General features: G+C 46.5%; 1 protein-coding gene and 1 long non-coding RNA gene across 4 annotated transcripts; both read left to right on the plus strand.

The window, feature by feature from the left end:
- Positions 1 to 2,852: 2,852 nt before the first annotated feature.
- LOC131911673 (uncharacterized) lies at positions 2,853 to 29,159 on the plus strand. Of its 3 annotated transcripts, XR_009379418.1 has the most exons (3): positions 2,910 to 3,644; positions 21,198 to 21,394; positions 28,623 to 29,159. It is a non-coding gene; the product is annotated as an uncharacterized LOC131911673 (long non-coding RNA). The 3 variants fall into 3 exon arrangements; XR_009379419.1 differs by lacking the exon at positions 21,198 to 21,394 and having other exon boundaries at positions 2,853 to 3,644; XR_009379417.1 differs by lacking the exons at positions 21,198 to 21,394; positions 28,623 to 29,159 and adding an exon at positions 8,383 to 8,532 and having other exon boundaries at positions 2,853 to 3,644.
- Positions 29,160 to 54,017: 24,858 nt separating this feature from the next.
- Positions 54,018 to 56,126, plus strand: Sdr42e1 (short chain dehydrogenase/reductase family 42E, member 1). The gene is made up of 2 exons (XM_059262536.1): positions 54,018 to 54,105; positions 54,950 to 56,126. The coding sequence occupies exons 1-2, from the start codon at positions 54,038 to 54,040 to the stop codon at positions 56,061 to 56,063; spliced, it is 1,182 nt and encodes a 393-aa protein (XP_059118519.1). The 5' UTR covers positions 54,018 to 54,037; the 3' UTR covers positions 56,064 to 56,126.
- The last annotated feature ends 15,737 nt before the right edge of the window (positions 56,127 to 71,863 follow it).

A 71,863-nucleotide genomic window follows, 5' to 3' on the forward strand; every position in this document is an offset into this window, starting at 1 on the left:
TGGGGGAAGTACGTTCAGTCAGTCAGGTTCTCTTCCAAACCCTGTAGCAGGAGGAATCCAGAGAAACTACAGTATAACCCTCAGGGAAGAGACCGTTTAGGACAATGGAGGGGAGGGATAAACACTCTGGGTTTCTTGGTCTTCCCTGTTTACGGTCTCCGGTCAAATGGTCCCCATGTTCCCAGTTGGCAGAGGCCAACCTCAAACATAGAGAGCAGAGTGGAGAAGACGGCAAAGATGCCGAATGCAGAGTGGATATGCCCGGAATCTACCCCTCCACCCACGAACACACATGACACACATACACACTTTTTCTGGTAACAGAACCCTGTTATGTCCTGGGAGGAGGTGTTACAAGCTTAACTGCATATTTCAGTACCTCAGAATGTGACCTGACGTGGAAACAGGGTGGCTGCTGACAGGATTAGAGAAGGAAAGGGCTTATTTGGCTTACACTTCTAGATCATAGTTCTTCATTGAGGGAAGTCTTAATGCAAAAGAGTGGACTGGTGTCTCTATAAGGAAAATAAAATGGGTTCTGAGGAGGTATCTCTGGGTTCCATCCAGAATATCAAATAAATGGTGTGGTGGCATACTCTTGCAATCCTAGCAAGTCAGAGGGGTAGAAGGAGAAGAACCAAAAGGTCAAGGTCATTCTTGGCTACATAGCAAGTTCAAGGACAGCCTAGTCTACATGAGACCTTGTCTCCATAAAAGAAAAAGGAAAATGGAAAGTTGAACCTAGACCTGTGGGGAAGATGGCCAGTGGGAAGCGGAGGTAGGGACTGAGCAGCTGCAGTTGAAAGTGAGAGGTTGTGGGGGCTAGCAGAAACTGGTACCGACAAGGAAGGACTCCCGTCTGCAGCCTTCAGAGGGCGTGTGGCCCTGCCAATAACTTAATTTCTGATTTCTTGCCTCCAGGACTCTGAGCAGAATTCCTGTTGTCCTTAAGCCAGCTATTTGGGGTACAGGTTGAGCAGTTCCAGTCTCAAAGGCAGAGATCCAAATTACTCCAACACCAAAAACTTCTTGAATGTCAACATAAAGTCACAAGTAGAAAACGCCATACTTGACTTCATGTGACAGATGGCAGCCTGGACACAGGCATACAATGCATCATTGTATAATAGTGTCCTCAGGCTGTGTGTGTGTGTGTAGCAGATATGAAAAATAAATGAATTTCTTATTTTGACTTAGGTCCCACCCCAAAGATATCTCATTGTGTATATACAAATATTCTGAAATCGCCTTTTGATAAGGGATACCACTGTGCATTTGATTACAGAAGCAAGCCTAGGGCATGAATACAGACCCTACCCTCCCTACCACATAGAGTCCTGGTAGACTACAAAGCCCACGGAAGCTAAGGGGATGGGGTGATTTTCAATGGGGTATGAACTTGGAGCATACAAATTAGAAAGATGAGTGAGTAGGGCCTCAATGCAGACCCCACCTTTTCCACTTACTGGCCAAGTGGGAGCCGGATGAACCCATTGAGGGGAAAAGCATGTCTGAGGCACGGGGCTTCTCGGCTGGGCTTCTGGCAGGTAGAGGAACTCAAAGGGGATAGAGGACTCTGAGAGAGTTATGTCGTGAGCAAGCTGGAAACCACTAGCAGCTCTTCTTACTACAATCCCTCACCAGAATTTTAGATCCTTGAAGTCCCCTTTGTACCATCCTGGGGATGGAGGTTACTCTCCATATGCAATTTCCTGCATCTAAGAGGTGGACACAGTATATTCGCTAAATTTACCATTTGCAAAAGCTGATGCAGAAGAAGAAAACGGACAGGCAAAGAGACCCTGCCCTGGCTTCCCAGTGTTCTGCAAGAATCCCAAATGTCCACATGGAGAACTTAAAGTAGCATGTCCTCCCCAGACCCAGTCTCACCCTCGCTGGTCACTTCTCCCAGGACCATGAGAATTGCCTCAACAGACAACTGCCCAAAGTGATGCCATTAAACCACAAATATGACTTGATCCCTAGGTTGCACCAAGGGCATTCCCTGAGCATCTGTTCCAAGCTTGGCACTGTGTGTACACGGCACTGAAAGGACAGTGTGAGCCTGCCCCTGGCACTGGCAAGCCAAGATGAAGAGCATAAAGAGGCTCAGCCAAACCACCTGGGGTCTGGGAGCCAACAGAGAAGACTAACCAGCCGGGCATACTCTCAAAGGTACCCTCTCCTCGTTGCAGCTGAATGGAAACTCCACATTGTTATTTAAGTTGTGCCAGACCACGCCCCTGGTGTAAAAAGGTGGCAGAGCTATGAAACTGAAACTCCATGACTCCCAAGAACACGGCCTTTGTGCTGTAGTAGATCACCATTATCACCTGGTAGATGTACCTGACCATTCAGATGTCTCTGCATGCCAGGACATTCGTCTATGTGTGTCTGTGTTAATTCAATGCCCAGTTCCGAGTACCGACCATGTGTTGGGAAGTGTCTTAAATAATATTAACTGCCAACTTGACACAGTCTAGACTCATTTCCATGAAAAGTCTCTGTCGAGTAACCGTCCTTATCAGGTGGGTCTGTTGGGGATTGTCTTGACTGTTAATTAATGTAAGAGTGCCCAGCCCACTGTGAGCAGCATCATTCCCTGAGCAGGTGGTTCTGAACTCTATAAGGAAGCTAGGTGAATGGAAGCCTGAGTGAACCAGAGAGAAAGCCAACAAGGAGAGTTCCTCCATGGTTTCTGCTTCAAGATTCTGTCTTGAATTCTTGCCTTGACTTTCTTCAGTGATGGACTGTGACCTCGGTGAGTGATTGTGACCTGAAGCTTAAGCCAAATAAACCCTTTCCTCCCCTAAGTTTCTATTGGTCAGAGTGTTTTACCATAGCAACAGAAATGACATTAGAATGGGAGGTGTGTTCAATGTTGTCCTTACAGAACAGAATGAAGTAGCCAGGGTAGTCACGAGGTCTGGGTCACTGGCACTTCCTAGTCGTCCATTATGTTATTTCAAAGTTGAGTGACGTCCTGCAACCATAACAAACAGGACGTGTACGGAAAGAGAAAAGGCAAGAGGCTTGACACCCAGAGACCAAAGGACTCTTGTTCAAGAAGGTGACCCTTAAGCCATTAGGTCTCAGCTGGCAACAATCTGAAGACATTGTGCATTGTCTGGAGAAGTTTTGACCATCTCCACTAGGGAGTAGGGTGCTCCCGGTCCCTGGTGAGCCAAGGGAAGGATGCTGTGAACAGCTTCAGGCGTGAAGCATTTTCCAGCTCAAAACAGTCATCATGCCAAGGTTGAGAAAGCCTGATTTTTGGAGAAGATAAGAAGGTGAGGAAAGCAGCACTCCAAGGGATGAGGAAACAGTGGAGGTGAAAGGAACAGCACACTCTGCTTAGTGCCCTGGGGCCCCAAGACAATGAGGCTGCCCTTGGCAACGGCAAACCCAAATCAAAGACGGGAAGGAAATGCAAGCTAAGGGACACTTGTTGACAATGGACACTGTTGGTGGTCTACAAAGGACCTGCTAAAGAGGCGACCATGGGATTTTAAAGATCAAGAGGGAGCGTGGGGGAAGGGTGGACTGAACCAAAAGCAATGGAGGTAGAAAGCAAAAGGTGAACCCAGATGCGTTCTGAGGGTGATGGTTACAACACAGGAATAAACAAGCAACAGGGACTGAAGGTAACTGGGTGGCAAGACTCCCTGTATAGGGAACCCTAATCAAAAGCCCCCGTGAGGGAGTGTCTTAGTTTCTTTCCCTGTTGCTCTGCGTGGTCATCGGAATCCCCCCCATAGGCCCTGGTATTTGAATATTGGGCAGTTAATGGTGCTGTTTAGGGAGGTTTGGGAAGTATGGCCTTGCTGGTAGCAGTGCGCCACTGGGGGCAAGCTTTGAGAGTTCAAAGCCTCCCCCTACTTGCACTGTGCTTCTGCTGGTGTTGAGGTGTGAGCTCTCAGCTTCTTGCTGCGGCCGCTGTGTCTGCCCCCTGCTGCCACACCCTCCCACCAGGATGGATGCTAACCTTCTGGAACTGTAAGTCCAAATAAACTCTTCCTTCTAGAAGTTGCTCTTGGTCATGGCATTTTACCATAGCAACAGAAAAGTTACTGAGATGCTGTGACAAAATTCCTCAGCAAAAGCGAGTTCGAGAAGGAAAGGCTGACGGTGGCTCCTGGTCCCTGGATATCGTGGTGATGTCGGGGCAGCAGGAGCTTGAAGCCACTGGTCACATTACATCCACAGACCAGAACCGGGCTGAGACTCATGTTTATGTGATTCCAGAGGAGCCATTCTTGTTTTACGACTGTTTGATTCTGTGTCCTGCTTCAGCTCTTGGCTGAATTCTGTCAAAACACGGAGCTGCTCAGAGTCGTGTGCGCTCTGGTGTCACCTGCAGCCCAGAGCTTCCATTCTCAGACTTTCTTCTTTGTAGCAATGGCATCTCTAGTGACACCCCACGGCTCCATCCTGCCTTCTGTCTTCTATTTATTTCCTTCCTTCCTCCTTCCTTCCTCCTTGCTTCCTCCCTTCCTCCTTCTTTCCTTCCTTTCTTCCTCCTTTCTTTCCTTCCTTTCTTCCTCCTTTCTTTCTTTCTTCCTTTCTTCCTTCTTTCCTCTTTTCTTCCTTCCTTTCTTCTTTCCTTCCTTCCTTCCTTCCTTCCTTTATACAGAATCTCACTCAACAGCCCACACTGCCTTGAACTACTCTAATTCAAGCTGACTTCAGACTGCAAGCAATCCTCCTGCCTCAGCCTCTGGTGTGACAGGATGATGAGCATGAGCCACCACACTCCACTTGTGAACTCTCTTTCCAAACCTCCCAGTGCCCTGCACCACAGAGTACTCAAAGCAGAAGCTATCTCAGAGTCCATTCTTTGAGATCAGTTGGATTCCACTTTCTTTGTTACGTGTGGGTGCCCATCATGGTATTGCTTTATTCTTGACTCCTGAGGATGCCAGGATCCATGTGCATGCTGTGGCCCTGGTCTACAAGGCTCACATTGTAGGTCGAAGTGTTTCAACCTCAAAGCTATTGGTAACAATATCACGTTGTTCTTTGTGATGGGGACCACGCCGTGCCGCTGTAGAAGGTTCTGGCAGTGCTCCAGTCTTATCACTAGATGCGGCATGTCCCCATGTTTCACAGCTCTAACCACACATTACCAAATATTCCCTTGGGAGCCAAACTTCCCCAGGTCCATAACAGGTGCTCAAAGGAAAAATAAGAACAAGCCAATACTCTGAGAATGTTGCTATAGGTAGTGAGGAGTGCTCTAACTGACCTTGGCAGGAAGAGCACGGTGAGAGCAAGAGGCTACTACCTCTCTCAGCTCAGAGAATAGCTGATGTTCTTGTTCTCTCTGTCTCTGTGTCTGTCTGTCTGTCTGTCTCTGTCTGTCTCTGTCTCTGTCTCTCTCTGTCTCTCTCTGTCTCTCTCTCTGCCTCTCTCTCTCTCTCTCTCTCTCTCTCTCTCTCTCTCTCTCTCTCTCTCTCTCTCTCTTTACTTTACCATCCTTTGTCTTGTCTGATTTCCTATGATAGCATTCTCTGAGAATGTGTTGTGTGGCCGGGCACTGTACCAAGCATCTGGGAGGCTCTAGTTCACTTCATTCTCCGAAAAGCTTATAACTATGAATGAGCAAAGACACATTTTGTAGACAAACTGCCCTACTAAGCCGTAGTTTCGCACTCTGAGCCAAGTAGAGCAAAGGCAGAGAAGCCCACAGCTCCTGCGGCATCTTCTGCTCCATCCATTTTCTCCATCCTTTTGGCAGACTCAGGTCCTTCCTTTGGGGGTCCAAATCACCACCTCCAAAATGTCTCCCTTTCCCCAAATGTCTTCTTTTCAGCCTGGTCTCTGGACTGAATTTACTGTCTTCCTTTTCCCCCTAGCGTTCTCCTCCAAACTTCCGTGTTGTCCAGGATGCATTGGTTTTACCCTGGGCCTTCTTCCCATGTGTTTCACTGATGCAGGTGTCTCTCTGTGAGTCATCTTTGTGCATGGATGGAATCCAGAGGTCTCTCTCAGCCCATTCAATCTCCCCTCCATGCTGGCTGTTGCATATAACTCTGATCATTCATGAGCTTTCAAATGAACCAGGGCTTAAAAAGAAAACAGCCAAAGGCAGACACAGCACTAAGCCAGGGATCTAAACCCTGGACATATAAGAAAAGCCTGTAAGTAAAAACTCCAGGAACTGAAGAAACAAGTTAGCTACAGAAAGAGAGCTTGCTGGCCAAGGAATGGCCAGGATTCAGGGGATTAAAGGATCAGACCAACAATGAATGGAGCCAATATGGAAGCAGCATTAATTAGTGATCTAGCCAAGCTCCTATAACAGCCCTTCACCCTCCTTGGTCAAGGGCTTGACTGGACTGCAGAAGCTTAGGAAGGGGGCAGGGTGCTCTTATGTTATGAATTGTCTAATCTATACTAGTTGGCAATGTATGCTCATAACTGCTTAATCTGTAGAAGAGAAAGCAATCCGAGTTCCCACACAAGAAAAATTAACTCAAACAAGTGAAGCGGATTGCTTAAGAGCCCACCGGGAGTGAGCAATCTCCATTAACATGGTGTGTGTCTTACCAGTCAAGGTTTAGATGTGTGGGGAGGGAGAGAGACGCTACGCCCGCCACTGTTTCCACTGTGTTTACAGTCAGACCTCACTGGGTCATTCTTACACAAGTTGTCCTCCATCAGCCTCCTGAACCTAAAGTGCAGGGGGATCTTCTTCCCCACTTGTTGTATTCTCTATAGTGTGGGGGACATAAATGATTGTGACACTCTTAGCTGCTCTCTGGCTCCTCCCTCTCCTGCCTCCCGGAAGTGGAGCAAAGTAACGAAGAACTGGATGTGAGTGACCTCCCTGGTGCAGTTTGTTTTCCTCTTTAGCAGAGAACTAAAAAGGTCTCAAAGAGAAAACAATTAGGGCTGAGGAGGAAACTCAGGATCACAGAGGGCTGTGTAGAAGCACTCCTCTCTGGCTAGGGAACTCCTAGCTGGCCAGACTAAGCCCCACCCTATGAGCAAAACCTGTGACTTTTTCACCCTGCTTTCACTGGGCATGCCATTAATGCCACACACCATAGAGAAGTCCTCCAATGCTCCTATCAGGACAAGGCTGACATCTTAATCCACCTGCCTGTCTGGCTCCTCACCACTGGTTTAAGGCTCAGTCAGCAGGAAGAAAGGCTATGAACCGATCCCACCAAACAAAACGACAGCTTCCGGTGTGTGGAGACTCTTGCACTGATCCTGTGTAGTTTCATCTCATTCTGCTCTTATGGTTCATACCAAGAGGGCACAAACTGAGAATTCTGAATTGACGTCTCAAAGGAATGGGTTGGAGGAAATGGAACAGAATGGAGAAGATTCTAGAAACTGTAGAGAAATGATAGAAGGGAACAGAAAGACGTCACTCACAGAAATGTGGCTGTTATGATGAACGACCTTGTGCTTAGAGGGTGGTCATAGAAGCATAATTAGGTCATGTGACTTCCTAAGACACAACATCTTAGGTGCACAGAGCTGTAGCTTGACCAGGCTACACATTGAGGTCATAGCCTGGTGAGGCTTCACTCTGTGGTAGAGAATCCAGGAAAACTGGAGGATGAAGGACAGAGCCACAGAGATTACCTCAGAGAAAGTCGGAAGAACCTCAGAGAGTGGAGGGGCAGAGAAGTAGGAAACACGCAAAAATGCAGAGTCCTGGTACGCAGAGGCAACCACGGCTGGAAGGAGAATGTGGCTGGCAGGACGAGAGACGAAGCCAAACTCGGGACATTAGGAAAGCCCCAGCCACCATGCAGGGCATCTTTAGAGCCTGGTGGGGTACAAAGGAGCGTCTATTTGTGTCACAGCCTGGGTAAGGAAGAGCTTGCTTACAACCAAGCCCACACAAAGTCTTGTCTGGAACATGCCGACAATTAGATCACCATAACAATGGGACCTCCAAGAGTTAGGCTGTGTCACACTGCCCTTTCTGTCCAAGTGACCCCAGCAAAAAGAACCCGTGGATAAGTACCTAAGCAAGTGGTCAAACTGGGCGATGCTTTCACAAAAGGAAGAGGAGCATTTCACCAGTGCGGGGGACCATTCATTTACCCTCGTTCACTCACTGTCATTGTATTGGGTCTGAGAGGGCTGGCACAGACAGAAGAGACCTTTGTCCTGCCTTCAGGCAGCTTACAGTGAATTAGGTACATTTTGTTCTGAGACTACTCCACGCTCCCGTAAAAAAATAAATAAATAAATAAAAACCACCTAGCTATAATGGCTAGTAAACTTGTCATTCAGGCTTAGGGGTGTGGCTCAAGGATAGAGTTCTTCTCTAGCATGATGCCCTGGGTTCAATTCCCAGTGACACACACACAAAAGAACTTAGAAAGCTCTGAACATAGACTTTTATTCTCTCTTTAGTCAAATTCAAAAGAGCCCAAATTCCAAGATGATACCAGGAGCATTCAACTTTCAGAACCTCCACTGGACTGTTCAGGGACTCCTGGAAGATGTCACCGTGCTTGGAACCCTGCATGTGGATCATAAAATAAAGATCTTGGCTTAAATGAATCCACTTCTCCTGGATCCGTCTTGTATTGTATCAAGTTTCGAAATTTTCAGTTTGAAAATATCTAATAAAACAAGCTGTATGGAGCTACTTAGCGAAGCAGTTTAGAAGGCTATAGAAAGCCCCTTTGGGTTCTTAAGGACTCTTTGCCCTTGTCAAGCCTCCCCCAGCTTCCCTGTCCCGCCCCACGGTGGGCTGCAGAACACCATGGGTACCTCCTGGTGGTGCCCGCTGTTCTCATCTCCTAGCCACAGTCTGGTGCGGCCATGTCCGTTCACTAGATTTTAAAGCCTCCCAGATTCAGACACAGAATCAGCAGGGAACAGTCATGGTGGGTGAGAAAGGCATGTCTGACTGGGGAGAGCCCTGAAGGTGGAACTCAAAGTTGTCTGAGCTTCTGCCGCCAAGCCCAGAGGATCTGAGGATCAGGTTGACACAGCCTCATTTGAGGAGTCAGGGTGGGGATCGGGGAGACCCCCAGCCCAAGTAGGTCCAAGGTCAAGGATTAGGAGGAAGGCGGGTTGTATGCTTTTCTAAATCTTCTGCCCTCAGGCTTGCTTCTCTGCCCAGCCTAGTCCACAGTTCTGTCACTCTCCCTGACCCCCATTAACTCCACCCGTGAGCGTATGCTGCATGGGTTAAGCAACATTTCCAGTCTACAGTGAGACAACAGAAGTTCAAAAGCTGCTAACGGAGGCCCAAAGACATATGGTTCAAAACAGGCTGATGACAGACGTTCCCGGAGCCCTTGGCCATTTGTGTGGGCGCATGGGTTCATGGTACACTGCCACCCCAAGTCTGAGGGGCTGTCCCCAGGGTGTTAGAGTCACCACTAGTGACCACTGGAGCCAGAAGTGCTCAGAAGCTAAGTGGCCGGGGACAGCACTATCCTTGTCTAATGATTGACAGTGTGGTGATGTCAAAGACTACCGCTCCCTGACACCCAGTCTGGGCAGCTCTGACGTGACTCACCTCTGTCCAGGGTGACCAAGCAGAAGTGACCCTCAGAGGATTTCATCACTTGGCCTGACCCTTTCCCTGTCTGCTTTGCTTCTTGGAAACCTTCCTAAACCTTGCCTCAGGGTCTTCCTCTCAGAATCCCAGCCTCAGGTGAAGTAGATGCTGGACCCAGCCATGAGCTTCTGGTTTCAAATGTCTTTTCCATCTTTGTGTGCTTGAGATGTTTTTGCAATCATACTGGCCTGCTCTTCATTAATTTTACAGTCATTTAAAAACTCAAATGACCATTATTGTTTTAGGATACCTTAGAGACAAACACATTCAAACATTCTACGAATGCTTAATGTAACAAGATTACTTCAGAGGCAAAGTAGCTTTGAACATCACAGTGAAATGCGGTGAAGTGAGGGACTCAAGGACGGAGAAGATTCTTTCAAAGTTGAGTTTGTAATTGTCTTACACTTAGGACCATAATTTAGTAGAAACTCAAGTGACCTATTCAGTGTCATCTCTCTATAAAGAGTCCCTGCTTACCTTTTCCGTTTTCAGTCCTAGGAATCAAAGCGAGAGCCTCAGCTACATTCCCAGCTCTTTTTGACTTTTTATTTTGAGATAAGGTTTTGCTAAACTTGCAATCCCCCGGCCTCAGCATCCCAAATAGTTGGGATTACAAGCCTGCACCACCAGACCCAACCTCTTTTAAATTTTTGTTTGTTTACTTGAGACAGAGTCTTATGCAGCTGACCTCATATTTGTTACCTATCCAAGGATGACCTTGAACTCCCAGTGCTGGGACTTTAGGCATCCACCACCATGTCTTGATTCTCTTTTAAATATTTTTATGCCTTGAAAAGTATGACATCATAAAAAGCAACCTGTGCTCTACTCAGCCATTTACAAACTCTTACAGTGTCTCTCCTTCTTTCATTTACATGAATACTTTTACAAAATACTTTTTCGCCAATCTTTTAGCACGGTTTTCCCGCCCACTGCAGCCTGACCTGAAGAGGGTGCAGCATGATCCAGACATTCAGCTCCCTCGTGCTTTCCTGTAGCCTAAGCAGTTTTCCATCTGCAATCATCCTCTGTGACTGTCACATCTCGTGGCTGTGTGTTACTACACTCAAAAGCGAGAGCACGGGTTTTGGCTGCTTTGGAAACGTAGCTATCTTAAGTAATAGTGTGCTGGAAACGTGGTTTGGATTTCTGTCTAGTCTTTCCACAGTTCAGCTCAGTCAGTTTAGTTTGATTTGGTTCGCACTGTTGGGAATTACACTCAAGGCCTCTGGATACTAGGTCAGCACTCGACCACTGAGCTGAAGCCTCACCTGCCGAGTTGTTTCTTTCCAAATTATATTTTTGTCATTTTTAATTATGTGTAAGTGTGTGCATTCAGGTGACCGTGGAATCCAGAAGAGGATGCCACATGCCCTGAAGCTGGAGTTACAGGCAGTTATGAGGCACTCCACATGCGATCAAACAGAGGTCCTCTGCAGGAACTCTTCTTGGTCTACCCAGCCACCACCACCCCATCCAGTCACTTCTTCTTCTTCTTCTTCTTCTTCTTCTTCTTCTTCTTCTTCTTCTTCTTCTTCTTCTTCTTCTTCTTCTTCTCCTCCTCCTCCTCCTCCTCCTCCTCCTCCTCCTCCTCCTCCTCCTCCTCCTTCTTCTTCTTCTTTTTGGTTTTTCGAGACAAGGTTTCTCTATGTAACTTTGTGCCTGTCCTGGAACTCACTCTGTAGACCAGACTGGCCTTGAACTCACAGAGATCCGCTTGGCTCTGCCTCCAGAGTGCTGGGATTAAAGGCGTGCGCCACCACCGCCAGGTGCCAGTCACTTCTTAAAGAGCATTTTCTGATAAAGGAATAATGCCTGGGACTCTTCACATACTGTCACTTTCCTTCCTCTGGCCTACCTCCAGTACAATTCAAGACTGTCTGAAACAGTGATTTTAAACCCAGGGAATCTTCTTGCTTGATTTGTTGGTTGGAGTTTGTTTGTAGGTTGTTTGGGGCCAATGAGATGGTTCAGCAAGTAAAGGTGTTTGCCAACAAGCCTAAAAACCTGAGTTCAAGCCCCTGAACCTACACAGTGGAAGAAGATAATTGACTCCCAAAGCTGCTCACTGATCTCAACATGTGCACTGTGGTATACACACACACACACACACACACACACACACACACACACACACACACACGTAATTTTAAAAATTTAGGGCTAGAGAGATGGGTCGAAAGTTAGAATACTTGATGCTCTGCCAGAGGACTGGAGCTCAGGTCCCACAGCCCAGATCATGTCACAACCACTTATAACTCCAGATCCAGGGGCTCTGACACCCCCTCTGGTCTCCTAGGGCAACTGCACTCAAGTGCACATACCCCTAACATGCACACATAATTAAAAATAAATCTTTTTTAAAAATTTAATGAGTTCAAGTGCTGTCACAAACTCATTTTAACTTTGTCCATTTTGTTTTGAAGCTTTTAGTTTTGGTGAGTTTTGATTTTTGTTTGTTTGTTTGTTTGGTTGGTTGGTTGGTTGGTTGGTTTTTTGTTTTCTGAGGGGGGAACTTGTTCGTTTGTTTTGTGTTTGTTCTGTTTGTTTGTGGCGCTGAAGTTTGAATTCTGGACCTTAGCACAAGCAAGACAAGTTCCTCTACCCATGAACTCCAACTCCAGGCCCCAATTTTTCCGTTAGTGAAGATCTGAAACCTTCCCAGGAACAATACAAACGTGTGCCTTCATTGTACAAATGACAGAAAATGACATTGTAGTGCCTCTCAAATATCTATAGTCCTGCTTGTTAGAGAGAAAGTCCGAAGAACTTCTCTCAGGGGTTAGTCACGGGGCTTGTGCTGCTTACTTGATTTAGGGGTTAACAAGACAAATAGGTGGGAGTAGATTGCTATTTTCTCATCTACCTTAGGTTTTTGCTGGAGTCACCCCCTCTCATCGGTAAACCACGGAATTGTTAAACCTTGGATGGGTCTCCCAGAGCGTCTGCACTTCCAGGAGCTCCTGTGGCTGGCAGGATGCCATAACTGTTTTTGCTGAGGCTGGGGATAGCTCAGCGGGTAAAAAACTTATGTAAGCATGAGAACCTGAGTTCAAATGCCCAGCACCCACATAAAAAGCTAGTCATAGTAGGAAATGCTGTCATCCCCTCACTAAGGAGCCAAAAACAAGAGGCTCTCTGGGCCTTGCTTGCAAGCCAGACTAGCCAACTGGTAAGATCCAGATTCAGTTAAAGACCTGTCTCAAAAGCTAAGACAGAGAGTAACTGATGAAGACACCCAAGATCAACAACCTCTGATCTTCACAGAGAGACAGAGACAGGCAGACAGAGAGACAGAGACAAGCAGACAGAGAGACAGAGACAAGCAGACAGAGAGACAGAGACAGAAACATCTCCAGTGTACTGCAAGGTTCTGTATTCTTTCATGCAACTGGGAAACACAACAGCTACGTTTGACCTAATATGATTCCAGAAGTCTTGGGTGGTTGCTCCTGTACAGACTCCACCCATGATTCGCTATGCCTCCTTCTTCCCAACCATCAGCCGTCTGAAGATTCACGTGAACCCCAGGTCCCCAGATCCAGGCTCCCAGGTGATACTAGGCATCCACCCAGGTCAATAGTCCACTGATGGATAACACTGTTTACTTTTAAACATCTCCTGCACCCCCACACCCCAGCAAGAACCGAACTGTGCTCAAATGAAGAAAGAGTTTTATGACTGGGTTTAAGGTAAAAGGTGAAAATAGAAAAAGAGATGAAAACTTTAGAGTCTGTTTCTCAGTAAATTGTCAAACCTGTGATTTTTTTTCTCCCAACCACACCCAGGGTCCACAGCCAGAAGTGATGACCTCCCCATGCAGGGGTGACCACCTCCTCACAAGATTCCTCTGCCAATGGCCTTTTTTCTTCTTTCCAGACCTTTCTGGGTTAGGATAAATTTGGGGAATTCTAATTACAGCCCTTTCCAAGCTCCCACTTCACCACCAAACAAACCCGTTTTACAACTCAAAGGAATCTAATTTGGCCTCACACTCACGGTGGAATAACACACAGAAGGAGTGAGCCAGAAGCTGGCAGCCCAGCTAAGGAGCAGCTAGATGTGGGCACGCACTGCCAGCTCGGTCTAATTAAGAAGCACTGACACACGAACGACACTGGCAGAGAAAAAGTTCGAGCGGGACACGAGGTCCGCGGTTCGGGACGGCAGCGGTGCAAACGGCAAAGGCCCCGAGTGCAGCGGAGTCCCTGGACGTACAGCACTGTGCCGAAGCTGGCCCGGCCACCACCTTTACATTTCTCAGGAGGTGACCAGGCCTGGTGCCTAGACGAATATTCCGCTCCGAACAGAATCCCGCCTAAGCCTGGAGAAGTCTGTCCGGTGTTTCCTGGTACAATGGCACACGTGGAATGATGCCATTTTTTACTCATTCATATTTGTGCCCAGGAAACTAACCAACTCCTTGGATAGACAGATGGACAGATGCCCCTGGCCAACTGTCACCCTCTGTTTCACCACCAGCTCCTTCCAAGACACTTCCAAATGACAGGACACCAAGAAAAACACCGTGAAAACCACTTGGGTGTGTGCTGTCTGGCATTCGCGCTAAGTATGTTTGCATTCTGCCAAATCTGACAACATCCCACCGAGGCAGAGGGTCGGGTCCTGCTCCAAGTGACGATCACAGCAACGCTGACCACTCACCTGTCACCAGCACGGCCTTTTGATCCACCGGTAACAGTTCTTGATCCGATGAACATGTACACAGGAGGAAGCAGGACAGTGATAAGAGGAGTAAGCTGCAGAGGAGGGATAGGCCGAGCAGACAAGCACCTCCCCAGAGGCCAGCGAGGCACAGCACCTGGCTCCGCAGCTGCCCTGGGCTCTTGGATCTGCAGAGAAGCATGCCCCCCAGAGCTGCGGTGGCAGCCAAGCTGAGCCATGCTGACTCAGAGAAAAACAGGCTCATTCTCCACTGGCCTTCACTTGCTCTGGGCCAGTGAGTAGTGCGTGTATAAAAGCTAGCTGGAGGCAGCCTGGCTTATATGAAGGGAGAGGCGAGAGGGGAGGGGGACGACAGCCCCCGCACCTTTGAAGTGAACGTGTGAAATGTAATGATAAGGGAAAACTACTCCCTGGAGGTCATTTGAACTGTGTACTGTGATACAAATACCAGACCCACCCCACCTGCTCATTCCCCTGATGCCCTCAACACACACAAACACTTATATTTAAGGCTTTTATGACCTTCCCATCTGAGAGATGATTACTCAGGTAATGATTGACAGAAATAGAGTTACAAGAGGATAACCTCCTGTGGATGTGCCCTCTCCGTGTTTGTTGAGTCCTTTTGCTAATTCCGAGTGTCTCTGTGTGTCAGTGTCTCTGTGTGTGTGTGTGTGTGTGTGTGTGTGTGTGTGTGTGTGTGTGTGTGTGTGTGTGTGCTCATCCAGGTAATCAATGAAGCTTGGACAAGTGAAGTCTAAAAAGACAACATCCCCGATTTGGTCCATGTCTGGAGGATTATTGCCGACTGAGACAGGTTAAGGGCTCAATGGACCAAAAGGAAGAGACTCCTTAGTGGGAGATGGAAGGTGCCTGTGTCTTGCCAGAGGGAAGTTGTACCAGGGAGACACCATAACAATGACAGCAGAACTGGGAGCAGGTTGTCAGCACTTCCCTGAGACTCGTACTACACTCAGTACTGATTCATTCCACTCTGTCCGGAGTTCTGTTCTGGAGAGCAGGACTCAGTCTCCAAATACGTTGTCCTTGGGATATTTCTATTCATACAGCAATAACAAAGGAGGCAATCCAACCGAGACTAGAGAGCTCAGGAAACAGCAGCCTAAATGCAGCAGCGGTGTCAAGCAGGCTGATCCCTGAGCATTACCGTTTGAACCAGCCGCTGTCTGCTTTAGGTCAAACAGAAAAGCAGCCCCTTGTGGACTGGTTCCTCCCTCCTTTTGCTTGGCTTGCAACTTACACAATCCTTTGTCAGACTTAGCTTGTAAACAAGAAAATTCAGGCTGGGAGAGGCTGTACGTGTCCAAGAGCAGGGACTCTGGATCCATACGCCTGTGACTCACCAGCCCAAGAGCCATCCTGTAAGGACTGGAGTAATACCTCAGTCCTACACACAAGTGCACACACACACCACCACCACCAGTCACAATACTGATAGTTAAGGGGAGCTCCCACTGGGTCGGATGGTTGCTAGATAGCATCTGCCTAGGAGGGATGCAGGGTTCTGATAAAGGGAAAATTGGAGAGAGATGAGCTCTTACTTTGAGTTCAGATGCTCATAGGTAAACCCAGTTCCAGTGCCCACAGTTGTTAAGGATGAGGTAATGTTGGCTGAGGAACTTCCGTTCCCTCCACTCTGCCTCTCCGGCGGTCAAATAACAGTGTGCCCCTCCTGGAGCCCTAGACAGGGCCCTAGGAAGGCTGCAGAATTGCATGTTTAAATAGAAAGAGAACAGAAGGCAAAAAGTATGGTAGAACACGGTGCCCCACAGAATACAGACTTTGTCCTAGAATTAGTCCTAGAGCAAAGGTGGGGGGGGGGGGGGAGTGGTGGGGGGGGCCTGGCAGTGTGGCTGTAGAGGGAGGTAGGGTTTGCTCAGGACTGAACCCAGCGGCACAGCCTGTAAGAAGATGGGTGGGGCCTTAGATGGGGAGTCAGAGATACCAGCTTCTGGCTCAGACGCACCTTAGGAGAGTTTCCCTGGGGTCGATGCAGCTGTAACACAGGCTAGCTCAAGACCCAACGGAGACAGGCTAAGAAGCAGGAATCTGTGAGCTACACTGTGCTGTGGGACCATGGTGGAAGTCAACAGAGCATATATGAGAGACCCGTGTGGGGTGGTGGCAAGTTATCTCCGCCACCCAGCCTCACGGACACCTGAGGTAGAGAGCTATTGCTGGTCCTAGACTGGGAAGTGTAGGATGGAGAGGCTGTGGAATTCTTGACTGGCCCCAACATTTCTTCTCTCCTTCCCCAGACCCCATCCCGTCCTGGTGCTGACTGTGCAGACAGACATTTGGTGGATGGGGGAACTTCTCACGGGACCAGGAGGGTTCCATTCCCAACCAGTAGATAAATGGTTTCCTATGTGGGCATAAAGGACTAGCTTTGTTTGGCTCTTTGCTCTCTATCGGGGATGGACCAAACACGCTTGTGTGGTTTTCCCAACAAGCTCATGCTCACCTGAGACCAGGTGACTCTTCTACAGGCAGCCCACATAGTTGGAGGAAAGCTGCCTCTGTGAAACACGGAAATTCAAGTGTAGCTATTCCCCAACCTAAGATGGAAAGGGCGCTGCACAGTGGCCTAGCACTAACTAGCTATGAGGCTTTGGACAAGTTGCCTTTCATTCTGGACTCTTTTTCCTCCTCAGTAAAGTGGGGGTGGGGGTTTGTCCTCCTCCATGGGGCTGTTTTGAAAAGCGAAGAACCTAATTCTCACACCGTGCCGGACACTGGTGTACAGTCATAAAGCCACTTTGCTCCCTTAGCGGGTAGACACTCACCTCCCCTCAGTCCTTCCCACTGGGCAGCAGGGATGTCCTTACTAGCCTTTTCTCATTCCTGTCACCTAGCTTTTTTAACCTGTCACCCCTTCCCATGATGTCAGCTTGGGTGTTGTCTGCTCACACACCACCCAAATCCATTCCCTCTGTCTCACGTTAGCTCAGTTCACAATTCTGGATTTGTTCGTTTATTCTTAGAAAGGCTTTTTTGTTGATCCCACTAGAGTGCGATTCCTGAGGTCAAGGACAAACCTTACCTGTCTGCTGCGAGCATTGTTTGCACTGGTATTTTTCCTTTGCTGTTCCCGTACCCCCTAAGCCCAACAGTGGAAGACCTTTAACCAACTCAGCAACATGTAATATTTCAGAGTTTCCAGACAAAATCTTAGCCCATGTCATTCTGATGGCACAATCTTTTCAGTTAGAACCTTCAGGGTCTTTGCCTATCTGAGAATCGCCCAACCTCTCAGCGAGGACTTCTCAGCTGTGACATCTTGTCTTCTAGTGTGTCGCCGTCATTTTGACCTGAAACTGCCCTCAAGGCCATCCTTGCATGGTTGGTGTCCTATATCTGGCAAGCTCTTGCCCAGCTTCCCAAGGAGAAGGGACAGTCGTATCGAGTCATTCTTATGAACGATGCCCCTGGGTCAGCATGCTGTGACCTCCTGAGGGTGGAGAAGCCTTTTAGGAGACACTTTCTGGAGGTGACAGTTTACTGTATTCGTTCCTTTTTTCATTGTTGTAACAAAATAACTGACCAGACTAAACGAAGGGAAGGAGAGATCTATTTGGCACAGAGTCTGGGGGTGCAGTCCATCATGGCGGGGTAGGCATGGCAGCAGGAGCGTGAGGCAGCGGGTTACATGGTATCCACAGTCAGGAAGCAGGGAGATGGATGCTGGTGCTCAGCTTGCCTTCTTTTTATTCAGTCCAGGACCAAGCCCAGGGATATACCATCCACATTCAGGTTGGACCTTCCCACCTCCATTTAACCTTTCTGAAAACACTTTCATAGACACACCCAGAGGGGTGTTCCCACCCAGAGGTGTGTTTCTACCCAGAGGTGTGTTTCCACAGTTGTCAGGCTTGACAGTGGAACTTAACAATTACCAAAGAAGACAACTTCCCAAACTGGGCAACAGTAAAATGTAAAATGTAAAATGTAAAACAGTAAAAATGCAAAGAATCTGCAAATGTACACTTGGTTAGTATCCATGACTCTTGAGTGTAGATGGGATGTGCAGAGGTGACTTCCTTCTAGAGTGGGGATTCTCTCTGAAACATCCCCACCCAGTGGCCATCTTTGTTACTGCCAGAACACATCCAAGAACAAGCATGTCTTGGCACCTGACGACACTGCCCCCGTTTGGATGGCTCTGAACATGACAAGGGTTGTCTCTGGAACACTTGATTCCTCTCTCACTGGGAGCCACATAAAGACATTTCCAGATGTTCAAGCAGATGACGCCTTCACCCTCTCAAATGACCCTTTAGAAAAGGTGGAAAATATTTAATCTGGTGTTGAATTCCTCAACAAGCCACATACCCGGAGTTCCCACACCACTGAAATGATGGTGTTGCAGGCACTGGGTAACATTTTAATATAGTGAATGGCACATGGTGATTCACTGAGCATAGAGTGATCGTGCATTAATGTGATCCTGTCAACATACTGACAGACTGGTACAGAGATTTGGGGGCAGTGTTGCTGAGAACACACATGCTTTTTGAACACCCAGGGAATGATGAATATTTTGTGTATTCAACTGTAATTGTACAAATATTCTATCTTATGTAATTCTTTATTTCACACAGTGAGGAATAAAATACCTAGAGTCAGCTGCTCCACCAGTAAATGCCTGCCTCACAAGCACGGAGACCTGAGTTCATATGCCCAGAAGCCACCTAATGGCATGGTGGCACGTGTTCCCAGCACTGGGGAGGCAGAGACAACTGAACCCCTGCAGCTCATGGGCCAGTCAGCCCAGACAAATCAATGAGCTCTACATTCAGTGAGAAACATTGTAGTAAAAATAATGTGAAGAAGCTATGTTCATATCAGCGTTGTTTGTAATAGCCAGAACATGGAAACAACCTAGATGCCCTTCAACTGAAGAATGGATAAACAAAATGTGGTACATATACACAATGGAATACTACTCAGCAGAGAAAAACAATGACATCATGAGGTTTGCAGACAAATAAATGAATCTAGAAAAAATCATCCTGAGTGAGGTATCCCAGACTCAGAAAGACAAACATGGTATGTACTCACTCATAACAGGATACTAGATGTGGAACAAGGATGACTGGACTGCTACTCACATCACCAGGCAGGCTACCTGGAAAACAGGACCCCAAGAAAGACACAGGGATCGCCCAACGACAGAGAAATGGAATGAGATCTACATGGACAGCCTGGACATGAGTGGGGGTAGTGAAGGGCGAGGGTCGAGGGAAAGAGAGCTTGGGTGAGTGGGAGACCCCAGCTGGATCAACAACAGAGAGGGAGAACAAGGAATAGGAGACCATGGTAAACGAAGACCACATGAGAATAGGAAGAAACAAAGTGCTAGAGAGGCCCACAGAAATCCACAAAGATACCCCCACAACAGACTGCTGGCAATGGTCGAGAGACAGTCCGAACTGACCTACTCTGGTGATGGGATGGCCAAACACCCTAATTGTCGTGCTAGAAACCTCATCCAACTACTGAGGGATCTGGATGCAGAGATCCATGACTAGGCCCCAGGTGGATCTCTGGGAGTCCAATTAGCGAGAATGAGGAGGGTTTATATGAGCGAGAATTGTTGAGACCAAGGTCGGATAAAGCACAGAGACAAATAGCCAAACAAACGGAAACACATGAAATATGAACCAATGGCTGAGGGGTCACCAACTTGATCAGGCCCTCTGAGTGGGTGAGACAGTTGATTGGCTTGATCTGTTTGGGAGGCATCCAGGCAGTGGGACCGGGTCCTGTGCTCATTGCATGAGTTGGCTGTTTGAAACCTGGGGCCTATGCAGGGTCCCTTGGCTCGGCATGGGAGGAGGGGACTGGACCTACCTGGACTGAGTCCACAAGGTTGATCTCAGTCTGTGGGGAAGGCTTTGCCCTGGAGGAGATTGGAATGGGGGGCGGGCTGGGGGGAAGGTGAGGGGGGCGGGAGGGGGGAGAACAAGGGAATCTGTGGCTGATATGTAGAACTGAATTGTATTGCAAAATAAAAATTAAAAAAAAATAATAATAATGTGAAGAGCAGTTGAAGAAGAACCTGGACATGGATCTCTAGCCTCCATACACATGTAGACTTACATGCTTGTGCACCCATGCACAAGACGCAGAACACACACACACACACACACACACACACACACACACACACACAGAGAGAGAGAAAAACAGAGAGAGAGAGGAGAAGGAGAAAGAGAGAAAAACACATATATACACACATACATTACACCTACCACTAGCCACACAAAAAAACTAAATAAAATTCAGATGTTATAAGTATTTTCATATCATTTTTAACTTTTTGCTCTAAACTATAGTATATGAAATTGTCCAAATATAATGTGAATAAACAATTATGTATCCACAGTGACTCTCTCTCCTCCCACACCTCTCTCTCTTTCTCAACAAGAGGAAGACAGAGACAAAATTCTTTTGTAAAATCCAACTTAAGGGACTGAAGAAATGGCTCAGCATTTAAGAGCACTTGGTGCTCTTGTAGAGAATCCAGGTTCAATTCACAGCACCCATATCAGGCAGCTCACAACCACCTGTAACTCCAGCTCCAGGGACTCCAATGCCCTTTTCTGACCTCTGCAGGCATCCACACACAGATGTGCACACACACTCACACACACACACACACACACACACGAAAATAAATTAAATCTTTTTTAAAATAATAACGGTCTTTGCACTAAATTGATTCATTAGCACCTAATGTAAGTACTAGTGTATTTAATTTAAATCCATTATCTGACTGTTTGAACATTCTCTAGGACTTTTCAACTTTCTTGTCTTCTCTTGAATGAGGTTTTGGGTTTCTTTTTTTTTCTTTTTTTTTTTTTTTTTTTTTTTTTTGCTCTGTGCTCTCTCACTCCTCTCATTATGTTGGCATTTCTGAGTTATTTGCATTTCTTTTCAGGATTGTGGAGGAGCTTGTCAAAGTTCATCATGACCTGGTATGCTTGTTCCATTCCCAGATAAGTCAGGACCTTTGAACACTTGGAAGCCATGGAAGTGCTGACCCGAAACGCAACGCCCCTGGCCCGGCGGGTGCCAAGCACCAGCTCTCTCCACACCACCAGCACCACACAGCAAAGTTCCTCTTTCCTTTTGCAGGTTTGTGATGAAGACACACCAGTCAGAGGAAACAGATTCATTCTATGTTGTTCTGTACTGGGAGTGGGGTCCAGAGCCTTGCTGGCGCTCTGGAAATGCCTCCACTGAGGCACACTCCTGGCCCTCACTGGGGGATTCTAGACAGGCACACTGCCACCAAGCCCCTCCAACATGCCAATGTCATGAATTCTAATTATCCAGATATGTTGGGGCTGTTCGGCTTTGCTGTATTTCTTCTTATCCAGCCAACAACCGTTAGATTCTCCTATCAAATCATCTTGTCGCGTTCCATTTTCTCATTTGTCTCCGAGCTCAGTGACGTCACAGTCCCTTTGTGTTCCCTTAAAGTTGGGGGTTGGGGATGAAATTGTTCAGTTTTTGTTTTGCTGAAAAATGTCAATTCATCTTTTCCTTTGAAGGATATTTTCACTGGGTATAGAATTCCCAGATGGCAACTGTCCTCTTTCAGTGGTTTGATGCCTTTGAGGGAAATTTTAAAATATTTAAACTGGCTTTGTTTCACAAACTCTTTTGAAAAATCTGCATGTGGGTGGGTGCATGTGTCTGTATGCATGCATGTGTGTATGTGTGTGTGCATGCGTGTGCATATGTCTGTGAGTGCAGGCACTTGTGTATGCATGAATGTATGTGTGTATGCATGCAGGCATGTGAGTATGTGTGTGTATGAGTGTATGTGTGTGTGCTTATGTGTGTTGTGTATATGTGTATGCATATGTATATGTGCATTCAGGCATGTGTATATGTGTGTGTGCATGAATTTATGTGTGTGTGTATGTGTGTACATATGTGTGTGCATGTAGGCATATGTGTGCATGAATGTGTGTGTGCATGTGTGTGTGTGTATGTGTATGTGTGTGTGTGTGTGTATGCAGGCATGTGTGTGTGCATGTATGTGTGTTCATGTATGTAAGTGCTGGTAGGTATGAGCTATAGGATAAAGTAGGAGTCAGAAGACAACCTCCAATGCTGGTTTTTGCCTCCGCCTTGGTTGAACACGGTCTGTGTGTTGTTCACTAATGTGTACTCCAGGCTAGCTGGCTCATGAACCTCCAGAAATCCTCCAATTCCCATCTCTCAGTAGAAGACCCAGGGTTACAGATGTGAAGCACCACATCTGGCTTTGTGTGGACAGTGGGGATCCAAACTCAGGCTCTCAGACTTATGCTCTGTCATGATTATTTTTTGTCAACCTGACACAAACCTAGGTGACACCTGGGAAGAGAGACTCTCTGAGGAACTGCCTCTATCGGGCTGGCCCGTGAGCTCATCTCTGGGGTATTGTATTGATTGTTGATTTGTGCGAGAGGGCCCAGACCATGGCGGGCAGTACAACCCCTGGGCAGGTGAGCCTGGGCTACATAATAAAGACAGCTAGCTGAGTAAGCCAGGAGAAGCAAGCCAGGAAGTGGCATTCCTCCACAGTCTCTGCTTCAGTTCCTGCCTCCAGGTGACTGCCTTGAATTCCTGGCATGGCTTCCCTCAGATTACAGCCTGTCACCTGTAAGTCAGATAAATCCTTTCCCCTCGAGCTGCTTTCGGCCGTGATGTTTGTCATAGCAACCAAAAAGCAAACCAGGACATCCCGCCAACACATCATCCACTGAGTCATCGTCCTGTCCTTGTTTCACAAACTGCCAGAGGCTTGACCCTGATGGCTTTGTCTACCGGTCCAGAAAGAACATTCTCAAGCCTTTTTAAAGCACCTTGTTGTGAAATTCACTTCTTGTCCTCGTAAGGCATTTTGTTTGTATCAAAACGAAACCTCTGAAGTTATATGTTGCTAGGATGAGTCTCGCTCTCTCCCTTTCAGCACCATGTCTTGGAGGAACTCGAAGATCCATGTCTTCCAAGGATTTTGTTTGGTTTGATTTCTTATGGTACCTGGGATGGAACCAGGGCCCCTGAGCCTACCACCAAACTACACCCCAGCCCCTTCCGCTTTTCTAAGTGCTGAAGTAGGGCGTTCATTAAGCCAGCACTCACGGACTCTGCCATGCCCCATGGCTCCCTGCCACGGAGCCATCTCTCCAGCCCCAGCTACTGAACTAAGAATACAAGAGAAATAGAAGAAACACGATCTCTGCTCTTAGTGAGCTTACAGTCCAGCCAGGAAGAAAGGCCAAGAAATAAGCAGTTACCAATCCATCACGGCTGACATGGGGAGCTTTTTGTGAGCTGGTGTTGATCATATAATATGGCTTTACTCTGCCCGGGGGGCGGGGGGGTTGTCAAGTCTCTGACTGGAGTGGGAGTCACTGTGTTAACCCATTCTGGTTACCAGTATAGTCTGTCCATCAGAATAGCTATTAGATTATTGTATGAATTCCTGGTGACCTCCACCTCTCTGTCTATCTGTCTCTCTCTCTGTCTGTGTGTGTGTATATAAGTGTGTGTGATGTGCACACATGCTCACTCAGGTACACGCAAGCACATGTGGAGGTCAGAGGTTAACATCCAATGTCCTCCTCTATGAGCCTCCACCTTCATTTTTGGAGACAAGGTCTCTCGCTGAACATGAAGCTCTTCAGTTTGTCTAAGCTGGTTGGCAACGAGCCTCGGGGTCTACCTGTCTCCCCTACACACACCTGAAGGCTGGCATTATAGACACATACCGCCATGCTCATCAGTTTTTAATCAACTGCCTTTTCCAGCAGCGGTTTGCTCAGGGCTCACTGTAGACTGAAGGTTAGGCAGGATCCATGCGCTTTACGTGAATTCTGAGAATCCAAACACAGGTCCTGCTGCGTGTGTGGGATCCTGCATGTGTGGGATGCACTCTACCTGCAGAGCCATCTCTCCAGCCCACCACCTCGTTCTCTGAGGCTAGCCACACTCATTTTTAAAGGACCCATGTAAGGTCCAGATTCACCCGTGGCCCATGGTGTCCAGATATTTTTCTCTTCCTCTTTGAAACAGACAGGAGTTGAGAGAGTGGGCCTCCTGGCATTCAGAAGCCTCTCTCAGAACGACCAACTTATGGATGTGCCCATGATGTCAAGGATGTTTGTGGATTTAATCCAAGTCTGGATTCACATGTGATAAAGGGAGGGATCCTTTCTTTAACATCTGTGACCATTTACACTGTCAGTTTCTAGTTTCCCAAGCTCTGTGTGTTCTTCCTTTGCTGTAGTTTGAGGTAATAATTTTCTTGGACTTTAACTAAATAACTGGATCGCAACTGAATAGTGACATTGCCTAGATCCGCAGTCTCTACGAAGATGCTGTGGGGGACAGGCACTTGCTGTAAGCAGATCAGAAGGGACCATCAGAGCGGGAAAGGATGTCTCGAGAGCAGTCACTCCCCACACTGCTCACTGTCCCCCTCTGCCTGCCTGTGCCTGTCCACCCTGTCATTCGGGGCCTATTCGTGACTTTTAAAGTCACAGATGATTTCAATCAACTGGGGAGAAGGAAAGCCTGGGTGTTTCACTTAAAGCTGGAGTGAGAAGCATGGGCATCAAAATCCCGGGCTTTCCGTCTCTACCAAGCTAGTCCCAAGGCTCCACGACAGGACCCCAGGGCACCAGGACACACAGTCAGATGCCATCTGCTTGAATCTGAACTCTCATCCGAGTGACGTGACTGAGGAACCAGAAGTGACAACTCTTGACTGCATTCATAGAGACAATGAGTACCAGAATTTGGTACATAACCTGTGTGTGTGTATGTGTGTGTGTGTGTGTGTGTGTGTGTGTGTGTGCATATCTGTCTCTCATTTGAGGGGCTATACATGTCTGTGCAGTGCAAATGTTCTGTTTGAGGAATAACATATGTAAATATGTGTATGGGGAAGTATGTACTTGTGTGCCTGTGTGTATCTGTACAGAGCAGGAAAGTAGGTATATACACATACCCATACACACATGGTGGGTATGTAGGCATATGTATATTATATATCTTTGCATTTATGTATAGGTATGAGTCTATAGGTGTTTGTGTTAAGTGTGAAGAGACAGCAGATAGTGAGCATGTTTCTGTGTGCCTGGTGCACACATGTGTAGATGTATAGATCTATGCATGTGTACACCTGCCTAGATGCGTAGGTGTCTGTGCGCTTTGGGGTAGAAACGTGATATATAATGGGGAATTCTGTCTGTATCTGTATGCACATGTGTATGTCTTTGTGTACATGGGCACATACGTGGAGACTGTGATACACGATTTGGTCCATCTCCAAGAAGGAGTCCTCCTCATGACTACCAGGCTAGTGAGGGATGTGGGAGGTTAGTGTATGCTCCATTCAAGATGCTCAGCATGTCCTTGGTCCCCAGACTCTACTGAAGAAAACAGGAATACTTTCTCCTTTGTTGGTCATGGACACTCATTGCTGGTCAAACATTCAGTAGAGTCTAGAGCAGGGTTCCCAGTAGACAACTTCAAACTTCAGAACCCTCGTCTTTCCTGGCAAGTCAGATCAGGTACAAAGCCATCCTGACTTACGTTTTCTTCACCTTGATGGTGACTGGTGACTTTAGAGACCACACACGTGAACATTGCCTCTGTGCACTAAATCCACACATAAAGCAATGGCAGAGGGGTGGGACAGCCCTCTGCAATTAAACAGCGATGTGTTCACCAGCTCATCAGCTGCTAATCCACTGCCCTTTCCATCAGCAGCTTACTAAGGGCCCATCGTAGGCCGAAGACTGTGCAATCACTGCCCTTGCTCAAGTGTGTGAGAGAGCAAGGCACACACCTGCATACATTGTCCTTGCTGCTCCAATGTCAAGAGTCAGAACAGGATATGAGTGGGAGGCCAGCATGAAGGCCTTGGTTTCTATTCTGATTTAGCCTCTTGGAGACCAACAAGGGTTCTCCAGCTATCTAGCTCCAGTTCATGTGATACATGAAGACAGCAACGTCCACAAAAAATTGTTCTGCCTAGCATGTTTCTCTCAGGCATTTCTCTCTTCTTAGCCTCTGCCTTACATTTCCTTCTTTCCTTCCAAGAACATGGAAAGAGAATAACAATTCTACCCAGGATTGAGGGAGGTGATGAGGTGGATATCTTGCTGGTTCCTTCTTGTGATGGGGACAGGGGAGTAGATTCACAGCTCATTCTGTGTCAGACACCATGCCAGAGCAGCCATTTGTGCAGGTGGTGGTGGCAACAAGCTGTGGCCACTGGAATGGGAGTGTGGCTTCTCCAAGTAGTTCTGGTTCCTGGTCCTTGGAGAGATGGAGATCATTAATGAAGGCACTGTACTGGGTTCCTGTAAGACTGAATTGACTTTATTATAATTATATATATTATATATATATAAAATCAAAACTTATAGCCCTCCTCTTTGTGTTGACATGAAATTCTCTCTCTTTCTCTCTCTCTCTCTCTCTCCTCTCTCTCTCTCTCTCTCTCTCTCTCTCTCTCTCTCTCTCTCTCGTGTGTGTGTGTGTGTGTGTGTGTGTGTAACATGTGCATTGAGCATGGTATATACACATGTGTGTACTCACTTGGCAGCCAGGAGAGGACATTGGGTCAGGTGCCCTGCTCTATGACTTTCTACCTTATTCCTTTGAGACAGGGTCTCTCAGTGAACTGGGAGCTAGCCTGGCAGCCAGCAAGGCCCAGACATCTTCCTGTCTCTGCCTCCCATAGTGCTACAGTTATAGGTGCAGGGACAATCACGTCTGATTTTTACATGGGAGCTGGGGATTTGAACTAAGGTCCTAATTGTTGAAGAGCAAAAACTCATTTCCTGAACTATCTCTACAGCCATCAAATACCTTTAAATGTGTGAAACTGCAGAGATAGGAGAGCACTCCTTAGAGTCATTGCTGTCTAACAACCTAACTTGACAAACTGAATGCTGACATCCCTACATGACTCCTTAAGCCATGGTCTGAAACATTACCAGTGTTCAAAAATGCAGAGACACAGCAGCCCTCACCAGCATTTGCTGTGGATATCTGTATGCTGCGAATGTGTTGCTCTGATCGGTTAATAAATAAAGTGCTGATTGGCCAGTAGCCAGGCAGGAAGTATAGGTGGAACAAAGAGAGAGGAGAATTCTGGAAACAGAAAGGCTGAGTCAGGAGACGCTGCCAGCCACCACCACCGTGAGAAACAAGACATAAAGTACCAGTAAGCCACAAGCCGCATGGCAACTTATAGATGAATAGAAATGGGTTAATTTAAAATATAAGAACTAGATAGCAAGAAGCCTGCCATGACCATACAGTTTAGAAGTAATATAAGTCTCTGTGTGTTTACTTGGGTCTGAGTGCCTGCGGGCCCCAGTGGGACTGTAGAAATCTCCAGCTACAAGCATTTACCATGATGGGTTCAAGTTGGCTAAGTCAATCCATTTCTGCTGCTTAATCAGCAATGTGGCCTCACTCTACCAGGAGCCCCAGCCTATTTGGCGACATTTGAGACAAGAATTGCAGGATGGCTCATCTTCACTGTCAATTTGACTGGTTTAGAATTGTCGTGGAAACACATCTGGGTGTACCTATGAAGGTATTTCCTGGAAGGATGAACTGAGAAAGGAAGATCCACCCCGAATGTAGGCCACATCACCCTATGCAATGGAGCCCTAGAGTGAATAAAAAGGAGACAAGTACCAGCATTCATCTCAGTCCACGTCTGACTGTGGATGTGATATGATCATGGCCAGGGCTTCACCACCATGACAGACTTTACCCTCAAACAGTGAGCCAGAATAAGCCCTCCCCTCCCCCTCCCCCTCCCCTCCCTCCCTCCCTTCAGTTGTTTTTGTCAGATGGTTTTTCACAGTGATAAGAAAGTAACCAATTAATTGTAGTATTAAATAATTAATTGGTTACTTCTTCATTATCAGATAATAATTTCCAGTGGTTTAAAATGAGTAAGTGGTCTAAACTTTTCTTCTCAATTGTTTAATGATGGTGATGTTTTAGATGAATTGTAAATATGATTTTTGCCTTTCTCTCTTGATAACCACATAGATTCTACACTATTTCTTCAAAATAAGGACATTATTTTTAGAATTACATTGCTATCGATGCTTAATTGGCAATAAATATATATTTAACCTATGTACTACTTAAAAAAAAAGAAAGTAAGTAAGTAACCAACACAAACATGACTTTATCTTGCTCCCTAGTGAGTTCTAAGTAAAAGGATGCCACAGTTTTCAAAGGCAGCTTTTATCCCAGGAATCCTTTCTGTCCCCACAAAAACTCCTGCCCCGTACTTCTCCCTGATTTCTCTCTCTCTCTTTCTCAGGCCTTGAACACTGAAGAAATAATGTTGCAATGAGGAAATCAAGACTCTAATCCTGCTTTTCTCTAGTAGCCATGGCTCCAGGCCAACAGCAGTTCATAGAAGGGGGCATTCTCACTGTGTCTCCAGAAGGAAGATAAAACCTGGCATGAAATGGTTAGAGATAAGACATTTCAAAATCTGGGAGCACAGCTGAATACCAAAACTGTATCAGATCATAAGCCAGATGTTCCCAGAACTTTTCATCCATTTTTTCCTGCTTGAAGGAGAAGTTTTTGTTCATAAAGAAAACAGTGAACCAAAATTGCTATCAGAAAGCATCGATTCATGGTTCATGGTTATTTAAAATGAGCCCATTTGAAAATAATCAAAGATATGCATGATGATTTATAACAAGTGTTGTTCATTTCAGTGGTATTTATCATATGTATAATGTAGAAACATTCCCAGTGGATTACCATAAAGGATTCGTTATATAAACAACAGTACTTTCATTTGATGGACTGCTATGTGGCCATTAAAAATCACATTGTTGAAGAATATTTAATGACTTGAGAAATGTTTGCAATATTTGTAAGGCAAGAAAATCATGTTACAAAGTAGAATGTGTGGTGTGATCATATTTTACGTCTTTATAATTCAGATTATCAGCTGAGGCCTCCTCTGCTTTGGGATCCAAGATTGGCTCAAATTCCCAATCCCAGGACTCTCTGGTTCAAGTCCCAAGATGCCGGGTGCCTTTTCACAGCTCCACCTGCCTTTGCTTCCTCTACACCCTGAGTTCAATGTGGAAGTCAACCTCCCTCATCTGTTCGCAAAGCAGAGTTGGCAGGTGCAAAGCCAAGGATGCTGCTGTTCCTCCTGCCATTGGCAAGAAACTCATGAGGGAGATGAAAGAGGTATTAACAGGCTGTTGTAACGTGAATGGAAAAGTTACACCCATCCTCTATGCCAAGAGCCATGAACACAGCCTTACTAGATAAAGAGGTCCATGCCGATATAATTGGGGGTCTAGATGGCTTCTTCTTGGATTAGTGTGGCTCCAACCCAATGACATGTTTTTTCATAAGAGTCTGAATAGCAACAGAAGAGATAGCTCAGCAGCTAAGAACACTCATTGCTCTTATGGAGGACCAAGGTTTGGTTCCCAGCACCTGCATGGTGGCGGCTCACAAGCATCTCTAGCTCTAGCTCCAGGGGATCTCATTTTTAATGCCTTCTTCTGGCCTCTGTGGATTCTGCATGTATATAGCATACATACATACAAGTAGGCAAAACACTCATGCACATAAAATAAAAACAGTAATAAAGAATCTGAAGAGAAGACCGAGATAGACACAAAGCAAAGGCCATGTAGAGGTACAGACAGAATTAGACATGGTGCCACCATGTGCCATGGTGCCACGGTGCACCATGTGCCATGGTGCCACAATCTGGTTCCTGGAGCCACCAGAAACTTGGAAGTGCTGGGTAGTAGCTTCCTCTAGAGCCTGCAGAGGGGTCATGGCCCTGCCATTGTGTTGACTCCAGACCTTAAGAGGAGGCATTCCTGATTTGTGGTTCAGGCTACCTGGTTTGTGGTGACTCAGTATCCCTGGAAACTCACATAATCACCTTAGCACCAACGGTGCAAAAAATGGCCCCAACTTGTGAAAAGGAATTAAAGTTTCAGGCTGGGTGTGGTGGTGCACACCTTTAATCCCAGCACTCGGAAGGCAGAGGCTGAGGGATCTCTGAGTTTGAGGCCAGCCTGGTCTACAGAGCAAGTTCCAGAACAGCCAAGCTTAGGCAGTGAAGGAAAGTATCAAAATCAGGAAGTTGGTGAAAATGTAATTGAATGTCAGGGTGGAGGAATAGCTCAGGGGATAAAGTGTTTGCTGTGTGAACATGAGAGCCGAAGTCCAAATCCCCAGCACCCACGTACAAGTCAGGCTCATATACGTTTGGGGTTATCAATGTAAGGGTCATGGTTAAGAGAACTGAAGACATCCTTAAGGAGAATGTAGTAGGTAGCCATTCCAGCTTTGATCTGGAAGTTCCAACCCCCATTGAACTTTGGCAACTGTCATGCCTACGAGGCGGGGCCAAGGGAGGCGCCTGGAGACCCGAGATCTGGATGGGCCAGCGCTCTCTCTGGTCCCGCCCTGTAGGCGTGACAGTTGCCGAAGTCTCAATGGGGGTTGGAACTTCCAGATCAAAGCTGGAATGGCTACCCACTACAGGAGAAGGCTGATGATGGAGGAGGAGGAAAGGCTGGTGTCTGAGTCTTGAATTTTACCCCACAAGGAAGCGGCAAAGAACCCAAGAAAGAACATGGGTCAGGAGTGTTATGAATTATGCGCAGGGGACTCCCCCCAAAACAGGGTATCCTGTGGGTATTCCCTGGAGTGCAGGGAAACATGTCGACATGGTGGCAGCAGCGGTGGCCAGTATTTCACAACCGAGATGCTGCATCCACATGGAGAGTTTATTATAATAGAGAGATAAAGAGGAAGATATGGAGAGAGAGAGAGAGAGAGAGAGAGAGAGAGAGAGAGAGAGAGAGAGAGAGAGAGAGAGAGAGAGAACCTCCTGAGAGGAAAAAGCAGAAGAGAGAGAGAGAGGAAACGGTGGAGTTTTTCTTTAAAAAGAGGCTTTTCCGTCAGGACTCGGCAGTGCCAAGGGTTGGGGTTTCAAGGGGTGGATCAGAATATTAACAAGGAGGAGAAGGGAGATGGCAACTCACAGGAGAGAGAGAGTGATGACAGTGGAGAGTGAGTAGGAGTGTGGATTAGAGGAGAAAGGATCCTGTAGGAAAGGGGAGTCATAAAGATGGAAGTCTCAGTACATGGGAGTTCCAGTGTGACTGACACAGCTGGATTCCTAATGAAACATCTGTGCCCAAACTGCAAGCGAGTCAAGCATGTGCACAGGAACACCTTCAGATGGAGTCTGAGGAGTAACCCTGTCATTCCCTGAGAAACGCCACCCGAACAAACCCTCCTCGCAAACAAGGATGCGGAAACCTAAGGAGCTTGGCCTCCTCATGGTGCACTGTCTGTTAACACTGTGTTTTATGGCCACAGTTGCCAAGGGAGAAGAGCTTTCGGTTATGCTGTGGGTTAGGCAAACATGATAAATATTGATCCACGCATAACTAAAAAGACTAAAATAATCCTGGAATAAAATGATCCATGCAGTCAGCAGAGGGACGAAAGTGAAATAATTTGATAGTGGAAATGCCCACAAGTCAACTCTTGGCTTCAATGCAGCCAATTAGAAGCCATTTATTATTCAAAGCTCACTGTGATTCCTACTCCGCACTTTTTTTCTTCTTGCCCTGAGAAGGAAGAAAGAAAGAGAAGAGCCTCAGGGGCAGAGCCATGGAATCAAAACAGTGGAGCAAGAGAATTAAGCTTATTGGCTCCTACACTCTTTCCCACGATGATTTTAACACCCTTGACATACTTCTGTGGGCGTGTCCAAGGTGATAAGCCAACCTGTCTTTCGCTCGATCACCTTTGAAATTAGAATGAGATTAGTGTAATATTTTATAACAGCATTATTGATGTGTAATTTGAGTATGACACAATGTATTCATTCAGGGTGTTCAATGACTCATATTCACAAAGTTATGTAACCATAATTACATTTCATCACCCCAGAAAGAAACACTGTACTCACCAGCAGTCAGCCCTCCAAAGCCCCCGGCTTTTAGACGCCACCCATGTGCTTCCAATCTCAGTGGATTTGCCTATTCGGGCTAATTCTACAAGTGAAATCATGCAGTAGGTGGTTTTTGTGTCTAGCCTCTTAAACTAACTAATGAGGACACAAGTGTCATGTCTTTATGGTCCATCCATGCTGCAGCATGCATTGTTATTTCACTGCCTTTTACGACTGGAACGTATCCCATTAATTGGACATAACACATTCATGTTATTAGAATTCATTATATTTGTTAGTCACTAAACATCTGGATATTTCTAGTTTGGAGCTGCTAAGAACCACGCTGCTGTGAACGTTCCTGTGGAAGTTTTATGCATTTAATCTTTTGTTTCGTGACAGGATCTAGTCTCAAACTCTCAACAATCCTGCTGTCTCAGCCTCCCGAGTGCCAGGATTGCAGGCCTATGCCACTATACCTGACTCTATATATCTAAGTTTGAACAGGTGGGCGATCTGTGGGGAGGCAGGCACTGACTCATTTCAGCCAGGATCTAGGTCTCCTCAGCCCTGACTACAAAGCCCATGCTTCTAATCTGGATTTATTTCTTCTACGTTTAGAAGTTTAAAATGCAAGCATGAAGACCTCAAGACTACCCTCAATGACCTCAGATCCTAAGCAGCCACATAAAAACACCAGGTGCACTGCACACATTGCCAGAGGGGGTAGAAGGAGATTGGAGTCAGGAGACCCCTGGGGCTTACTGGATGCCAGTATAAGTCCCAGTTGAGTCCAAGACCCTGTCTCAAAGGAATAAGGTGGAAGGTTATAGAGCAGAGTATGCAATGTCCTCCTTTGGCCCCTGGGCCCACATGCATAGGTTGTGTGCACCTGCATACACATGTGTGTAAACACCACACTTGCACACATACATGCACACACACTCATTACATCAAGTGAACTTTTCTGTATAAGTAAGGCTGGCTGTGACAACTCTCAGCTGGTCACACCAGTCTACTTAAAAGCCACCGTCTCCAAACACATGGCCCCTGGGAGATAATATTTGTAAAGGTAGAAGGAGCCCCTCTGATTCTGTCAGAAAAGTGCTGGCGGATGTTGCTCTGAGGAACATCTAGAAGCAATTAGGCTTATTCTGAGGAAGAGGCTTCGGTCTGAATACTCAGGCCCACTTTGAAATCAAACACTGAAACCTTCACCCAAAGCAAGGGTATTAAAGGCAGGGTCTCTGGGGTGACTCAGTCATCAACAAAAATAGTAGTGTTCTTACAAGAAAAGTCCAGCAAGCTGACTAGCACTCTTCCCACCTTGTGAAACCCAGCAAGCAGCCAGTACCTGTAATCCAGGGGACTGTGCTGGCTCTCTGAACCTGAGACTGTCACAGTCTACTTGTGGGATATTTTGACCACACTCTGTCACTCTCAAGACTGACAATAAAGTTTACTTTGAATCAGAGGGTGGAGCTAACTACTAGCTAACCAGAATTAGCCACAGAGGTTTTGAAAGAGCCAGGACATATAGAAAGACACAGGAAGTAGTAGGGAGGGACTTAGGAAGAGGCTTAGTCATTTTGGATGGAGGAAGGAGAGAGGTCACTGGTTGCTTCTCCACCACTTCTATGATCAATCAGGTTTTCACCCCTATATCTGACTCCCAAGTTTTATTTAATAATAGAACAATATAAGCAATTGCTTCATCTGCTGTTTATGTTTGAGTTTGTTAGTCCGTGGTAGTTTGTATGGTAACCTGAAGAGGGCTAAAGCCTGTGTTAGGGTGAGGGGGGAATGTGGAACCAGGGTTGTCCTTCTTCCTTTGATTCCATCTCTCTCCATCCTGCCAGACTGTCCCAGCACATGGGCAAAGCCTCCCCTTCAGATTCAGCATGGCTTGTACTACCCGAAAGAGTGCCTCCTCTTTTTTCCTATCATAGACATGCCCTCTGCACTCCGAAAACTGGACTCTAATCTGTGTCTCTGGCCCCTAGCTTTTTCTACCAAGCTTTCCCTTGTCTCCCTTCTATTTGGAAAAATGTCTACTCCTGTTACTGGATTTTACCTCACCTGCCACTTTCTCCAGTGATAGTTCAGGGATCTGTGTCCAAGGAAACCCAGAGACTTGGGAGACACTGGAGAGTGGGTCTACACAGACACCCTCAAATGTGTGTAGCAGAGGCCACAGGCATCCCCCTGCCCCACCTCTACTGGTCACATCTATGCATGCATGCCCAACTTGCAAATACAGGTACCTTTGTATGTTGCATTCTTTTCTGGGGGATGCTGGAGGTGACAGAGGAAGTATACCTCAAGACCACACTCAATGATAACCAGCATGTGCTGGTGAACACACAGTAAATGGTCATACCTGTAAGGCAGGATAGCTCTGAGAAGGATGTTGATTCCTGGCTCCTGAGCTCTTCTAGGGGACCAAGCTCGTTAAACTTAGGGGTGACTATCTGTCTCCAGTAAGATAAACTTTTGGGTTTTGTTACCTTTTCCTGTTACCACGAAAGAATACCTGACAGAAGCCACTTAAGGAAGGGTTTGTTTGAGCTCATGGTTCAAGGGAGTCCATCATGGCAGAGAAGGCATGGCGGGTAGAGTGAGTCCATGATGGTGGACGCTTCCAGGGCTGACCTCTCGTGTGGTACTGATCAGAAAGGGGAGAAGCTAAGCCAGAACCGGAAGTGGAATATATTCCTCAGAGGCCCACCCCGGTAGCCTATAGTTGAACCTAGACCTTATCTCCTCATGGTTCCACTCCCTCCCAAAACAACACATCAACTGGAGACCAGCTCTTCAAACTCATGAGCTTGTGGGGGATGTTTCACAGCCAAACCACAGCCCCTCCCAAATGTGTGTGGAGTCAGGAGGGCGGAGAGTCCCCATATACCTTCCCACTGAGGCAAGAATCATTCATGACTCCTTTGCTAAAGGAGGTTCCAAACAAGTGGGTCAGGAGCAGCTGGCTCCCAGAGGATGCTCGTTGTGGTACCAGTATCATGAGCACTGAGCTGCTCCATAGCAGTTGTAGCATGCAACCGAACCCACATTGTAACGCCACCATCACTGACACTCAGGATGGACCGTCTTCCTTCTAGCTGCATTATCCCTGCTCTCACACAGATCCTGGGTACCCAGTACAGCCTACTGTTTAATAAGGATACTCTGCAGGGAAATGGGGAGAACACATTTCAGGATCTTCCTTCCCATCCATCCCCCCAACATTTCCTCCTCTTGTGGCATATGCTCTTACTATTTTTGTCTTAGCTCAAAGGTCAAACTGCTGGTAAAACAGAAAAATCTTCAAAATATTGTCTCAATAAACCTATGCTGGTGTTAAAATTGTTATGAAGAAGCACACACAAGTGAATACAGGTTAAAGAGAAAATCTAGATATGATCTGTTGTTTGTGGGACCCGAGGGGTGATGTCATGGTTAAGAGTGCTTGTTGCTCTTGAAGAGGACTTGGGCTCATTTCCCAGCAACCATTTCAGGAGACTCACAACCACCTGTAACTCCAGCCCCAGGAGTGCTGACCCTCTCTTCTGGCCTCCTTGGGCACCTGTGCTCATGTTCATATAGCCACAGACAAACACACATGCATATATTTTTTTAATCTCGGTGGGTTATATTAATGTTAAATTTTGGTTGTAATACTATTCTATAGTTTCATAAAGAGCTGTTACTGAAGGAAACTGAGTGAAGCAAATATGGGAACTCTTTGTATTATTTTTTAATAGTTATTTCAATAAAAAACCAAATTTTTATACATACATACATTTTGTATATACATATACATATATATAGTTATAGTTATACATAACAGTTAGGCTACCTGGATTGGCAAAACTAGTGAGGCAGCTCTCCTCCGTGGGGGCCATTTCAGGAGTCTAGGTTTCTCTGTCTTATTTCTGTCTTCACACACAGAGTTGAACCAAGTTGACAACTATTCTGTAGCCAGAAGTTTTTCAGTCCCGCCCTGCCCCACAGTCCCACCCAGCCCCATGGTCCCACAGCCACTTATAAGATAATCACTCAGAGCCTTATATTAATTACAAACTGTACGGCCTATGGCTTCAGCTTCTTGCTAGCTATCTCTTTCATCTTAAATTAGCCATTTCCTATTACTCTATATGTTGCCATGTGGCCATGGCGTTACTGGTCTGCTGGCATCTTGTTGCTCCTTGGGCTGTGGGCTGGCATCTCCTTCGACTCCACCCTTCTCTCTGTATCTCTGCTTGGATTTCTCACCTGGCTGTAAGCTTTCTTGCCATAGGCCAAAACAGCTTTAATTATTATCCAATAGGAGCCACACATATTCACAGCATGCAGAGAGACATCCCACAGCACTTCCCCTTTTCTGTCTAATCAAAAAGGAAGGTTTTAACTTTACCACAGTAAAATTATATATAACAAAACAGTTATCAAGAAAGAATTACAGTTACAATATCTAGTCTATTTGTATTTGGCAAAATTAAAGAAAATATTCTATCATCTATTTTGTGAGTTTAAAGTTTTATATCTAATTTATCGTAACTAAGGAAAACTATAATTACAACTATCTAGTCTTCAACTCCATCAAAGACCCCAGAAGGATACACTATTACCTGAGTAAACAGGAAGTGCATTGCAAGCAACTTGTCATGTACAACTGCAAGAAGCATCGCCTCCTTCAGGCCATATAGCCCAAGGTCATGGGAGGAGTAAACACCACTGCACTATTCCGGTTTTCTTTTCTGTTGCTGTGATAAAGTACTGACCAAAGCAATTTGAAGAGAAACTCACTTTATGATTCCAGGACACAGTCCATCACTGAGGGAAGACAGAACAGGAACAACACACAGAAACTGGAGGCAGGAACTACTGTTGAAGGCTGCTTACTAGCTTGCTCACTGGGCAGTTCTCAGACATCTTTCTTACATATCCCAGGCCCATTTGCCTAGGGATAATTCCACCCACAGTGGACTGGGCTCTCCCACATTAATCATTACTGAAGACAATCTCTCACAGATACAGACACAGGCTATTCTGAGCAGGACAATTCCTCAGTTGAGGTTTTCTCTTCACAAGTGACTCTAGGTTGTGCCAAGTTGACAACAGAGACTAACCAGCACAGTGACCACTGAATTTAAGCTCATGGAAAAGAAAATGGGACAGGGGACAATCAAGTCTTTTTAACATCTGATGCAGGAATTGAACACATTTTTTTTTTTTTTTTGGTTTTTCGAGACAGGGTTTCTCCGTGTAGCTTTGCGCCTTTCCTGGAACTCACTTGGTAGCCCAGGCCGGCCTCGAACTCACAGAGATCTGCCTGGCTGTGCCTCCCGAGTGCTGGGATTAAAGGTGTGCGCCACCTCCGCCCGGCTGAACACATCATTTCAATCACACTGTACTGGCAAGAACTTAGCCACGTGTGCACACTTGCTACAGTGAAGCCTGAGAAGTATAGTTTTTATTATGAATGACCATGTAGGCCAGTAAAACACTATCTCTGTAGAAAAAAGGAAAGACGTACTTTGGGTAACAACCAACAATATTCTAGGAAGTACAATGTGGTTGCCCTACTTGACACAGTGTTTTTGATGTGTTCCCAAAACACCTTCTTTTGGGGAGACTATCTAACACGTTCTATATTTTTTCTGTCCTGACATTGAATGAGATCAAATTCTATCTGTGTTAGATCAAATAATGGCCTCCAAAGTGTCCACATCCTAGTGTCTAGAACCCAGGGATATAATTTAACATGGCAAAGAGGGCTTTGAAGACGTGTCTAAGTTACAGATCTTGAATAAGTGACTAGTGAGGGTTATCAATATGGTCCCTAAATGTACTCACAAATATAAATAAGAGAGTAAAAAAAAAGATTAAACTCAGAAGAGAGAAAGGGCATGCCATGTGATAATAGAAGAATTTCAGCTTCTATGCTGATTGGAGGTGGAAGGGCCATGGGTCAAGAGATGCAAAGAATAAGCTCTAGGGTTGACAAGATGGCTCAGCTGGTAAAGGTGCTTGCCACTAAACCTGACCACATGAGTTATAGGCCCAGGACCTATACGATGGTGGAAAAAAAGAACAAATCCTAAAGGCTGTCTTCTTATCTACACACAGACACACACACATACACACACACACACACACACACACACACACACACACACACACACACACGCTGAATTTAAAGAACACAGCTCTCGAAATTGGAATAGATAAGAAAGAAAATTCTCCTGAAGCTCCTCCACAGGCAGCCACATCAACACCTAGACTTTAGTCAGGTGAGAACGACTTCCAACTCGGCCTCTGCAGCTATAATATAAGAGAGTAGAGTTAAGGCTTAAAGCTGCCAGACTTACATTAATTTGTAACAGCAGACACAGATAGAACTAATAATCCAGTTCCAACTAATCAGAAGATGCCTGCCAGCTATACTGATTGAGTAAGAGGCCATCACAATCCACGGCTAGCCAACCAGAGTCTTCCCTGAGACGGTCAGTAGAACAGAAAACTCCCCTTCTAAAGAGTCTAGGAAATAGGGAAGCTTCTGGCTTCGGCTGCCAACAAAATTTTATCTTTTTGCCACAGTAAAGAGGCCATCCAAACATTAGCAAAATGAGCTGAGAGATTGCTAAATCCATCTTCTGAGTTTCCAGTCACAGGAGCCTAAAATGTTTATTACCTTTGATTTGCCTGTAATAGGATGAATTTGTGTGATTTTCAATTAAAATATGACTACCATAGCTGGTACCTGTGCTCCTCGGTTCCTGAAAGCACTAAAGAGTGAAGTGTCAGGCGTGAACTTCAACAGCTTGAGTGGCCTTATTTCTTAGGGAAAGGTACCAATTGGATAGTAATAGGTCATGTTACCATCTCAACCAATCACTGAAAGTAGGACAGGGGGCATCTCTTGGCCAGAAAACTCAGGATGATGATGATGATGATGATGATGATGATGATGATGATAAGTTTCCTATTTTCTTTTTGACATTTTCATGTATGAATATAATGCATTTTAGTCCTTCTCACTCCATTATCTTGTCTTAATTCCCACCCTTCTCCCAATGAAACCCTTCTTCTCAACAGCTCCGTGTGTGTGTGTATGTGTGTGTGTATGTGTGTGTGTGTTTGTGTGTGTGTGTTTGTGTTTGTGTGTGTATGTGTGTGTTTGTGTGTGTGTATGTGTGTGTGTGTATGTGTGTGTGTGTGTCTGTGTGTGCACGGTGTTTAAATAGGGCTGCTTGCACCAGCCTTTGTGGGTGGTTATTTACTGGAGCATAGAGCACAGTCACGATGTCAATGCTTCACTGATTGAAGTGACATCTCTTCCCCCAGCCACCGAGAACTACCGGTAGTTCCTCAAGGAGGGGTGGGCCCTCATAAGCCCCTCGCCTTTCCACACTGCATGTTGATGGCCCTGGTCCTGTGTGGGTCTTCTTCAGGTTACCGTGGCTGTACAACTGCAGTGAGTTTGTGAGTCATGTCCAGAAGACACTGTTTTCCTGCAGTCCTCCCCAGCCTCTGGCTCTTACCATCTCTCTGGCCCCACCCCTTATGTGATGTTCCCTGTGTCTTGGTTGGCGGGTGATGTAGCTGTCCTCATTTAGGGTCAAGCACTCCACACTGCTTGTTCTCTGGGCTTTGACCATTTGTAATAACTGTCCATTTGTATATTAATGGTATTAAATACCATGTGTATTCTCTGCACTTACTGTCATCCACTGCAAAAAGAGATTTCTCTGGCAGGGTACCGAGAGCTGAGCTAATCTTATAACATGAAGTTTTAATCAGCACTATTTAAATACGTCATTTAATTTGTACTGAGAAAGGCAACAGTTCTAATAAGATATTGCAAAGTTTTTTTAAAGGAAAAAGAAAAACCATTGACCCAGATAGGATGCTTGATAATTCTTAATAAGTGCTATAAATGCTCATAAAAGAATGTGAAGATGCTTAATTGCTGAATAAATGAAATATAAACATTCATTAAGTTACTCAGAGAGTTCTTTAATATGTAGTGGGGAAATCATTTTATCAAATGCACTGTAAGTAATAAATGCTTATTTCCTTTCCTAAAACAAATTAATTCTTGAAATTGTTAACCACCATTTAAATGTTGCTTGACTTTTGTCTATTTGTTTCCCTTCTTTTAATTTTTTTCTTGTTTGTGTGAGGAAACACATTCCTCTGAGAGTGCAAGATGCCAAGTGCAGGGAGGTGGGACCAAGACCGTGGCTTTCAATCCCAGCCCTGGTGTTCAGGATTTCTATGTCTGGCCAAGTCACTTAACTTAACTATGATTTCCAAGGGGTATGGGGAGGGTGACTATTTTTAAGGTGTGTGTGTGTGTGTGTGTGTGTGTGTGTGTGTGTGTCTGTCTGTCTGTCTGTCTGTCTGTGTCTGTGCGTGTGTGTGTGTGTGTGTGTGTGTGTGTGTGTGTCTGTGTCTGTGTGTGTGTGTGTGTGTCTGTGTCTGTGTCCACGCACTCGGGTGTGTTCATGTGAGCTTGTGTGTATAGTGCATGCACGTGAGTCTACGATACACTTGCTGACTTGAGACAGGGTCTCTCACTGAAACAGAAGCTCAGCCTTTTGGCTCAACAGTCTGGCCAGCGAGCTCTTGGGGTTCACATGTCTCTGAGTCCCCGCCCCTCCCACGCCAGTGCTAGGACTGTGACAAGCACAGCCATGCTCAGCCTTTTACATGGCTGCTGAGGGTTCACACTCAGATTTGCAGAGTAAATGATTTACCCACCAAGCCCTCGCCATAGCCCTCACTCCCCAGCTCCCAGAGTCGAGTCGCTGGGATACTAGATCACAGCACTTCCAGGGCAATGCTTTCCAACCTGAACTGTGGCTAGCAATTACTTGGAGATTTTGCTAAGGTTTATCAGATCTAGAGTCGGTCACAGCCCAGGCCCAACTTCTGCATGGCGCTGATAGTATTGCTCCAAACTTTAGAAAAGTGAGATTTTTGGGGTGTTGATCAAGCCTATAATGATCCCTTTTATATTTTTTTAACATCTTTTTTAGTTACATGGGTGCAAGTGCACATGTATCATGGAGTATTGTGGACACACAGAAGACAGCTTTCATGAGTCTGTTTCTCTCTCCCAGGAATCAAATCCAGGCGCTCAGGCCTGTGCATCACGCGCTCTTACCTGCTGAGGCATCTTTCCAGTCCTCACAATCATTTCTTTAGAAACTGGCTCAGTTCCCAGTGGTGGGTCACAAACGGTTCGTGTTGGCCATCCTGGCTCCTCTGCCAGCGCCACCACCTTGCCACGGCAGATTACAGTAGAGGGTGTTTCTGACCCAAGCTGGACCAAAAGAACATCTCACCTGCTTGGGGATTTGAACACTGACAACTAGAAATGTGGCATTTGTTCATTTCACAAATCTTTAAAATGGACTAAGAGCAGGGAAGGGATTGAAGAATTTTGAGATTTTTAAGTAGGATTTTTGGGGAAAGCCCCTTCTACGGTGACTTTGGAGGCCGTGTGTTGAAAAGGATAGCATAGCAGGTGGAGAAAGCTTGAGTCCTTGAGTGAGTCCACAGCGCGTGAGCACTCTGCTTCCCTCCAGGCTGAATTTGATGGAGATGAGAGGAAGACATACATCTTTATTGCACAAAGCCACTAGGTTTCAGGGATATTACAGAAGCTAGCAATGCCTACTGAACACATACAGTTGTTCAACCCTTTCTGGAATCCTAAAAATTGCCCTAGTTAGACTTAAGATGTTTCCTTGGGTTTGCCTCCTCCTGTTTACTACCCTAGAACTTTGACATGAGAGTCTGTGAGAATCTGATGAGCTAATTAATAGGTGTAAACATGATTCTCAATGTATAAAATGATGCAAAGCCCTAAGGAAGCCTGCCAAAAATGTGATCTTTCTGAAATGCACCACAATCTAGATGTATTAATAGGGAAAACAAAACAAAATAACTGTTGACATGTGAACTCACATAAGGCCAATTTCTTTCTCTGGTCATTTCTAGCTTAGATTTCTTGTTCAGGCTGAAATCTACTAACTAGCAGTGAGAACTCAGGGAGTAATTATAAAGTTCATAATTTTCCTTTCAGATGTAAATGTTTATATTTTAAGAGTCCTCAGGGACAGAAGAATATTAACATTTAATATAATACTTTTCATGTTTATCCACACAGGAAATGTGGGCGTCCTCTGGAGGATCCTGGGATTGCACACAGGAAAACAATCTTCTACACTGCGTTCCCAGGGGGCCTCTCTTCCATGGCTGCTGGTCTCAAAAGCACATAGCTGGGCTCCCAGCCCCGAGCATCCTTCATCTTCTATTTTTTATGTCCCAAGGAGCCACAGAAAAGCTGTCCCTGCAGACCACTGAGTACAACCCTGTCTCCATCTGTAGCACGCATCTTCAAAGGTCTTATTAATAAAAACAAATCTGGAACCAGGTATTGGGGTGAATGCCGGAAGATCAGAGAAGCAGAACAAGCCACAGCCACCTCACCTTGCCAATTCCTCAGCTGATCCTGTTTCCTCAAACTGGAAGCCTCTGTGTCCTTATCCGGAATGAATCTCAGAGGAACTGCTGCTAAAAGCCTAAAAGCTTAACCAGGCTAAAAGCTTCTAGTTCCCAGTTTTCACGCCTTATATACCTTTCTGCTTCCTGTCATCACTTCCTGGGATTGAAGGTGTGAGTCCCCATGCCTGCCTGTTTCCACTGTGGCTTTGAACTCAGATCTGCCTCCCAAGTGATAGAATTAAAGGTGTGTGTGTGCCACCACTTTCTGGCCTCTGTATCTAGTGGCTGTTCTGTTCTCTGACCCCAGATAAGTTTATTAGAGTGCACAATATTTTGGGGAACACAATATCACCACATCCATCTCCTGAGGCCTATAGCCAGTTGCAGCTGAGACCAGCCAGCCAGGAAAGCCAGGGCCACATCAGCATCTTGGCTTTCTTCATCCACCTCCATTCATTTTCGTGTCCTGGGGCTTGAGTTCACCTTGTGTCTTTATGCACATTCTTAAGGAAAAATGAGCAGTGGATGACATAATTCATGTGAGCCCCTTTGAGTCTGAATGTGGGACTGGTTCTGTTGACAAGAAAATCACGTGAAGTCAAAACCTCCAACCTTCCAGTTACCAAAATGAAACCCTCTGGCCCAGGGTCCCATATAAGGCACATGTCTCTGTGAGATATGTACACAGACTTGCAGCTTTCCATAAACCCACAGCTCTAATGAAAAGGCATCAGGTGTTCCTAACAGGAAGGACACCAACTTCCTCTCCATGTGGCTTCTAAGTCCTTCAGGAACAAAGGTTTGTCCTGGCTCGGTGCACAGTCGATGGTCATAGTATGTGGAGCTGAAAAAATAGAAAATCAGGGATACAGCAAAACATATGTACACATAGATACCAAAGCTCAGAGAAAACAAGGTTTTTAAAGGTATGAGGAGGGGCTAGAGAGATGGCTTAGTGGTACTTATTACTCTTGCATAGGACCCGGGGGGTCTGTTTCCAGCACCCACATGGTGGCTCACAATTGCCAGTAACTTCAGTTCTAGGAGATCTGATGTCTTCTTCTGACTTCCTAGGGCACCAGGCATGCATGTGGTGCACAACATGAAGGCAAAACATTTATGCACATAAAATAAAATATCTTTAAAGATACTTGGAGAGTGAATGTTCTGTTCCTTACAGACCTTCATTCATCAGCCATCCATTCTCTACCCAGGTGTCCATCAAACCATCCACCCACACATCCATCCATCCATTTACTCACCCATCTATTCACCTGCCCATCTATCCATACACCCACCTCTCCACCAACCCATCCACTCACCCATGCACCTATTTACCTACACATCCATCCACCCACCTATCTTTCTATCCACCCACACACCCATTCACTCATCCACACACCCAGGCATCCACACACCCACCCATCCACATACCCATTTATCCACCCACCCATCCACCCATCAATCCACACCCTTATCCATACATTCACACATCTGTCTATTCACCTGCCCACCCATCTTTTCGTCCACCCATCATCCATCCAAAGAAACAAACTAAGCTGAATCCCTTCTTTCATCAGTTCTGCACTCATTAGTGGGGTTACACAAAGAGATGGAAGCCTGGAAGCAGAAGCTGGAGGTAGGAAGAGGAGTCCAGAAGAACTCTGAAGCACACCGGCTGTGAAATTGGGGAAGGTAAACAGAGTGAGCTGCCGCAGCACAGGTGAAGATTAACAAACCGCAGGCTCATCATAGAGATGCCAGGACCTCCGGGCTTCCTAGACAAACCCGGAAATGGCTTCAGGAGCCAGTTTGACAGCTTTTGCTCCAGAGCCGGGGCAGCAAGGCACCAGAGGCTGGCTGAGTCGGCTCTCGTCTGTGCATCTACAGGCCACGCTGTCGTCTGCCTCTGTGAGTGGACCGGGGTCTCGAGGGCTGTCATCGCCCTCTTCTGGGATGGCAGGGCAATCCTAAATGCACTTTGACCGGGTTTATGACAGGAGCCGGCTGAGGTAACCGGTGGCAGCCAGCGGAGGGTGACAAAAGCTGAAGGTGACAGTTGAGGGTAATAGCTGGTGGTTGAGGGTGACAAGTGGCAGCTGAGGATGACTGATACCTGCTGAGGGTGACAAGTGACGTCTCTGGGATATGGTTGTGAGTAGCACCAACCTAGATGGCAGGGGCATGGTCTTCTCTGTGCTCTCTGTTTCCCCACTTCAGCCCAGCCATCTAGAATGTCGAGTTCGTAGACACCAGCTCTCCTCTTTGGCTTTTTGGTTTAATTTTACAGACAGCAGGCCCCATGCAGAGCCTCCCACAGGCACCGAGCCAGAATCAATTCAAAGTTAACATCACGTGGGGAGGGAGAGACTGTGACACTCTCTCTTTGTGACAAATGATTTGGATTTCCCAGTTACAGTGGCAAACTGAGGTTCCAATTAAAATGATTTTTTTTAATTAAAAAGGTACATCTGAGGTGTGTGGTAGACCAGGTGTGTGAGTCATACTCACAAGGAGCCACTGGGATGATGACGTGAGCAGGGCTTGTCCCAAGACCAATGTTAGGTCCTATACATCGAGGTTAAGAGTCAGCCAGAGCTGATTCAAGCTCTGGGTGCAGCTGAGCCTGCATGGTTGTGAGCAAGGTATCAGAGCTGTTTTCCTCATCTCTGAGAATCAGAGGAGTCTATTGCTACCTCCGAGTTGTGCTTAAGCATCAGTGGCACACCTTTAAAACCCCTTGCCTGTAATGAACAAGTTGTGGCCGTAGTTGCTGTGATTTGCATTGTACGGAGGCGGAGGCAAGGGTTCAGGGTCACACAAGTAGCTGGCAGTAGATCTCAATCCAGGACCCGTTTTTCATGATTCCCAGTATAAGAACTTTAATGCTGTGTCACGCACCCCACTGCCTGGGAGTCGACGAGGCAGCTTCTCCTTTGCCCTCCTGAGCTGTTGCAGAATGTGCTGGTTGTGAAATCACACACAGTTCAGATCACTGGGGACTCTGTACCTATTGCTTCAGGTCATGGACTCTGCCCAGCCCTGTGGGGCTGCGGTGGTTGAGACATGAGTGATGGAGTCAGACATCCCTTGGCCCCGGTGGATATGTGGATCCCCATTCATCACCTAAGGAACTGGGAGTGGATTGGTCTCTGGGCCTCAGTTTATTCACCTGCAAAACAGTACCTGCTAGTTAGCACTGTTTCTTTAGGGCAGTGATGAGCACTCAGTAACATAATTTATAAACAAGTCATGGAGCGGTGCCTGGCTTATGAAATGGCAGGCGACACCTCTGTGGTAGGATGGAGTAGCAGGAAGGCTGACCCTGAGATGGACGGAGGCATGGGAGTAACAGAGAGGACAAGGGCTATTTGAAAAGCTGTGGAGGGCTCACCCTGCCTGTCTAGATCACTGATCTCTAGTCTACCAGATGCTCCTTGTCCCTGAATATGGTTCCAGAGAAGGAGTCTACATTCACATAGAGTTTCCACGGTAATTTGAAAAATGGATTGGTAAGAGCAATTATAAAATGGTTTTGGGGATGGGAAGATGGCTGAGTCAGTAAGCCACTTGCCATAAAGTGCTTGTCATACAACCATGAGGACCTGGGTTTGATCCCCCGGATGGGCACTAGCCATGGTGGCGTGTATGTGAAATCCTAGTCCTGGGAAGGTGGAGACAGATGGATCCTGGGGCTCACTGGCTAGCCTGCCAAGCCATACCAATAAGTCCAGGCAGTGAGAGACCTTGTCTCAAAATAATAATAATAATAATAATAATAATAATAATAATAATAATAATAAAGGCTGGGACTGGAGACAGCTCAGCAGTTAAGAGCACTTACTGATCTTCAGAGGACATGGGTTCAGTTCCCAGAACCTATATCCTGTAGTTCACAACCCCCTGTAACCCCAGATGCAGGAGATCCATGGGCACCTGGACATACATGGCAGAAACTTACACAGGCATGCACAATCACACACATTTTTTAAAAAAAATAATAAAGTAAAAAGTAAAGAAGAAGAGGGGGAGGAGGAGGGATGGCTCTTGAGAAACAACAGCTAAGGGTAAGCTCTGACCTCCACATGCAGGCACGCATGTAAGAAAAAACAAAACTCCATTTCATTCCTTTTTGCGAGCCCTGTAAAGAATTGCAAGCGCCTTTTGTGTAACAGCTATCTAGGTGAGGGGAGTGTGAGTGGGAGGTAGAAAGACCTGACCCACATCCGGTGGTGACTGTGACCGCCCACCAGCTCCCGTTCCATGCAGCGCCATCTAGCCCACCCTGTAGACCTGCTTCACCACTCTTTCACGTCAGGGATTCTCTCTGTCACTGACAGCTACATCTTCGTCTGTGTTGCATTATATTAAACACAAATACTTCCTTTCCACACCCTTCGTGGAACACAAACAGCACCAGCTCGTAAGCCCTGTCACCTCAACATGTTTCTCAGGACCCAGGACCATAAGGACATTGACCTCTGATAAACACCTTTTCAAACACCGAAGACACCTAATTATAAGGTCACACCCCCTGACGGTGTTTTAATTTTCCTTATGATGAATTGGGGGAGGGGGAACCTTTTTTTTTTTTTTTTTTTTTTTTTGAGGCACAATCTCTCTAGCCCAGGATTTTTTCGAGACAGTCTCTATAGCCAGGGATAAACCTGAAGGGGTGATCCTCCTGCCTCTGGCTATCCAGTGCTGGGACAACAGGTGGGTGTTTTATCTATATGAAAACAGGTTTGTTTGTTTATTTGTTTGTTTGTTTTTAACAGGCCGACTTTGAACTCTCTATCCTGAATCTCCTATCTCTACCTCCAGAGAGCTGGGATTACAGGCTTGCATGGCTATGCCCTATTTATACAGTGCTGGGAGAGGGAACCCGGGGCTCCCTACATGCTAAGTAAGCCCCTACCTGCCAAGCCACATCCCCAGCCCAGCTGCTGTTAGCCAGACTCTTTAGACAACTTAGTTCCGTGGTTGAGTATTTGCCTGGCATACACGGACCTGGGTCCCCTCCCCAGCACCTACAAAAATAAAAGGTCACATCTAGCACGAGGGCATCTTTTAGATGCTGTTGGCCAAATGCTAATTGTGTCCGCATTGAGCTGTGATGCCAGGGGGTGAGTGGCATCATGGCTTTGAACCATGGGGCTGGAGGAACAGTGTGCATAATCTTAGGTTTTTATTACTGAGCCTTAGATTTAATTAGGTCTTCATAAATCTAAAACACTCCCGGTCATATTTCATTACTTTCTGCCTCTAACTCCCCTGTGAGATGTCAACGGTTACCCTCACTTTACCTTAGCATTATCAAGAGGTCCAGCGGATTTTAAACTTCTTTCTTTCTCCTGTTGGTAATTAAGATTCCTTTTTTTTTTCCCCCCTTAATCATGTGCTTAACTTTAACCTGTTTCTGAGAAAATGGCAGCTCGGGTCAGATGCTGCCTCCCCAATCCCAACATAAAAAGCAATTACTGCGCAAAGCTACGTTTTGGGAGAGCCTCCAAGCAGTTGCAATCATCCAGTGTGACCCCGGGAGGAGTCAGGTGGAAGCTAAGTAATGAAACCCAAGTTCCGAGTATCTGGAAATGGGGAAATGGATGGAGAGATACTGCATATTCCTTCTCCTCCTGCCTTAGCCCTCCAGACCTGCTTCACCGCTCTTTCACGTCAGGGATTCTCTCTGTCACTGACAGCTACATCTTCGTCTGTGTTGCATTAGCCAGAGGATTTCCTGGGGGTTCTATGGACTGTTTTTGCTGAGATCTCTCTCTCTCTCTCTCTCTCTCTCTCTCTCTCTCTCTCTCTCTCACACACACACACACACACACACACACACACCACCTCTCTCTGCGTAATGTGAGGCACATGTGTGTGTGTGGCATATGTACACTTGTTTTTGGTGTATGTGCATATGTGGGTATGGGTGTATGCTTACTCCTGTGCCCATGGAAACCTAGTATCTACTACTTTCTTTTTAGCATCACCCTCCTTTCTTTTTAGGCAGAGCCTCTTACTGAGTGGTGGGGCTCCCTTTTTCAGCTAGACTGGCTGGCTGCTGAGCACTCAGGATCAGCCCATCTCTTGCCTTCCATGACTGGGCTTCCAGACACACTCAGCCATGCCTGGCTCTTGTGTGGGTGTTAGGGATCTGAAGCTCCCCACACTTACGTAGTAAAGCTGGTATTCCCAACCTTTTTTGAAAAAAATGGGCTTATTGTTGTTATGGGTGGTGTTACTCCCTAGGGCATCCTTTGTGGCTCCCGACCTCAGAAGACTTTCTGGACCTGGAGGCCAAACTTTGTTTCCATGGTTGTTTGCCTTGCTAAATTATGAATTTTTTAAACCTTTCTCTATTGGCCCTCCCATAGGTCAGTTGGGCAGGTTCTTGCTTCAGAACTCTCTGGAACTAGCTGACAGATAATAAGGAGTAGTATCAATAGGCTTGGCTAGTTTCTGTGGCACTCATGACTGGACGTTCCTGACCCCTGGGATGGATGGTTATAAAAGCAAAGAACAATTCCAAATATTTCTGTCACAAGTTTTTTATTGGACTCTTAGAGGCCTTATCCACGCTTGGGGTCCCTTGCAGTGGTATTCTTTGGGGATATTTAAAATAGTTTGAACTCTGTTATCTGTCATCTTGTTAGTCATGATGTGTGTGTGTGTGTGTGTGTGTGTGTGTGTGTGTGTGTGAGAGAGAGAGAGAGAGAGAGAGAGAGAGAGAGAGAGAGAGAGATCTGCTTGCCTGCCTGTCAGAGGATAACCATGGATATCATTCTTCAGATACCATTCACAATGACATTTTAAGGCAGGATCTCTCACCAGGCTCTAGAGCTCTTCAGTCAGGCTAGGCTGGCTGACTAGAGAGCCCCACAGATCTGCCTCACTCCACCTCCCAGCCTGGGCATTGCAAGTGCATGCCATGATGCCCAGCTATGTTTTCACATGGGATCTGTGTGTAAACTCAGACTCTTGTGCTCAAAAGGCCAGCACTTTACCAGCTGAGCATCTCAACAGCCCCCATAGTCACAGGTCTTCTTGCAAGGGTGATTTCCGCCTCCAGCTTCTCCTAGATGCTACCTGCTGTGGCCTCCATGTCTTTCCACCCCCTCTCCTTGGTTCCAGCTGAGTATGCTGGCCCTTAGCCCTCACCAACATCCCTCCCATGTAGCCCCTCATCACTTCTTACCTGGATCCTGTTCAAGCCTCTCCCTTCCCTAGTGGAAGCCCACTCTTCATCAGAAAACATGGCTGCTCTGGCAGTTCCTTCCGTAAACCAAAAGTTTCCTGTTATCTATGGTATGGAGTTCAGAGTTCCCAGAAGGGGCCTCAAGGCTTTCTCTCTGCCAATTCCAACTATCCTCCTTCCCTCACAAGCGTATCTGCACATGATGGCCTTGGGTTACATCCCAGCGACTGTGGACCCACACAGCACTCATCCAGCCTAGCCTTCCACATAGACTTCCATTTAGATGTGATGTGCCCCAAGCCTGTGACAGCCCTCCACTTTTCATCAGTCTTCCTGAGTCCTCCTGTGGTCCAAACTCAGCTCTGAGCTCCCTCTTCCAGGAAGTGTCCCTTGATCAGTCAGAATCAGCCATCATCTTCCATGTCCCTGCATGGAATCTGCATGTCACTCAGAAAAGTGATTTTTGTCTCACCTTTGGTCTTGTACTATGACTTGCATCTTCAGTGTCTCGTCTGATCTAAGTTCCGCCCCCCCCCCCCCCCCCGGCACCATGGTGGGAATGTGGTGGCACCTTTGGGAGGTGGGACCCAGAGGGAGGACTTTAGGTCATTGAGGGTGTACCCTTTAAGGAAGTGCACAGCCTCGGCCTCTCTTGCTTTGCTCCTGCACTCCCCAGCATTATGTGCTGCCCCATCATAGGCTCTAAAACCACAGAGCCAACTGGCCACACTCCTGCAGCAGCTGTGAGCCAGAACACAGCTCTCCTCTTGAGAAGTCTCAGGTACTTATCTTGTTCTTTCGACGCTGGCAGAAGTCTCTGTTCCCACAGTAAGTGCCTTGGTGCCAGAGCCCTATGTTACTGGGCCTGGCATCTGTCCCATTCTGTAACTCAGCATTTTTTTTAGGAAGTTAAAATGGTAGCATTAAACAGCATGGACCACAATGACTACTCAACCCCTTGGGGCCCTGCTCCTTTGTGTCTGTCACAGTTTTACTAAACTGGCTATGTTTTGTGTTGTTAAGAAGCATCCAGAAGTTTAGCAAATATTTATTGGGAATCTGTCCATTTCTGAGTTCAGTGAAGGAGTACCCCGGTGGAAAAGGAAGGGCCCCTTTCTGGTGAAATTCTCATCCTAGGGAAGGAGGGGGATGATTTAAAGGCACATGGTTAGCCATGAAGAAGGCAGAGCAGCTGTAAAATAAGGAGAGCTGGGATGGGGGAGCAGAAACCTCTCTGAGGAAGACTTTACTGCTGAGGAAGCGACACCTGGCCAGGACCTGCAGATGCCATCCATGTGTCACACTGTGCTGTGGACGGTGTACCAGGGAGCCTGGCATGTTGCTGGGAAGAAGAGAAGATCCACGGGGCTGAAGTGCAGAGAGTGGATGGCAGAAGAGCAGGCATTGGAGACAGGTCATGGAGGTGAAGGTCGGAAGTCTGGAAACATCAGTCAATAGTCCCCAGCATGAGGGATTAAAGTCATGGAAGGGTGTTACACAACAGAATTCAGGACATTTGCTGTCGTGGCCACTCCAGTTCCAAGTGTGAGCATTCTGTTTTCACAAAACAATATGGGGATGTGACTCAGTGGTAGAGCATGTGCCTTGCACATGTGAGAGCTGTGTTCTAACCCAAGCACTGTGAGAGAGAAAATGGCTCATTGGTTAAGACCACTTTCTGCTCTTCCAGAGGACCACCCAGATTAGAAACCCAGCACCCACATGGCTGCTTATAGCTGTCTTAATTCCTGTCCAAGGGCATCTGACACCTTCTTCTAACCCCCACAGGTACTTCATGCACATGGCACACATGAATACATACAGATAAAACTCTCATATACATAAAATAAAAATAAACAAATACATATATGTGTGTGTGTGCACACATATACATATACTGTTATAAGGTCAGCATTTGGTATATTAAAGAGGTGCTCGTTCATGCCTTGGTCTTCACAAATTTCCTTGTAACATAATGGTGGCACTTGCTTCGTGGAACCCAGCTGCCATCCTCTGCACCGTTTTGTCCAGTTCTCTGAATGGTTCTTGCCTCTGTTCCTTGTATCCTCATACCTCTGAAACTGCTGGTGATCCTTATCTACAGTTGTGACTCTTTGTGAGTGATCTGGTTAGCCTCACTGGCTAGAGACACAGTGTACAGATTTCTAGAACATGTTGACCTCTGTAACCCTGTGTCTTGAGAGCTCTAATCATGGCTGTAGAGGACGTATTGACACACGTCAGAGCTGGGGAGGAAGAGAACAAGAAATAGCATCTATGGGGTGACCACACCATGTGGTGTGTTTGGGGGGTTCTGTCTACATTATCCCTTCTTGTCTTTGTAAGCTTGTGAGCATGTCCTCAACTCAACTGTTTGGATGAAACCACAGGCTCAGAGCAATCCACTGATTTAAAGTCACAGAACTAAAGAGAACCCAGACACCCTTCTCTTTCCTCAAAGGCCATGTTTCAGGGGTTAAGAGCATGGGCTCATGGTGTCCACTCTCCATTGGGTGTGCACAGGAGAGTTATTTACTCTCGGCTGGAAAACGGGGTGATAACGGTGCTTTTTTGTTTGTTTGTTTGTTTGTTTGTTTGGTAGCTCATGTGGTTGCTCATAATGTGCCCGGTGGGCTGTGTGACACCAGTGGTAAGTGCCACAGTGTATCTCTCTTTGTGCTCACTCTCTCTGCTGTATGCTGCTGCTTTTCTAGAAGCATGGAGACATCCGGAAATAGAACAGCACACAGCTTACAGGAAAGTGAGGTTTAGAGAAAGCAGAGTGTCTCAGCCAAGCTCACAAATCCATCTCAAGGCTAAGGCACCCGCCCTGTGTCCCTGGCTGCTCCCTACAACCTTGTGTTATTAGTATTATTATTATTTTGGCCTGTGCACTCACACTGATGTCACATAGCTCTTTGTACATGTGTCCTTCATCCTGTGTCACCCCAGCCCATACTGTTCCACCAGCATCTGGATCATGCTCTTCCTTGTTCCAAATCATCTGTGTATGCAGTGGTCAAAGTCATGGGCACCTGGCTGGGAAGGGGCGGTGGTTGAACTCTTTGTTACTTGCAGACTACCTGTCTAACCATATCCAAATATCTCCATTGAGGGAAAGAGGGGGAGGAAGGGAAAGAGACCTGGGGAGGATGAATGTGTGTGTTCCCATGCCTGGGAGATGAATATGTGTGTTCCCACACCTGGGAGATGAATGTGTGTGTTCCCACGCCTTGGGAGACATGTGTGCCCCTGGGTCCATTTCTCTCCTATGTGGAATAAGATTTCTAGCCCATTTTTGTTATGTTCTTGAGATAAAGTAGTACTGGGCCGTGAGACAAATCTGCACGAGAGTAAACAGATGAGAGGGAGACAGAAGCAAGACACCCACCCCAGCCCTGTCAAATGCACCGAGTGCTCTCCCTTGAAGCACTTGAAAGCTGTCTAGGGTGGAGCGCATGATTAGCTACAGAAAGGAACTTTTCTCTCTGCTTTTAAGGATGGAGTTAATAAAACAATATCAAGCAAAGTGCACTGCAGACACCAGAAGTTTCTGCAGAGTTCTATCTTGGCTTTTCTGGTGCCAGGAGGAAACCCTTTCCTCATCCAGTTTTAAATGAACTCTTTCCAAAGGCTCAATCAGTTCCAAAAATCAGCAGTAATGCCTTATACTGAAAAGGTGCTTTGTGGTTTTGAAAGATCCCCCACACTCTATTTCTTTAACCTTAACATTGACTTTGTCAGGTAGGCAAGGAAGATGTGTCTATGATTACATTTCATAGGCAGGAACTGGAGGCCAACAAGTGAAGGGTGTAGCTAAAATAGCAGGGGTGTGACTGGAGTCACATGTCTCAAAGTGTCTCTGTTGTTTGGTTTGGGGTTCTCAGTGCTGGCCACAGAACCAGAGATTCACACATGCTGGATACGTGTGCTACCACTGAGTAGCAGGCCAGCCACCTTTTTCTTCTCATTAGCTCAGAACGAAGGTGAAACATATTCATACGGGGTCATAATGTTGTGGCCTCCTCTTGCAGGTCTGGTTGTCCCTTTGCTGTCTCGGATGGACTCCACAAGATTCCCAGAGGAAACCGTCCTCATAACGGGAGGAGGCGGATATTTTGGCTTCCGGTCAGTTCATCTACAAAATATCCTCATGGAATTATTTTACTGGATGGTTTTCAATTTTCACGGGCTTTGACATGTTTGTATAGTGCTAAAATATAAGTGAACTCTGGTGTTCACTGCTCAGACTTGAAAATTGAAAAAGCACAGATTTATTCCACTTCAAGAAAAAAAAATTATTTTCAAAACCTGTAAATTGGGGCCTGATGATTATTCATTTCACCAAAGATAATTTTTTAAAGCTGTATTCATTTCTTTTCTCATCACTGTGACCAAACACCTAACAAGAACCAGTTTAACGAGGGAACATTTAGCTGGACTCGTGGTTTAAAGGGACACACACCCTCTCGAGGGGAGGACATGACAGAGGAGTGGGAGGCAGCTGCTCGGGTGTCCCTGAAACCCGAAAGCAGAAAACCAACAGGAAGCTGGGTCTGTCCATCATATGCAAGGCCCGCCTCTGGTGGCCCACTTCCTCCAGCAAGGCTCCAACTCTTAAGGTTCTATAAACTTCCAAAACAGCACCACCAGCTAGGGACCCAGTGCTCAGTGACCTGAGCCTCTGGGCAATGTTTCACATTAACACCATAGTAAGCATTCTGTCACAGAGACGTCACTGTCATTTACATTGTTGAGAGGATTCCTGTAGGGGTTTGTTGTTGTTGTTGTTTGTTTGTTTGTTTGTTTCAAAATGTAAATAAGACCTGCAGCAATGAATACATAAGGTAAGTGACTCAGGATGAGTTAACAAGACTTGGGTAAGCCCTACCTTATGGCAAGTTATTTCATACACTTTCCCTGGACACAGCTGGAGGGTGGCCTGATCTAACGCTGATCTTTCTCACCTCAGCCTCGGCTGTGCTCTGAACCAGAAAGGAGTCCACGTGATTCTGTTTGACATCAGCCAACCTGCCCAGAACGTTCCAGAGGGAATCACGTTCATCCGTGGAGACATCCGCTGCCTCTCTGACGTGCAGACAGCCTTCCAGGACACTGACATTGCGTGTGTGTTTCACATCGCCTCTTATGGTATGTCTGGGAGGGAGCAACTGAACAAAACCCTGATTGAAGAGGTCAATGTGGGCGGCACAAACAACGTCCTCCAGACCTGCCTGGAGAGAGGTGTGCCCAGGTTAGTCTACACAAGCACGTTCAATGTCATCTTTGGAGGTCAAGTCATCAGAAATGGGGACGAGTCTCTGCCTTACCTGCCTCTTCACCTGCACCCGGATCACTACTCCCGGACCAAATCCATTGCAGAGAAGAAGGTGCTGGAAGCCAATGGCTTGGCCTTCAAGCAAGGCCATGGCGTCCTTAGAACCTGCGCACTAAGGCCCGCTGGCATCTATGGGGCCGGAGAACAAAGGCACCTTCCCAGGATAGTGAGTTATATTGAGAGGGGTCTGTTCAGATTCGTGTACGGGGATCCCAACAGCCTGGTTGAGTTTGTCCATGTGGATAACCTGGCAAAGGCTCACATTCTGGCCTCCGAGGCTCTAAAAGCTGATAAGGGCCACGTGGCCTCTGGGCAGCCCTACTTCATCTCAGATGGCAGACCTGTGAATAATTTTGAATTCTTTCGGCCCCTGGTTGAGGGCCTGGGCTACACGTTCCCATCCCTCCGCCTGCCACTCACTCTCATCTACTGCTTTGCTTTCCTAGTGGAGATGACCCACTTCATTCTGGGGAGGCTCTACAACTTCCAGCCTTTTCTCACCCGCACTGAGGTTTATAAGACTGGCGTCACACATTATTTCAGCTTACAGAAAGCCAGGAAAGAGCTAGGCTATGAGCCGCAGGCATTTGACCTGCAGGAGGTAGTGGAGTGGTTTAAAGCCCACGGTCATGGCAGAAGGTCTGGAGGTGAAGACTCGGGGTTTATTCTGTGGGATGGAATTCTGGTCCTCCTCTTGGCACTCTCTCTTCTTACCTGGTTTCCTTCTTCCACAGTTCTGTCTGTGTGAAGAGAAAACAACACATAGGAGCTGAGCCTACTCCCTGGGGTGGTTTTCAAGAGTGCAGGTTTTTAAAGAGTCTTGAAATTACTACTTAACAATGAGTCGTTAAACCCCATGGCCAGGGATGGGCTACCTCCTTATAAGTTGTTGGTCAGGGATGCTCCTGAGGCTTCCAAAACAATGTTGGCTGTTGCCGATGCTCTTAGTTGCCCACCAGAACTAGAGAGTAAGACTCTGTTACAGAAGGCACCATACAATTTAATTGCATCACATAGAAAAAATAATCAAGATGGAACTGAACTGGATGCATCCTCTCTGCTTGCCAGATTCCATCGTGCCAGAAGGTTCTCTGCAGGCTGCTAGAGGAGAACAGTCTTACTCAGCTGTAGACCTTGCATTCGGCACTACCAATGCCAGGCAAGGCGTAACCTCTGGTGCAGCAGTGGCGCATCTGTTAGGGTAAAACCAACTACTTCCTAATTGGATTGGAGACCTGCTCCTGGTACTGTAAACCTGGCCAGCAGCTCATGGCTAGAGAGGTCATAGCCAAGTGAGGCCTTCGACTGTTACTTTGCTAGACAGAGAAGCTGTGCCCATAAAGCCGTTTTCTGTTTATTTATGTGTATACCCATAGATTAGTGCTGCTCTCCGCTATGATCAGAGAAGCATCTCTCTGTAGCGGTCAGCAGTTACCTTTCAGAGACTCGTAACTGGTCCAAGTGCTGAGAATAAGTAAGTGTTGGATGTTCATCCATAGACAGGACATCTGTATCACCCTCTCCAAGTCTCATGGGACTCTGTAGCAAAAGTGGTGGAAAGAATGTAAAAGCTGGGAGAAGGAGAGGAGTGTTGGGGAGTCTGTCTTCTGAGAGTGACATGGCCGCTGTCCTCATGAACGGACGGTAGCTATGATTGCCTTATCTAGACCACACAAGATGGGGCCTGGCACCATTCTGGCGTGGTGGGGGAGAGGAGCTCATGATACTGCTCCTCCCTGAGGAGCTGAGGGCGATTGGTGGTTTCCAGGGAGGGAGAGACACTTCCTCTAGTGGCTAAGTGACCCCACACTCCTGTAAGAACCTTAATGAAACTCTTTGGGAGAGAGAGAGAGAGAGAGAGAGAGAGAGAGAGAGAGAGAGAGAGAGAGAGAGAGAGAGAGAGAGAGAGATGGTATTTAGAAAAGAATCTAGTAGGGAAGAGATCCGTGGGAGTGGGACCAAAGAGGGTATGAGGGTGAATATGATCAAACTACACTTTATACATGTGTGAAAATGTCATCATGAAACTCTCATATATAATGTAATAATATAATAAAAAAAAGGAAAAAGGTGGATTCTTGGATTAAATATTCATTACTTTCTTCTGTCCCAACTGACCCTGTTGGGAGACAAGAAGACACAAAGGTAAGTTTCAAGTTTGGGCTCTGTGCCCTTGAACCCTAGCTGCGTACAGCAGGAAGTCACTCCGGAGCCAGGGAAGGGCAGTAGCTGGATTAGAAATTCTAACTTGGATATCTCAACAATGAACCCATGTTCACCTCATATACTGCATGTACATAAAACAGGGAAAGTCAGACTGATACAGAATGGCCCAAACTGAGGCTTGGGTAGTATCCCTAGCAGACCAACCTCAGAGGCAGTGACTACTCCAGGGAGGAGCTAGTTGTGCATAGCATAGGTTCTAGGATCCTCTAAAATCCCTGCCCTTTGTGGTATAAGGGCATCGCACCTGTGTGACCATGGGTCATATTTGTGTTGAAGCAGAAAGGTTGACAGCCTACTGCAGGGGACCCTTCTAAAGATTAAATTAGACACTGACAGCACATGCACGCCACCACTGTTACCAGGACTGCCACTGTACTGTCTTTCTGAGGGGTCTTTTCTGGGAGTGTTCCCTTTAGAGGGCCTATTGTTGCTGAACTTTCTGGAACATCTTGAGTGTTCCCTGGAGCCTGCAGCAGCATGTGCTCAGTGTCTAAAACATTCCAGCATGTGGGAATAGACTGAAGTCTAGGGCAAAGCTCAGCTCTGGTGGTTAAGGGCAGTGCTCAAGCTCTCCGTGCTTTTAAATTTGAAATCACACTATTACCCCACCGTGGTGCTGCTTAATGGGGAGGGCGTGGGCTCTGAAGGCAGCTTCCAATGAGGAACAGTGGCAGCATTGTCTGGCCACCCCATGAACTGCTGTGGAAGATGTTTATATTGCACAGTTGCCCAGGGAACCAGAGTGGGAAGAAAAAAGTCTTTACTGTGCAGTAAAGTAAAGGCAGTAGCAAAGTAGGATGTTGCAATGGATGGTATACAGAGTTATTCTGGGAGGATTTGAGATGCTAATAGATGCCAGGGCCCCCTTGAATGGAGTCTGGATACTTTAGGGAATGCCCTGAACTTGATGCCATGAGACCCACATCATCCATGTGTCTTTGTCCTTAGCAAGCACCAGAAGCCTCTGGAGAACTTGGTTGTCTATGTCTGAGAAACGGGACTGACCACCCGGGCCATTTCTTCGAAGTAGTCCGTCTCCCAGTGTTTGTTGAGATCATAAAGGAAGAAGTGTTGGGAGTGCCTTTATCATAGGAATTTCCCCATAAGTAGGAGGAGGGTGTCATTGCTCTTAGGACGGTGTTTTGTAGTCTGTCTCTGGGCTCTCTGGGGAAAGTGGCTCTGCTATCTGCAGACTTTCAGACTAGGAGAGCCACAGGATGTCCCTGAAGAGGTTCACTTACACACAAGGTAAGTACCACTGTCACTGAGAGCTACCATGGGCCCTTCAGAATGTGTTCTAAAGGGCATCATGTCTGGAACTTCCAGAATGGCTCATCACATGGTGCTGCAGGCAGGTCTCCCTTCATGTCACAGATGCATCTCTATATGACTGCTGAACATTGTCATGGTATAGCTCCTGGTGTCCCCTAAAACAGGTAATTCAGGAGGGTAAGGTGGGTCTTGAGTGTCACATACTGTCACCCCACAGTACTGTTAGCAGAGGTCAGTCCTATTCCACATGAGAGGGAAGGGAATTGGAGGCCTTGGGGGCCATCATGGTGCCTGGGCTCTGGTCACACCCCATCACTGATGTTCTGGGAGTGGTATTACACCTGTTTACCTCTGTGCCCTCTCCCTGACAAAGGGGGCCTCTTTTGATAACGTCTGTGGAACTGAACACTCACTCGATGTTTCCTTCCTGAATTGGTTCTCTCCTGGCTTCACATTTGAGTTGTGTTATACAGATCACGTAGATTTGGCCGATTACAGTCTAGCTCTCTTACTCTGTAAGAAAAGGACAAAACATCTTCTTTCCCATAACACAAACACCCCATCAGGGCAGGAGCCAGGCTGTTCTGGGTACCAGCACAGAGCCTTTCTATCATGTGTGCAGTAAACACTGCTGACCGGGTGAGTGCCCTGGCAGCCAGCTGGTCTCCCCTGAGATCACCACCAACATCCCAACGACTTTCACCTTCAAACCTGAGACTCTTAACTCTACCCAGTAAAAACACTCAAGGTCGAGTTAAAAACGCAGGCTCTGGGGAGTCACACCACATGGCAGATGATGGAGCTCTGGAATTGGTCCTTTCATTGTGGGAACCCGAAAAATGAGAATGAGGAGATGATTAGAAAAAGTGATGGCAGAAGACTTTGTGTATATTTTACAGTTGTGAGGCAGAAGGTCTGTTGGTTAGGAAGCTACCTCCAGAGGGGTGTGTGTGTGTGTGTGTGTGTGTGTGTGTGTGTGTGTGTGTGTGTGTGTAAGACAGAGGACACCTTTGAGTGTCCTTCCTTGGATGCCATCTGCATTTTGATTGAAGGACAAGGTCTCTCAATGACTAGAACTCTTACAAGTAGGCTACACTGGCTGCCCATTGAGTATCTTCCTATGCCAGAGCTTACACATGCATACCACCATGCCTGGCTTCTTACAGAGGTGCTAGGAATCAAAGTCAGGGCTCACACCTTCAAGGCAAGCTTACAACTGAGCCATCTCCCCAGCCCCACCAGGTGGTTTTTTCATCTTCCACCAAGGAGGGACAAATGCTTTCAGCCGGCAAGTACATGTGCTCTTACAAGATGCTAAGTGAGGTGCTCCTGAGTCCTGTGTGGAACCTCCCTTGGCTCAGTGGGTGCTCAGTACTCCTGGGCTGAGTATATGAAGGGTCAGAAGAGATTCACAAAAGGACCTAGAGTCCTTGTGACCTCCTACCACCTCATTTTTGCAGAGACAGATGGTTTTGTGGCCTGTTCTCTCTCTGGCCGTCCTGGAGAGCCCTCCCTTCAGCCAAAAGGCTTCTGCAAGCACATCTGTTTGAGTCTCTGTTTGAGCAGCTGAGAGATGCCCAGGAACAGTGGCCAATACAAACCAACCCCATGTTTGTTGTTTGTTTGTTTGTTTGTTTGTTTGTTTGTTTGTTTGTTTGGGCTTTTGTTTCATTTGGGCACTTTTTGCTTTGTTTTTTATTTTGATTTTTGTATTTTGACTTTGGACTTTCATTTTTTGTTCTGAGAGAGAAAGAGAACATGAAGTTGGTGGGTCAGGAGGTGGGAAAATCAGGGAAGAGTTAGGGAGAAGAAAAATATGATTAAAATATATTCTACGAAAAAAATGGGAACTAAAGAGATGGCTCTGTGGTTGGGGTCCTGGCTACTCTTCCAGAGGACCTGGGTTCAGTTCCCAGCACCGACATGGCGGCTCACAGCTGTCTATAGCTCCAGTTCCAGGGGACCTGACACCCTCACACAGATGTGCATGCAGGCCAGACACCAATGCACATGCAGTAAAAATGAAAGAATTATTTTTTAAAAAATTAAGGCGAAAGGTTTATACAATCTGAAGAGAAACCAGAGAATCTGGCTAGAAAGGTAAGTGTTTGCCAGGTGGGTGGTGGCACAGGCCTTTAATCCCAGCACTCAGGAGGCAGAGGCAGGCAGATCTCCGTGAGTTGGAGGCCAGCCTAATCTACAGAGCAAGCTCCAGGACAACCAGGGTTACACAGAGAACCCCTGTCTTGAAAAAGAAAGAAAAAAAGAAAGAACAGAAGGAAGGAATGAAGGAACAAAGGAAGGAAGAAAAAGAAAAAAACTTCAATAAAGGTAATTATAGAAATTGAAAAACTGGGCTCAGCTAGTTCACAGCATCTCCAAGCTTTGCTGATCTGTCGATGTCCTCCTCCTGTGTTTTAGAAACCCTGGATGGGTTTAGAAAACCCTGGGCATGGGGAGACAACTGCCACCTCTGGTTCGGACAAGGACAGCAGCAGGTGTGTCTTCAGGAGTGGGTTTTTAAGGAGAGAAGGGGGAGTCTGTGCTAGGGTGAGTTGGTAGGTCCTGATTGGACCTGTTAGCCAGTATAGCCAAAATATGAATTTTGATTGCTGGATCTTGGTGTTTTGATAGCTGGACTTTGGAGTTTTAGTCAGGCCTAAGGAAGTAGCCAAATAAGGGAGTAGACTTCAGGAGCCAGCTTTAGGAATGTAATCTATCACTTAGTAAGGGAGAGGGAAGGGAAGTGGAGCCATGTTCACAGTGCTTTGGCCTGTTAGAGAGCCCTTCACTGGACACCAGGAAATATGCTGGTCATTAAAACACATAACACAAATCTAACTTATTACAAAATTACAACAGCAAAGGCAGCTGATGAGAGATTTATCTGTAGAAATTTACAATGTTTATTATTCAGAGAGCTGGGTGGAGCATGCAAGTAAATAAAAAATTCATTTCTAACATCTAGAATTTTAACCTTGGCAAGTATTCTCAACATCTTTCTCCCCTGTCTTCCAACGGAGCCTCACAGAGAAAAGCTTCTATTATACATACGCGTGTGTTGTTATTGTAAGTGTGTATCATTTGTGCTCCTAACAGCTCCTAGGAATTCACGTCTGAAATAGAGAACATGGGTCTTTTTGAAATACTGACCAGCTTTTATACTGTGTTTCTGGGGTGATTACAATCTGCCCCCCGCCCCGCTCCACGCTCACACTGTACTTTGCTCAACGTGTTCAATATGAAGGTGATGACAGATGTCAAGCCATCAACCCCGTTCACTAAAGTCCTCAGCTCCACATTCACAACAGGTAATTGCTCCCGTTTGTTGGAAGCTTACACTGTGTGACACTCGCTATATTTTTCGGGCTCATTGGGTTTTCTCGGTACCATAACAACTAGGTACATTGTTGCCATCTGTTTACACAGGAGGAGACTCGGGCTTGGGGAGACCATGTGCGTTGCCCAGTGTCTCCCAGCTACGTGGCTAAAGCTTAGATTCAGGCCAGGCATACTTGAATTTTAGAAACCCAGCACCCCCCACCCCGCCATTCTTTCTCGATGTGGTCTCATGTAGTCCAGCCCGGCCTCTCACTCACTATGTGGCCGAGGATGACCTTGAACTCCTGATCCTTTTGCCTCCATCTCCAACTCCTGGGTGCTGGGATGCCATGGCCCACCATGCTGGTTTCTGCAGCTGGGGATGGAGCTGAGGGCTTCATGTATGCTAAGTGGGTACTCTACTAACAACTATACCTACTCAGTCCCCAGAACTCTTAACTGCCATGTGGCTTTATTGTTTCAGGATGACACACCTCAGAGCCAAACATCATACAAACTGCGTTGGCAGCAAAGATAAACTATTTTTCTGCCAAAGATGAGCATTGGTGATGAGAACGTTTGCCCCCACAAAATCATAAGTTACATCGATAATCAAGCTATGGGACTATGGCAGAGACAGGGAGGATGTATGTGGAGCTGAAGAAGGGTTTATTCTGTGGGGAGTGTAGCATGCTGGAGTCCAGTCTGGCCATCTTTGGGCATTCTCTAAGACTTCCGTTGGCGCCCAGCCACGTGCTGACACAGTCATGCTGCCTGTGTCCCGACCTCCCCTCTCAATTGCTGTCTGGGGAGCAGAGCCCAGGTATCACTCACTGCTGGTAGACATTGCCCTTCCCTACCATCTTGTGCTGCTCTGAAAATGGGACACAGACACGAGAAAGCTGCAAGGAATGGAAACACAGCATCCAGCTAGCATAGCTTCCCCTAGATGCTGACATTCTGCAGAAATGGGACCTTCTTTCAGAGCCCCGGGGATGCCTGAGGCTTTCCTTGTAGAGAGAGGCTTTCCTTTTACGTGGAAAAGAATCCTTTGACGGTGTAGGCTGGGCATTTGCTTGCACTTCCAGGCCTGTCAGGGTCCTACCTCTTCTCTGTGTGTGTTCATGTACATACAAGTGGAAGCCAGAGGACAACTCAAGCATCATTCCTTAGGCATCTTGTTTTTCGAGACAGGATCTCTCACTGGCCTAGAGGTCGAGCTGTAGGCTAGGCTGGTCAGCCCGCAAATCTCAGGGTTCCTCTTGTCTTAAGTTCCCCAGCACTGGGGTGACAAGCATGTGCCACTACTCCTGTTGTTTTGGGTTTGGTTTGTGTAGGTGCTAAGTACTGAATTCATGTCCTCATATTCACCCAGCAAGCTCTTTACCAGCTGAGCCGTCTCCACAGTTCCTAGGATCTACCTCTTACTTTCAGTGTGACTTACCACAATTATGCCCCTCATCTGCAAAGTGGAGATAATACATCCCTGCTGTCTCCCCGGGGGACTTGTACAGATTAAATGACAAGCAAGCCTTCTGTACCCTGCACATGGGTCCTTAATTAAGAATGGCTCCTCCGAGAGCAGTAGACGGGTTTGGATGAGGGAGCTGGTGGGACGTGGGAAAGCTTCAAGGCGTATTCGTCGGTTCTGAGGCAGTCACAGATGCTCGGCACACAATTAGTGATGCTGGGCTGGAGACTGGATGGGAAAAGCTGAGCACACAGGTGTGACAGAAGCGGCCCATCGACTCTCTGCAGCGAGACATTGCTAGTTCATTTGTTCTGGCTCTGCCTGTCTCCATCCAACGCTGCTTCGAGCTCTAAACTCAAAGTGGGAACTTTTCTTGAAGTTGGAGAGACCAATCCAGAGGACAAATGGTAACTGTGAGTTTCCTGTTCCAGGTTCTGAAAACTAGAGACACCCTATTGTTTCTTCGCTGGTTTGAAACCACCCAGGGCTCAGAAGCCAACCCCAAATGATGCATTGGCCCAGCCCTTGTTTCCATGTATTCAGAATGCTTTTCTTTTAAATATGTTTATTGGCATGCTAATTACTTGTATTCTGGGTTGTGGGAATTTTGTTACATGCTTACTGTGTTTAATGAGTAGATGACAGTTGCTGGCATAGTAATTATTTCTTGGTATTGGGAACAAAATCCTTTGTTAATTGTTTTGAAGTGAGCAGTTGAATGTTGCTGACCGTGGCTACCACACTGTGCTGCAGAACATTAATTTTCTTCCTCTCAATTGTGCTCTCAAACACATTAACCATCCTCTCTGTACCACCACCAGCCAGCCACCCACCCTCCATGCCATTCCCATCCTCTAGTAACCATTACTCAAATGTTTCCCCGCTCCCATCCACATCCTTATCTTCTGCATGAGTGAGAAGATACAGATGTATTTCACTGAACACAGCGTCCTTAAGTTCCACTCACAGGGTCATAAATAATGGGGTCTCACTCTTTTTTTTTTTTTTGAGACAGGGTCTCACTATGTAACTGGCTATGCTAAACTTGCTTTGTAGACCAAGCTGGCCTTGAACTCAGAGATCCACCTGCCTCTGCCTCTTGAGTTCTAGGATTAAAGGTATGTGCCACCACATTTAGTAGGGTTTCACTTTTACATCTAAGCAATATTCCCCTGGTTTCTATACCACATCTTGTTCATCCATTAACCCATTAACAAACATATAGAGAATATTTTTTTGATTTTTTAAAGTTTTTTATTTTAGTTATTTCCTTTGTATGTTTGCATTTATTATAGCTAGTATTTATTATAATTATTAATGCACATTAATATACAAATTATATTGCTAAATGTCTATATGTAAGTACACCATTCATTGAACATATCCATCCACCCTGTCTGGCTCCCACTCATCTCTCCTCCTTTCCTGAAGGCTGAGACCATAATGACCTCTTAACTTGAGAGTCATCTTTGCTTTCGCACCATGACAGGATACTGAAACTTGGTCTTTGTGCCTAGCTCACTCATTTAACACACTTATCTCCAACTCAATCCACTTTCCTTCAAACGACAGAAATCTCTTTCTCTCTTACAGCTGAATAAGGTTCCACAGCGTATATACCACATTTCTTTATTCATTTGTCCATTGGCAGGCATCGAGGCTGAGTCCATGTCCTGGCTCTTGTACACAGTACCACAACAAACACAACCTCAAATACCTTTATTGTGTTCTTATCTTCCTATGGACATATACCTGGTGTGGTGTTTTGAATAAGAATGGCCCCCATAGGCTCATATATTTGAATGCTTAGTCACCAAGGAATGGAACTATTTGTTAGGATTAGAAGGATTAAGAGGTGTGACCTTGTTGGAGGAAGTGTGTCACTGGAGGTGGGCTTTGAGATTTCGAAAGCCCATGCCACCAGGTCCAATCTCTCTCTCTGTCTCTCTCTGTCTCTCTGTCTCTGTCTCTCTCTGTCTCTCTCTGTCTCTCTCTCTGTCTCTCTCTCTCTGTCTCTGTCTCTCTCTCTCTCTCTGTCTCTCTCTCTCTCTGTCTGTCTCTCTGTCTCTCTGTCTCTGTCTCTCTCTGTCTCTCTGTCTCTCTCTCTCTCTGTCTCTCTCTCTCTGTCTCTCTCTCTCTCTGTCTCTCTCTCTCTCTGTCTCTCTCTCTCTGTCTGTCTCTCTGCCTGTGGATCAGGATGTAGCTCTCAGTTACTGCTCCAGCACCATGCATGATGCTGCCATGCTCCCCACCATGATGATGATAATGGACTAAACTTCTGAAACTGTAAGCCAGCCCCCAGTTAAATGCTTTCTTTCATAAGCACTGCCTCAGTCATGGCGTCTCTTCATGGCAGTAACACAGTGACTAGGACACTAAGGAACAGGGCTGCTGGGTTGTGACAGTTCTGCTTCTGTGCTAACTTTATGCTGACTGGCGGTGCATAAGGACCAGTATTTGGTTTTCTTTGGTTTGTTTTATAATTCTGTTGTGGGATGTATAAATTGTAATTCTTTAACCATTTCATGAATGTGTATGGCGAATTTTTGTCATCTTTATTCTCCATATCCTCTCATCCCTCTCCCACTGAAACTCTCATTCTTCCCAGTAAGCACCCTCCTGCTTTCCTGTCTTGTGTGTGAGTGTGTATGTGGGGATGGATGGAGAGGGGGAGGGAGGGAGGGAAAGAGGGAGGGAGAGAGGAAACTGAGTTTCATCGGTGCTTATTTCCTGGAGCAAGAACAACTTACCAGTGGCCACACTGTGAAGAAAATGACTCCCCCTTCCCCAGCCACCATCCACTCCATAGTCGTCCCTCAAGGAGAGGTGCAGCCTCGTGAGTCCCTCTCCATAGTGCCGTGTTGATTGACGTGATCTTCTGCAGATCTTGTTCCAGCAAGCACAGTGCTATGAGTTCAGAAGGGCAACGCCTGTCGTGTCCAGAAGACACATTGACTCCAGTCCTCCACGCCTCTCACTCTTACAGCAAGCCCCCTTCCGCAATGGCCGCTGAGCCTTGATGGACAAGGTTGATGTAAGTGTCTCGTTGCTGACCAAGCCCTCCACCGGCGTTTATCCTCTGTACTTTGACTGGTGGTGACCATTGCACACAGAAACTTCTCCACCACGGTCTGGGGACTGCACAAATCTCATATGCCAAGATTTAGTCAGGCATTTTACGAACTTGTGGCTGCTGGAGATAGGGTTCCTTTTCTGATTTACTTCAATTCTGTTAACGGGAGGGAAGGTACTGCTTTTTATGTGTTGGTTCTGTGTCCCACAGGTTTACCAGAGCTGTCTGTCAGTTCCCATAGTCTTTTGGTGGAGTCCTTGGTGGGCTTTTTATTATCTGGAAACAAGAATAATCTCCCTCCCTCCTCGTCTGTCTTGAATTCTTTCTCTTGCCCACTTGCTCTGTGAAGATTCTCACCATATATTGATAACAGTGATGAGGGTGGACACCCTTGTCTTATTCATGATCTTGGAAAACACTTAATTTTTCTCATTTTTAAGACATAAGCTATGAACTTGTCATAGAAGCCTGTACTATGCTGAGGTGTGATCTTTTTATACCTAATTTGTTCAGGGCTTTTACCATGAAGGGAAGTTGAATTTTATGAAATGTCCTTCTGACATCTATTGTGATGATCGGGTGGTTTTCATCCTTGGCTGTTTATTCTTAGGTATTACAGCTATTGATTTGAGTGTCTTGAACCTCCTTGCATTTCTGGAATTAAGCCAATGTGATTACAATGTGTGGGCTTTTTATTGTGCTGTTGAATTTAATCTGCAAATATTTTGTTGAAGATTTTTGCACCGATGATCATTAGTGGATGTTGATCTGGGGTTTTCTTGTTGTTGTCATCGTTACGAGGATTTGGTGGCCATTGTGTTACCTTATTTTCTGTATTTCTTACATTCTGCATTAGGATGTATGCATCTGTTGGGATGGCTCTCTCCTCTGCTTGTATGTAATGACTTTCTCAGTAAGCAACCTTCTTCTTGTGATGTGAAGTGTGGTGTCCTTTCCTTGTGTCGCATTGAGTGTATTTCCAGCTGCGTCCTGTTGGGTAACCTTCCAGTGGCCTCTTTAGCTGGGTTTGGTGGGTTTGAGCACAGGGCGTATCATATCCACGAGAAGACCCACTGTCTGCAGGTCTTACAATAACTCGAACAGGTGTGGTAAGACAACAGGGCATAAGGTCTGTGTCCTATAGAGGGAGTGGGAGCCTCTACCAGCTGGTGGGGACTGCCTCAGACACTGTGGCTGCGGGCTGTGTATATTTGGAAGTGATTTTGAGGCTGGCTTCCATGGTCATGGTGATAGCCGGAAGCCCTTGTCCTCTAGTTGGATATCGGTCCTTATCCAGAAGCCCCATGGAGAAAGGAAGCACGGCTCCTCCCTGCAGAACTCACCCAGTCTTGTCAGCAATGCACACTTTGACAAGCAGTATGTAGGGTTGTGAATTTAGCTCAGTGGTAGAGTGCTTGCCTAGCAAGCACAAGGCCCTGGGTTCAGTCCTCAGCTCTGGAAAAAAAAAAAAAAAAAGCAGTATGTGCACCAGTGAAGGTGATCTGACAGGCCGTGTCGGGAAACTTGCATTATTCCTCTCTGCTGCTCCTGTGAGGGTGACCGTCCAGGAGTGGGACCTCAAAGCTGTCCTCAGTCTGCCTGCCTGGGGACCTGTCAATAACAGCGAGTTTTCGTCCCTTATTCTTTGATTGATTGATTGATTAGTTTTGAGACAAGGTCTCACATAGCCCAGGCTAGCCTCAAACTGGCTTATGTAGCTGAGGGTGACCTTGAACTCCAGATCCTCCTGCCTCCACCTCCCAAGTGCTAGATCACAGGAGTGCATCACCACACCCTGCCCCCTATTTTTTTCTTCTCCTTCATTTTTTTTATTTTTTTATTTTTGAGATTATAATATAATTACAACATTTCTCCCTTCCCTTTCCTTCCTCCAAACCCCACCACATGCCCCTCTCCACCCTCCAAATTCCTGGCCTGGCCCCTTCTCTTATTGTTATTGCGTGTGTGTGTGTGTGTGTGTGTGTGTGTGTTCCTAAATATGACCTGCTCAGTCTATATAATGTTACCTGTATGTTTTCAGGGCTCACCATTTGGCACTGGACAACCAATTGGTGTGCTCTTCTCTGGGGAAGACCACCTCTCTCCCTCCTGATTTTCCTCAGTTGCCTATAGTTCTTTATGTAGGCTTGAGGCCTTGTGGGCTTTTCCCTGTCCATTTTAGTATGCCCGTTGGCATTGTCCTTGTTCAGCCCGTGTTTGGGGGTCATGTTGGTGAGACTTTATGAGTGCAGTCTCTAATATTACTAGGAGACACAATCTCACAGCAAACTCCCTGATCCTCTGGCTCTTAGAGTCTTTCTGTGCCCCACCCCACTCCCAAATGTTACCTGAACCTTAGGTGTGGAAGTGTTTTAAAGATGTATACATTGTGACTGGGCTCCACAACTCTACATTTGATTCATTATGGTTTTCTGTAGTGTGTACAGCTGGGCTGGGGTTAGCTAGGTATAGTCAAGGCTCCAGTGGGTCCTTGGATGCCCCTAAGGGAAAAGAGAAGGAGACTAAGGAACTCAAAATTCCGTTCTAGGAGAGGACATGGGAATCACATGATCTGTTTCCTGATGTCCTCAATCCTGGCATGCTCACAGGGACATACAGAGTTTTCCATCCCTGGTCTCAGAAGGCTGATTCTGGATGTCAGCACCCTCATTCCCTCCATGTCCCAGCATGCACCTCTCAAGTGTTTATCTCAGAGTCACCCCAAGACTGCCTCATGAGACACACATGCTGAGGCAGTACTGAGAAATATCCATGAGTCTGAGCCTGAGAAGATGTGGGCTACTGTGACCCAGGAGCAATCCAAGTTCAGCTGATAGCACCCACCTCCAGATAGCCCCTGGCTATAGCACCTCAAGAGCTCATGGGAGATGCAGACAGACACCCCTAGTCGTTTACCTGTTTAGCGTGTATGTCTTTAAGACACTGGCTTCACCAGGACAACTTTGTGAGACTCTCTACCTCTTTGATCCCATTGCTGGACTTTTAGGGCAAAAGTCCAAGCTCCAAGAGTCCTGTGGACGGGGCTCAGCCAGCTGTCCCAGCGTGTCCAGAGAAGAGCAGGAGGACTTAACCAATGCGGCTATGAGAGCAGGGTCCAGCAACCCCCAAGTCCATCTTCAGGGAACTGACCTGAACTTTAGGTCTAAATAGTAGACGAACTAGGGCAGGGTGCAAGAGCTATGCATAACCAAGCATGGTTGCTTGAGGGGAGACCTGGCTTGCTCTGTACCCCTGTTCTGCTTCTGTAAGGTCATTGAAGGAGTTAGGACTGTCCTCACTTGAGGGGAGTAATCGGGCTAACACATGGTGCCAGCCCCGCCCCAGGACACAGCTTCCCCATCGCAGACAGTTGCCTTTGGAGGGTGGCCTGTCCTGTGAGGCTCTGCTGTCCCTGTAATCCAGGGTGACTGCTGTCTCAAGACTAGAGAGCTTCGGTGCCTTTGAGGTCTGGAGTGGGATGATCCAGACCATACAGGAGCCTCCCTTACTATTATTGCCTTGGTACCTTTGGCCTGAAGAGGGATGAGCTAGCTCCTACTAGTTGTCATGAAGACGCCACCATCACCCCAAGTGATTCACCTGTCTATACACAGAGTTAATCAGGTGACTGGCCCCAAACAATGGTAGGATACGAAATGAAGGCAGAGGTGCCAGGCTTTCAGCATTATGTGAGTTACATTGCCAGTCCAAGTGAGGGGTGGATGCTTTTAGCAATAATAGCTTCAGGGCCTGGAGAGATAGCTCAGTGGTTAAGGGTACTGGCGGCTCTTACAGAGGACCCAGGTTTAATCCCCAGCACCCACATGGCAGTTCCCAGCTGTCTGTAACTCTAGTTCTGGGTGTCTGGTGCCCTCTTCAGGCCTCTACAGGTCCTGAGTGCATATGGCGTTCATACAGACATGCACACAAAACACTCGTATACACATAAGAATTAAAATTTAACAATTATAAACCAGCTTTGAGGAGGAAATGTATCTTGTACATCTAGAGTAGAATGCACTAAAAAACCCTAAATTCTGGATGTAATAGTACTCAACCAACACTAAAATATCAGTGTAGAATTCCCTAGCTAAAGAAAATGCTATGTTTGTGTCAATAATTCTCTGGTGTAGCCAGTAACTACACAGATTGGCTGGGAAGAGAGTGGGCCCTCTGATGTGCGGTAGTCTAAAAGGATGCAGTAGGCCACAGTTCATCAAACACAGATAAATATGAGGAAAGACACAAGGTGAAACCCAGCTGCCCAACTCCTGGCAGTATCTACAACAAACTGCTAACAGCAGCTATATATCAGACTGTAACCATTTGGGGAAATCCCTCCCACAAGCAGCCATTCTGCAGAAAAATAAATACTGATACAAATTGTGTCACACAATGATACATTGATAAAACTCCCAGGACCAACCTTGAGGTCACAGCAAAACGGCTCACAGATTCTGTAGTGGGCAGCCAGCAGCCCAGAGAACATTTCCATGTGTTTCAGGCATTTTCAATGAATTCAAGTGGAAGTTGGTGTTTTAGTAACGTAGGTACACCTAAGCCCCAAAGCATTTGGGGGCTTTGTTTTTTAATGGTAAATATTTTGCTCATTTTCTCAAAGCTGAATATGTCATTTGAATGCATCTCTAGGCAGCTCTCCCTTCCAATGGCTGTCCCTGGGTTTGTAGACTCAGTGTGACAGCTGCAGGCAATACACTGGACTTCACATCATGCTCATTGCTCTTGTTATTTTGCTTATTTGGGAAACACAGTCCTGCCCAAGGCCAGCTCTAGTGAGGACTGAGGTCATACTTCTTAGAAGTGCTGTTCCCAGCAGGCCTCCGCAGGCTCCAGGGTGGTGCTTTGTGACCTAATATATGATCTACTTAAAAGAATGTGCATTCTGCAGCTGCTGGGCAGAATGTTTTGTCAATGTATGTTGAGTGCATTTGATCTATAGTATAATTTAACCCTGATGCTTCTCTGTTGTTATTTTGGAGGGGTTCTGGATGGTGGGGTGTTGAAATGCCCAGTATGTGAATTATTTGGGCCTGGAGTAATGGCTCAGCTGTTGAGAGCACATAATCCTTCCTCTTGCAGAGGATTGGAGTTCAGTTTACAGCACCCACACTGGGCAACTCACAACCACCTGCGACTCCAGCTCCAGGGATCCAACGTCCTCTTC

The sequence above is a fragment of the Peromyscus eremicus genome, chromosome 5, assembly GCF_949786415.1.
Source record: "Peromyscus eremicus chromosome 5, PerEre_H2_v1, whole genome shotgun sequence".
NCBI classification, from domain to species: domain Eukaryota; kingdom Metazoa; phylum Chordata; class Mammalia; order Rodentia; family Cricetidae; genus Peromyscus; species Peromyscus eremicus.

Excerpts from the sequence above, each read along its gene's own strand:
- Sdr42e1 (XM_059262536.1), top strand. The coding sequence starts at position 54,038 with ATGGACTCCACAAGATTCCCAGAGGAAACCGTCCTCATAACGGGAGGA. Across the intron at positions 54,106-54,949 it reads GGCGGATATTTTGGCTTCCG|CCTCGGCTGTGCTCTGAACC; the intron begins GTCAGTTCATCT and ends TTCTCACCTCAG.